The sequence below is a fragment of the Phaenicophaeus curvirostris genome, chromosome 3, assembly GCF_032191515.1.
Source record: "Phaenicophaeus curvirostris isolate KB17595 chromosome 3, BPBGC_Pcur_1.0, whole genome shotgun sequence".
NCBI classification, from domain to species: domain Eukaryota; kingdom Metazoa; phylum Chordata; class Aves; order Cuculiformes; family Cuculidae; genus Phaenicophaeus; species Phaenicophaeus curvirostris.
The window spans coordinates 38,504,886-38,576,974 of record NC_091394.1 but is presented as its reverse complement, the minus strand read 5'-3'; positions in this window follow the sequence as shown (position 1 = coordinate 38,576,974).

The following is a 72,089-nucleotide window of genomic DNA, read 5'->3' as shown; positions in this document are numbered from 1 at the left end:
GCACCACCAAAATCTGCAGTCCTCTAAGTGCCTGCCCATACAACAAATCAGTCCGCCTGGAGGGGATGCTCCTGTGACACAGAGTGAGGAAATGAAACCCATAGAAGTTGGCTGGGTGCAGGGGAAAGGTCTCATCATCATATAAGGAAGTAGTACAGGAAAGTGCCTCTTTGGGGAGCCTGTGGCCTTTACAAACTGACTGCCCAGCCTCTAGGCCTCTGCAACTTCATTCTGCAGCTCATTGCAGATTTGTTCTACAATGACATACTCTGGCCTCAACATTTATTTCCATCATCCAAAAAAGCCAAACCAAACCAACCAAAACCAAAACAAAACAAGTGACTCCCTTCCCTCCATGTCTTACATCCTTTTTTATTTCCTCTGAATGAATAAGATATAAGACTTTGCACCTAGGCATGAAGTAAAGCTTTTTTTTTTTAAAAAAAAAATCACAATGTCATACCTGGGTTTGTTTTTCTAAAGTGCCTCTATCCAATGGGTGTTTTGTTTTCTCTCAAACAAGAACCTGCTGCCAGCCTCCACACAGCACTGTGCACTTCCCTAAAGCTAACTGGAAAACACTAGCAAAAAACTTCCTTTCTTAAAACAAATAGCCATTATCCAGAAAACCCTGGACACCTAGCGCTCTTTCTCCTTCTATTCCCCACCCATAAGTGGTCAGATTGCTTCAACATTCATGCTGTGCCATCTAACAAATGCTTGTTAGCCACCTGTGTGGATATCTTTAAAACAGTAACTTTAAGAAACACCCACCAGCATTCAAACATATGGATATGTGCCTGAGGGCTGAATGTATTCTATACATACATTTATTCTCATGCCTGATGCAATCTGGTACTCCATCTTTGCTGCTGCAGGGACATCTCCCTAAATGCTGCTGCAGTTTTTTACACAATGGTTGAGGGTCGGTCAGTGGGTAGCAATCGTATCCATAATCTAAATTCACTTTATCATCTTAGTGTTATGGCTCTGTTGTGCAGCCCTGACTGATAAAGTTATAGCTGACACAAAGGAATCTTATTTCAAAGGAAATGCATAGAAGTCATACCGATGACGGCAAGAACACATCTGTGTCAGTTGCCACCAGTGAGCATTGCTTCACAAACCCCTCAGTGGAGTAGGTGAAGCCATTTTTACCAACTCTGGCTCGTCTGTTAGAAACCTCTTTTTATGTATTTCTCATAATGCTTCATCTGTGCATGCCTGCACAGCATGAGGCTGACTTGAGGAGTCCGAAAACATAAGCTTTTAGGCTCAAAACCAGAAGGAAATTACCCTAGATCCCAAGTGTCTTCTCTACAGGTGACAAGTTTGCTGCCTAGAAAAGTATTTTTCCTTACACTTGATTAATATTTTTCCATTAAAATGAACTGGTTTCTTGACAGAAAATAATATCGCCAATATATCTCTTTCTTTGTGTATCTTCAAGAGGAATAAAAGAGAATAATTCATAAACCAAACTATTTTTGCCACATGCGTCACTGAAAGCCAAAAGGGCAAAATATTTCTGATATGTATTTCAATAAAAATCAAAATTTTTTGACTGGAATTGTTGCCAAAGTGCCTCAAGACATGTGCTAATTCATTGACTCCCTTTTGCCCAAGAAGGAGGCAAAATTTGCTGTAGCATGACAAGGCAAAGGACATGCATTTGGAACCATGTCACTCAGGTCTCTGAGGGAGGATGTTTTCTGAAAGAAGGTCTGGTGGGATGAGACAATGTTGTCTGTTGGAAGCCCATAGGCTCCTCAGCTGCCTGTACTAAACTCCGAAAGCAGCCTTTCAGAGTTGAAATGGCTCAATTGTTTCCTCTGATCCTGGGTATTTTTCCAAATTCTAGTTTTTCTCACAGTTTTAAACAAAAAGATTAGGAATAAACCCTTTTTATATTTGCTCAGAATTTGTATTTTTCCCTTTCCCCACACTTAGTTAGCAGGCAAAAGACATCCCTCCTCTTTTCCCAAGCAAACAGAAGGAACGCACATGATGCAATGCAAGGTATCGCAATGACCATGACAGTTACACATGAAAGACCAAGAAATCAAAGGAATTTTTGCCATAACTCTCTCCTCACTGGACAATACCGTTTCCAGCCTGCACAACAGTATCTCCTCCCCTGCAGCACCAAGAGGCAAGACCCACAGCAACCAAACCACAGCATTCTGTGTAGCAGTTATTTTTGCCAAAGACATGCATCTTGCAGAATTTTAAGCTACATATACAGGTAAGAAACTAAGGATGCCTGTCTCACCTCATGACTCACCCTGGGACTCTGGCACATCCTGAAAAATCCCTGACAACCTGTGTCTCCTCTGTTTGGCTGAGGGCTTAGTAAGGGGCTGGACTCTAATAAGCAAAAGATAGCATGGTGGCAGCAACAGCATCCAAACATAGGTATCTATCGCACCTTTAATGAGAGTCACACATAGAAGGTTTTCTTCTTGATCATAATTAAATATTATTTTCATTAAAAAAATAAGTGACAACTGAAGTAAAATTTTGCTGTGGCATGCAGGTGTCTAAAAAAATGATATAACAAGGTCTTTGAAAGCATGTTGGTACCTACTGCCCTTTAGAAATAAGCTGACAAGAAAAGCAGAGGAAAGACAAAGGAACGCTGATAAAAATAAAGGAAAATAAGGATTTAGGGATTTACGTTTGCCCACTGGTCAGCTGCATAAATTGCCTGTGAATAAGGGTTTAGAATGTTTTGAAATGTTTTCGAGGCATATCTAGGCTTGCTTATTTGCCAGAGAATAATATTTGTGCCTTTCTGTCTGTCCTTTTCTAAATCACCCAAAATAGACTGTAATGTTGCTAGAAAAGAAACATGAACTTGAAAAAAGCAGGAGTAGAAGAAAACATCCACAGTAAGGAAAGAAAATAAAAGACATGGATGGGTTCTGAATCTGAGAGTAGTTCCCTCAAACAAACAAATAACTAAATGCATGCCAAAGAGGCAGGACAGATAAAACATGGTATATTAACAGTTGTGTATCCATAAGAGATGTATCTCAAGAATCTCTCAAGCACTAGTGTTATCTCACTGCTAGGAGTATTGGGATATTTAAGCAGCATGAATCATTAGCAAGGTCTCTCCAAATAAAGATCTATAGAGGAGAGAGACCAAATGGAAATGTTTCTCCAAAAATTTAGCAAATTCCTTCAGGAATAGCACCAAGAAGGCAGGAAATACAGTGATTTCAGGAACAAAAGAAGTATAAGCTGGGAAACAACTGGCCTAAATTCAAGACATTTGGGACCAGATTGCGATCATCATTTCATACCTTGGTGCCCATACCAACTGCCCTTTGTTCTTACAGCAAGGTGAAGTTCATTAGATGAAAGACCAGATTCTGTTTTCCCCTAAACTCATATATCTCCAACTAGTTTCAGTCTCTGCCTGTGCTTATGTGCTACAGAGAAGGATTTGGCTCTACAGTTTTAAAGTTGCTGTGGGAACCGATATGCTAAAGCAACCCAAAGAAATGGGTATAAAAGACATCTCCTTGGCTCCTCTCTTCCCTAGCTACAAGGCAGTAAAATCCACAGATAGCATTCTCCCTCCCCAAAAAAAAACAAAGAAGAAGAAAATGCTAAAATCTATACAAGAATGTATAAATCAACAGGAAATGAGAAGAAAAAAAAATAAAAAGACAGACCTCAAGACCCTAGCAGTGGAATAAGACTCCATTTTTTTCCTCCCCATTAAAACGTGCTTGTTCCCCACCCCCACCCCTGCTGACCATCTTATTTGTTTTGATTTTTTGGTTTTTTGCTGTTTTTTTTTTTGTGATAATGACCAGGAAATCAAGAATAAAAATCCACTTGGTCTCCTGAGTCTTGGAAGAATTATTTTAAATTCAGCAGAGCAAGGAAGAAAGAGGGAATGTTTTCATTTTCTGTTTGAGTCTTGAATTTTCCTCTAGTACAGCAACCTTGCATGGTTTCAAACATGCTCCTTAGGTCCTGAGCTAAAGGTAGCTATAATTAAATGCAATTTTCCATATACTGCCAAGATGCATAGGTTTCCAGGGAGCTAGCTCCTTGTCACCTTGTCTGTGTACTTGTGGCTAAACATGAATATTAATGAACTTTCAGTTCTCCTCACCCTCCCCTTTCCCAATTTATTCACAACTATTCTTCTTTCAGCAATGAAAGAAAGAACACACACACACACAGAAAAAAGCAAAATATAATTAGTTTTTCTGTGAGCCTTCAGTCTGCTCTGGCATCAGTGACTGCACCTCCCACTTTACCAGTGGACAACATACTGATGAAGAAAAAGATCTTTAATAAGATGGGAGTTTGATTATCTTCAGCAACCCTGACAAGCTTCAGAGAGCCCTGGAATAAAAAAAATAAGCTTTCTTGCTCATGTTCCTGACCATGTCATTCAGAAGGGATGTTGCCCTGCCCAGAAAGAAATATTTTACCCAACCTGGGTCATAATTTCTTGACTGAAAATCAGTGAACTCTCTAAGGGGGGGAGGACAGAGGGTTTGGTCTAAAAATTACATCTCTCCTCGGCCAATCCATTGCTTCTCTAGATCTTGCAAATTAAAACAGCTTTAAAACTGGAGTGTAAATCCATAATAATCAAGCCATATCCTTGGTACAGCCTGCCGACACTGCACACACCAGCCCCCTGAGTAAACTCTCACCAGTCCCAGGCCAGGCAAAGCCCCCACAGTAGGGCACAATAAGCCAGTCTTCACCATAGTCTGACCCCAGCTTGAGAGACAGAATCAGGGAGCGGATGTCACCACAGCCTGCCATCTCCTCCCAAAATTAAACTATCTCAGAGAAACAACAGCAGTGCAGCACTTCTCCCACTAAGAAGGGCAGGAAAACCTGCAATAAGAAGCCATTTATAGGATTACCACCAGGGTAGGGGGAAGGACACCAAGGAGGCAGCCTGATACACAAGCACTTGCCCTTGCTAGCCTGGCCAGGGGCTGCCACCTCACCAGGAAGTAGATCACGACTCTCCTTCCTTAGCTTTCCCATCTTTTCTGGGTCACGCCACTGCAGGACCAGGTTGAGTCCCATCAGCTGTTTGGCATCCACCTCCACCAGGGCTCAGCACAGTAAGAGCTCCCATTTCCTACCTCCCCCTCATCCTTCCAAAAATGACCAGTCACAAGGACGGCTGTGAGGACCCTCACAGTGCGACGATTCATTATTCATGCCCAGAGGAGTTAAATGGGCTGGTTCATACCATACACAGGTACACAACCAGCTCCCTCCACACATCCTTGCATCTTGCACTCTAAAAGCATGCTCCTCTTTTCACACAAACACACACACTCCTCAAAAGGCACAGATGTGCACTGAGTATGCAGGTTTGGACTGAAAAGTGTTCCCCAAAATACAAGACAAAAAATTATTCCAGCCTTCTCCAAATTATTTTATATAAAAAATTAATTCTCTTCAACTGTGTTAACACCTCTGTGGGGTTTATTGACTGAAAACATGCTGGTAAATGTGTTTACTGAAGAAACATTCCCTATACCAGCAAATTTTAGGCAAATATTTGTGGTAAGCAGCTTTCAAAACTACAAACCCAAATATTTATCCCAGAAAAAGGATTCTCTAAGTCCACCCAAAGGATAAAAACATACCACGTAACCACTGTCTCCAGCCAGACAGGCACCCAGCAGCTCTGAAGACAAAGAGTCCTTCAGAGGGATGCTAGGGGCATCTAACAGGTATCCCGATTTCCCTATGGGCAGATCAAAACCCAAAGGACAGGAAGGACAAAAATTTATGAAGCAAGCGACCCATGACAATTATTTGCTCAGTGTGCCCATCATGTTTGCTGAAAGAAGGAAGCACATTTGGAATCTGACATGGGTCTCCCATGATTCAGGTGAAATGGGGTTTATTCCCTTCTGTTTCTTTCACAAACAGCAGCAGTGCTAACTCCAAATTGCATTTTGCAGGCTATGCCCTTAGAAGCAGGGGCAGAGTGATAGCGGCCACTAGACCTCAATCAGATATGAAAATATGTAGTTGGAAAATCATACATAGCTGCAGAAATTCCCTGACACCTGCATAAACCAGAGGACACAAAGGTAGCTTAGGAGGCAAATTTTATACTAGATCCAAGACAAGCATCTGTAATATATGTTTTGTTTGGTTTTTACACAGAATCTATCAAAAAATTAAGGTGTTTTTAGTTTCCAATGGTAGTAGATGTGTTTTCTGCAAACTCCTGCGAAAAAAACAAGTCAAGAAAGGGGGGAAAGTGGAGAGGAAAGTTTAGCTCCTTCACTGTGGAAAGCCCAGTGTCCAAATACTCCAAGTCAACCCACTCACAATAAAATTGAAAATATTTAACCCAGATGGCTGAGACTGCAGCTGATTATTTTTGTCTTCAACAACAGCACAGTGATCAAACATCAGTGGCAGAGTTCAGCCTTCCTGTCACCTTTTGCCTGTCAACTACAAGCAATATGTGGGAACAGCCAGAAGATGTACCATGAGCCAAGGCTGATAAACTGCAAGAGCAGGATTCATTCGAGGACTTTGCCACTGCCTCCTCCAAATAAACTAGGTGGTTCAGTTACTAAACAACTCAATCCTGCACAGCCCAGTCCTATCTGACCAGCTCTTCCCAGTGCCCTTTTTTGTACACTCACCATGAAGAAGGCTTGACCTTGGGTGCGGTGTACAAGAAACATGTATTGCCAGCAGCCCAGTGCAATTATTTTTTCAGAGTTCTCAGCCTTTACATCTTTCATGACCTAAAATTTTATGATCTAATCACGTCCTTAAAGGTGTTTTAAACAGAACTATACATAAAAAGCCCAAATGGCCAACAAAAGATCAAATGCATTTTTTCCAATGAGACCTGTGGAAAATTGTATTTTTTAAAATGTGTTTTTAACATCTTTCAGATTCCTCATCTCAGTAACTACCACACAGCATATGGTTCCATCCATCAGAAGAATTAGGCAAGTATCTGAGAAGATAATCACAGAATCACAGAATCACAGAATAACCAGGTTGGAAGAGACCCACCGGATCATCGAGTCCAACCGTTCCCATCAAACACTAAACCATATCCCTCAGCACCTCATCCACCCGTGCCTTAAACACCTCCAGGGAAGGTGACTCAACCACCTCCCTGGGCAGCCTGTTCCAGTGCCCAATGACCCCTTCTGTGAAGAATTTTTTCCTAACGTCTAGCCTAAACCTCCCCTGGTGGAGCTTGAGGCCATTCCCTCTTGTCCTGTCCCCTGTCACTTGGGAGAAGAGGCCATCACCCTCCTCTCTACAACGTCCTTTCAGGTAGTTGTAGAGAGCAATGAGGTCTCCCCTCAGCCTCCTCTTCTCCAGGCTAAACAACCCCAGCTCTCTCAGCCGCTCCTCATAAGGCCTGCTCTCCAGCCCTTTCACCAGCTTTGTTGCTCTTCTCTGGACTCACTCCAGAGCCTCAACATCCTTCTTATGGTGAGGGGCCCAGAACTGAACACAGTATTCGAGGAGCGGTCTCACCAGTGCCGAGTACAGAGGGAGAATAACCTCCCTGGACCTGCTGGTCACACCGTTTCTGATACAAGCCAAGATGCCATTGGCCTTCTTGGCCACCTGGGCACACTGCTGGCTCATGTTCAGTCGGTTGTCAACCAACACTCCCAGGTCCCTCTCCTCCAGGCAGCTTTCTAGACAGACTTCTCCTAGTCTGTAGCACTGCACAGGGTTGTTGTGCCCCAAGTGCAGGACCCGGCATTTGGCCTTGTTAAACCTCATGCCATTGGACTCTGCCCAGCGGTCCAGCCTGTTCAGATCCCTTTGCAGAGCCTCCCTACCCTCCAGCAGATCGACACTTCCACCCAGCTTAGTGTCGTCCGCAAACTTGCTCAGGGTGCACTCGATGCCTTCATCCAGATCATTGATGAAGACATTGAACAGGGCTGGACCCAGCACTGAGCCCTGGGGAACCCCACTTGTCACTGGCCTCCAGCTGGATTTCTCACCATTTCCCACCACTCTCTGGGCCCGGCCATCCAACCAGTTTTCCACCCAGGAGAGTGTGCGCCTGTCCAGGCCAGAGGCTGACAGTTTCTCAAGCAGAATGCTGTGAGAAACTGTGTCAAAGGCTTTGCTGAAGTCCAGGAAGACCACATCCACAGCCTTTCCCTCATCCAGCAGCCGAGTCACTTTGTCATAGAAGGCGATCAGGTTAGTCTGGCAAGACCTGCCTTTTGTGAACCCGTGTTGACTGGGCCTGATCACCCGGTTCTCTTGCGCGTGCTTCATGATAGCACTCAAGATCACCTGCTCCATGACTTTCCCTGGCACTGAGGTCAGACTGACACACTGACACACTGAGGTGAAGCAGTAAAAATCAAAATAGAGTTTAGACTCTCTCAAAAACTGTGAGTAACTGGAAAATATTTAGAATGATTCTTCACTGCAAGCAGGAAAATGAACAGAAGACAGTTTTGTTTTAAAGCAGGTGAGAATATGAAGACACTACAAATTGCAGAAGAATTTGTCGTATATGTAAGATAGAGGTGCTGACTGTCATAAACTGAGTGAGCTAATCCACCCTTGTTAATGGAGCAGAGGGCAATCAGGAGACCAGCAGCAAAACATTTGATCAGAGCCTGCTTGGGGAATGGACTCTTGGACTCTTGCGGCCACAATGAGAGTTTGCCAAGCAAAGACGTTTGCCCAGTCTGGGCTGGCATTCATTCTTCCATAAAAAGCCTAATACACTTAATGGGAAGCACCTGAGGCAGAAATATAGCACTCAGAGCTGAGACAGTGGGTGCAGAGGGCCTGGCAGCTCTCCACAGTTCATGAATGTGGCACCATAAGAAGCCAAATGAGCAGAAAGTTTCCGACACAGAGCATTGCCTCCAGTCAGAGGCAGGCAAAAGCAACAGGATATGGTACCTCCACAAAGGCCACATTTGACAAAAATTCCCATGGGGAGAAGGCAGAGTCCAGCCCCTGCCCACTGCCCTTATCACAACCACATGCAGGAGAGATCAATCGGCTCTCCGATGCAATTCAAAATGTCAGCTAGGATACTATTTCATGTGTGGGCCACTCTCTGGACCACAACATGACAGAGAGCATCTGAGCCTCCTTGGACAATGTACAGCTATGAACTGCCTCTGTCCTATGGCCTCTGGGGAGAGAGACATATACACACACATCTTTCCAAAAATTTTGTGGGAATCCATTTGCACCAGTTGTGTTGCACAGAAATCCAAGTGACAGAGCACTGGCCAGGTTGTTAATTTGCCAAGACCTAGAAGGAAAAGCTTCAGCACCTGAGTGATCTAAGAGGAACACGAACTTCCCTACTGGAACATCATAAAATCTGTATTTGAGTCCCTGAAAAAGGCTCCTAACACTTAACTATTTATGAGTCTCTGGACCCTAATTATTAACGCATCATAATTAAGGCAAATGTGAATTACTACAGCTGTATCTGCATTACCTGCTGAGATATGTATCACAATCTGGGGGACCTGGGGAATTGTGGCATACACTGCAGCTCTCATTTAGCCTGTGTTTCCCCTGAAGAGGTTAGTGTGCACTTTGGTTTCATACTAAGAAAACATGCCTCCAGGCTCAGGGACTGAGAAAAGCTCCTGCAATTCAGTAATGTGCTGTATGTAAGATCAGAAACCCTCACCAACTGTTTTATAAGCTAGACCAGAAAGGTGGACTCCAAAAAGCACCTTTCGTGGAGGTCAGTTAAGAGAATAAAAATATGTTTTCTTAGTGGTCCAGAAGAGATTAAGACTATTTTAAAAGGAGTAGTCAATAACAGTAGTAGCAGTAGACAGTACTTTCTGGGTTTAAACTACAAAGCAATGTTTACAGAAAACTGCACATCAGTTCTGGATCTGTGAGCCACAGAGACTTATCCTTGATGTGAGGCCAAGCTTCTACTTCAGCCCCACCAAAGCTAATTGAAATGGACAGCACAGGCCAGTCAAGAAGCTCTTGTTTTCAGAGAAAGAAAAATGTCAGGAGAAACATTTATATCAGCACAATAATTTCTTTGGGTTTTTACCCTTCTTCTCCCAATGCTGGCTATTAAATACATCACTCTATCTAGCAAGTTCTTCATATAAATTCCTTACCTAGACACCACCACTGACTGTTTGATGACACTGTCAAATTCCCAATGCCACAGTGTTCTTTCAGAAAAAAAATGTGGGTTTTTTACAGATGACATACTATTTAACAAAAGACAACAAACAACAAACCTCCAAATTCAGATACTGCAGAAAAACATCATCCTGTGTCCAAGAACCACAGAATGCCTGAGGTAGGAAAATACTATTTATTCTTGTAATGGATTTTATGAACAAATCAAATGAGGTGAGATGTTTCTGAAAATTTGATCATTCATCACCAAAGCCTTTCCCCATCTTGTACTCATCAGTTCTACGACCTGCCACTGTTGAAAATCCGTCCTGTACATAGAAATAGATATAACACGCACACACACACTTACTCATGTGCACACACTTCAAGCAAGTGCTTGGCCTTCTTTGGAGAACAGCAAATCTATAAAGATGCAAGGAACATTTAATCAGTCATTTTTATTTGCTTTTTTCTAATAAAAAACCTGCTACAGCTACAGAATGTGAACTGTTACCTACTTAAATGTTGGACTTAAGTATTCTCCCCTCTTCTTTTCCTCCATCTCAGAAATAGTCTTAATATAGCTGCATAGAATATGCATCATATTTTTCCTGTTTGATTTTGTCTGTCAGAATGGCAGTGATTTTAGAGTTACAGAGACATAAAGATTCCCAAAGGTTTGAGTATACTGATAAGTTGGTTACCTTGAAGCATTTTCTGAGGCTTTGGGAAATAAGATGCTGTGGTCACAAAAAGCAGGTTTAATCCTGGCAAAGTTTTGCACATGTGTATACATGTTTGTATGTGTGTTTTAATGTCATGAAATACCAGAAAGAGGTTTTGGGGTTTGTGGGAGTAAATGTTCAGCATTTTTGCTCATTTAAGGGAGGGCGGCCAAAAATGTCAATTCACAGAAGCTTGGCAGCAGTCCCTCACAAAGACAAATAAGTACATTACAAGAGAGTGCTGCTCCCTTTCCACTGTGTAGCGATGTACGATTTCACACTCTGTTCACATTGCCGAAGACTGAATGAATTTTAGCAGTGCACAAAAGGCTCATTAAAAAAAAAATTGAAGCCCAATCTTCGCCCCACAACCACTTGAGGTTAGTGGCTGCTGGTGTGGGGAGGTACCGTGGTGGGTTCAAACAATGGATATGTCTGTCAGGGCCATACCATTACAGGCTGGTTTGTCTCTTGCTGTCAGCAGTGCAGTCAGATCTGGAGTCATTCTATGTCTTGCCCTTGGGAACTTTCCCTTGATCTTTAAGACTGGACACAGATGGGTTTCTGCTATTTGTGGTTCCTGAAGATAAAAGAAAAATGTAGACCTTCTCTCATTTTCTCTTCATCTACCATGGCGCCTGGTGATCAAACAAGGCAGCAGATAGAAATGGTCTCTGGCTACCTATCATCCATCATCCATCTCCAGTTGTAGAGAGGAGAGTGCTGGCCTCTTCTCCCAAGTGACAGGGGACAGGACAAGAGGGAATGGCCTCAAGTTCCACCAGGGGAGGTTTAGGCTGAACATTAGGAAAAAAATTTTCACAAAAAGGGTTGTTGGGCACTGGAACAGGCTCCCCAGGGAGGTGGTTGAGTCACCTTCACTGGAAGTGTTTAAGGGAGGAGTGGACGAGGCACTGAGGGGCATGGCTTAGTGACTGATAGGAATGATTGGACTTGATGATCCAATGGGTCTTTTCCAACCTGGTGATTCTATGATTTTCAGGTTGAATGGCACCTTAATCTGAGGAAGAAAGACTGATGAAAATGAACTTCAAAACAACTTACTTAAAACATCCTGAGACTCCAGTTCCAAAAACTATAGCCCCAAACCCAAAACCCGAGAGATTATTTTCCTCTTTTCTTACCCCAGCACCCTCTCTTTTTCCTCCTGCTTTGAAAGATGCTTCTACAGCAACTTTCATTGCTCCTTCCCTCTTACCAGCTGTTTTATCTCTGTGGTGCGCATGAGCCTCTCAACATCATCTTACAAATTTTCTTCTGTTTGCCTCACAACAGTCCTAAAAGATAGTCTGGTATCAGTCAGACACTCTTCAGCTATCCTGCCCCTCCAGAGGCTCTCTGGACTTTGTGGCATTTACAGGATGCATTGAACACGTTACATCTTTCTGACCCCCAGGGAAGCCCTGCAGCTTTTGAGGTAATAAGAAACCTGAGCTGCAAAATCTGGGAGGGAGAGCATTCTAGAGGGACACCAATGTGCGATTCAATGTTATTCTTTATATGTAATAAACTTGGCTTTGCTTGAAGTCTCACTAGGTCTCTGCCATCTTTCTGACTTTAATTTTTATATAACTGAAACAAACAAAGATCTAAACTGAGAATGTATTTGGATTAGACTCCAAAATTTGTCAAATGTTTACAGTGGTGAGGCACTGCAAAATAACACAGGTGTGAAAATAGTTTTAATTAATTAAGCAGATTAAAAAAAACAAAACCAAAAAAACCCCAAAACCCTGGGGTGACCACTATGATTTGCTTTAAAGTCTCAAAAATGTTAACAGCAAGGGCTGGCTTGTTTCCACTGCATTGGGAAATATAAAAGAAAGAAACAAACATGTAAGACTTAGTGCATTAGGTTGTTTTAAGAAAATGGACCATAACAGTTCTCTGGCAGTGATTTGGCTGTGAAAATACTTCTCTTGCTGTCCTCATAGTGTAACATTATCAGGCAGGCTGGTCTGTTCAGAGATAATTGAAGCAGAATTTTTTTTCCTTTTATTTAAATGTGATTCTAAAGTGGTTTCACAAACATACTTGAATATAATCAGACTAAATGAGAGGCAAGTTCTAAAATGCATGTGTCATATCCTTCCAGTGTTGATATAAGATGGAGAGATGGGTTTGAAAGGGCACTCTGAATCCCCTCTGTGCCACACTGAGACAAAGGCCTGACCTCACACTTTCATGTTGCATTCAGAGCTTATACCAAAGGGGCTTTATCTGCTTTTATGTTTGGTTCCAGCTTCATCTGGGTCAGATAGTCTGGAAATGGCCATACAGGTTAGAAATTTGCTAAAAATCTATTAAAGGTGATTGAGCTTGGGTAAAGCACTCATATCACCCTGGATTGTTCATGAGATGAGCTACTGTACTGGGAACTAGAGAGAAACCTTTAACAAATGTCTTTTTTAGCTGAAGTCATGCTGATTTTTGGGTAAAGCTTGGAGAGTCATTGCCTTGATGACAGGTCTCCCTACAATAGTAGCTATTGCTTCAGAGGAATTTCCCAGCAACAGGTTACATCTATCCCAGTCAAATAAAGATGACCTGGACAATCCTGGGGCAGTGAGGTCAGCTGGCAGAGAATAGCCTGCGTCTGTGTGAATGAATTCTACATTTTCAAGGTGCGTCCAAGCTGCGTGTTTCCACAGGAGTTTCATTGGAAACGTTCATTTCCAAGTACATACCCCATTATTTAAAGAAGTTGTTCCTGTGGCACCACAGCACCTCCCGAAGGACACAGATGGGCCAGTGACTGGTAGCCTGGCTGATACGCACTCAGGTGCTCTTAAAGACAAGTGCCTCAGGTTGACTCTCCTGAGGCAATCTAGTGGGGATGTGGGCAGGAAAGGGACAGGAGCAGCATTTCACTCTAGTACAGCTGAGTCTAAGGGGAATGTGTGTCTGTACCCAAAGATTATATGCCCATCACTCAAATTAAAAACAATAGTATTAGACACAGCATAAATAATCTTACAATTTACTTGATTGGAAAGAGCTAGGAGAAAGCAGCACTAGGAAGAAGGCTCCTCAGGACAGTGAAAAAACCACTGCACTTGTAACAAAGCTCAGGGAAATCCCAACAGAATCAGGGGCATCACTACGTGTTACGGCCCAGTCCAGCCTGCACAGTTGGAAAGGGAGGGTAAAAAGGGTTCCTTTGGATGTCTGCACAGCGAGAACAGAGAGACAACAAATCTCCTCCAGGGCAAATTCAAATCTAGTATTTATTTTGGACATAGCCAAAATATACGCATTGCCTTGCACTTAGGAAAACGTTTAAGACACAATAAATACAAGTAAAGAAGTTGGTCTTTACACTATGATTGCAAGATTATTATTTTTTTTTAAATCTTCACAAAACGTAACACTAAAATTTTCACTTCAGCACTTCTAAGGTAAATATTTGGGTGCTGTGCCTGCTAGCTGTCAGTGGCAGAAGTCTCACCAGCATTAATGCCAACAGTGTTGTAAGACCAGTTTATCATCTAATTGTTCCATGTTTTCTACGAGCATGGCATCATTTCTGCAGGTTTCATCAATCACAGAATCACTAGGTTGGAAATGACCTCTAGGATCATTGAGTCCAACCATTACTCTTAACCACTAAAGCATGTCCCTGAGCACCTCATCCACCTGTCTTTTAAATACCTCCAGGGATGTTGACTCAACCACCTTCCTGGGCAGCCTCTGCCAGTGCCCAACGACCCTTTCTGTGAAAAGGGGCTGCGGAATGGAGCCCTATCAACATACATGTCATAGAATCATGGAAGGCAGAACTGGAAAACACCTTGAGATGTCCAAGGGTTGGACAACCTGTACCTCAAGGGCACTCCTTGTGGAGGCTTGTCTCCCCTGCTCTCAAAGACAGTTCACCAAGGAATCTGGCTACTCAGCTCCACAGATGTTCTTGCCCAGTTCCTCACTATCCTCCCACTTTTATTGCTTTCTCTCTCAGATATTCCTCTCCGCAGCTTATGACCACTAATTCTTGGTTTGCCTGTCACAGATATAGAGAACAGATCATTCTCCCCTCTTTCCACTTCAAAACTATCCCATTTTCTCTACCAGACTACTCTCCCTCAGAAGAAATAAATCTTCACCTTCTTTTTCTTAGATCATGTTTCGGTCACGTCTTCTAGATATCTCAATCTAGCTTTACTGCATCCTCTCCAAGTGATCTTTGGCTTTCTTCAGTGCAGTGTCTGACACTGGACATGAAATAGGTTTACCAGAAGAAGGATTATTTCACACCTTTGTTGTTTATACATGTCAGGATGGACTTCCTTCTTTTCACAACAGGCTGATGTTCACACCTGTTTGGCTTGTGATCCAACATAATTCCAAGCTTCCTCCTGGAAGACACCAACAGTTTCTCATCCTGTATTTATTAATGATTTTTGCCCACTACCTTGCATGAGGGACTGTGGAATTTTTACATCCTATTTACAATCCTCATTATAGGGAATCTCTTCAAATTTTCAGAATCACTTTTCATTCTAATTCTTTACTCCACTGTGCTTGCAGACTTTCTTAGAATTGTTTTGCCTTCAGACTTATTAAGTCTCCCACGATCCAGGTCATTAGAGGGCACTAGATGAAACTGCACACAGAACAGGCACTTGTACACTGTTCACAAGGGAAGATTTCTAAAGAGCTGGCACCTTATAATAATTCCGTAATATGTATTCCTTGTCCCCTACTTGACATCAACCACCACACTTCTGGGACGTGAAGTTCAAATTCACTCCTACACAAAGGCTGCAATAAGATCCTAGAAAGCATTTTCTAATTTACAACTCTGAATTTCAGCCAGGCATCTGAGATCTTTAAAGTATCTTAATGCATATCTGTGTGGATTCACCTTTACTACTAAACATTTTATATCCTTTCCAACTAACAAAAACCTTTGAAATCCCATGGCTGCCTTTCTGATGCTCTGCATCTCCTTGCTGAAGGTAAGTTTTGAATACATTGAGAATCAATAGTGTGTTGGTTATCCTCTGCTTTTTTGACAGACAGAAACTGGTTTTTTTTTCCCTGTGCTGAATTTCTTGCAGTCCCTGTCCCTTTACTTGATGCAGCAGATCTGGATGTCAGGGGTTTGCAGCATGTTCCCTGGGCTGAGCAGGCAGTTGTGAGCCAGAAAGTCTTTCATTTCAACCCTAATTTTGTCACATAGACAGCTGCGTATATCTAGGCAAATATTTTAGCTCCTTACCTTGTTTTCCTACCAGTCAGTGTTAAACCAAGACAGTTGACAACATTGTCACCTTTGTTTTCAGTAAAGTCCAGAATTAATTCCTGTAGTAAATTGCACCCAGCTAAATGCACTTAACTACAATTTTTCTTTTGCATTTTCAGTGCATATTTACAAACAACATCTTGGAAAGCGGCAACCAGATCTTCAGCTGGTGTGACCATGAGGCTCCACAGACGGCCAGCAGAATAGTTCGTGAAGACATTTTGTTATCAAATTGTATTATGCTATTGGGTTCTGGAAATCATATTTGACAAGATCTGCCATAAAACCAGTTTCTGCACCCTTGAGTTTTACTGCAAAACACCTGCATTTAGACTTCTTTCTTCTGCTGAGGCCAAAAATATTTTAGAGGCTGAATTTCTTAATGGAATTGATGTATCAGGGAAAAACAGGTGGATCTCTTAAAAAAGATTTATAAAAGCAAATAAAGGGAAGGGAGGCAAAGGAAGAAGAACACAGTTTCACTAGAAAGAGCCTCTCTGTGTAACACAATACTAAAGAAATACTATGAGAAATCAACTACAGGAAGATTAGGAGCTACAAAACTGAAGACAAAGCAGAACTAGAAGTAAAAGAAACAGAGCAGGAATGCTATCTAGAAGGTCAATTGATAAAATACGTTGCAAGCACTGAAGCAACAGCAATCAATAGCACTCAGTATGAACAGAATCACAGCCTAATAACTGCATCCTATCCATTTCATAGCACTATCTATCACAGCAACAGCATGATGCAATTCCACTTTCTGCACATCCGGATGGCCTGGCCTTGCTCAGTGCTCCTGGTGCTGTTTCATGCTGCAGCAGGAAACACCATCCCTCAGTTGCGCCAGCCAAATGGATGGGACAGCAAATCTGGGGTGGGAAATGTGCAGGAAGGCAAGAAGCTGAAAATGCATCCAATGGGATATGGGCCCAAAATCAGAAGCATTTCATCACACATTGCAAGGAATACAATGCACAGACCAACCTGCAAGGGCATGGAGAAAAAGTGAAAAGAAAGATATATGAAGGAATCCTATGTAGAGGAACAAATGCTATTGAATGGATCAATACATCAATGTGTGAGGTGTTCAAAAGGGTCTGGAGGAGCACAGAGGATGTATTTTGCTCTTGGTGCTGTCTCCAACTGAGAAATGACTAAGAAATGCAGTACTACAGATCTATGCTCCCCTAAGCAAGATCAGGATAGCAAGAGCACTGCTGAGGGTGATGCCTGCCAGGCCACCTGGGTAGGAAGCAGCCTGCTCCCTGCATGAGAGACTGCATGAAACCCTGGTGCAGTTTCCTCCTGTGCACACGTATGCATACCACTGCTTACCTCAGGAACAGCAAAGGAGGCTTAATCTCAGACCTTACTGACCTCTGGACCAATCCCAAGGTTCCTCTGTAGGCCTCATCTCCAGATGATGGGAAGGGAAATTCTCCTGCCCAGCATGGTTTGACTACAGCGCATCCATCCCCAAGTCACCTCTGGAGTAAAAACTCTGCCTCCTCCATAGGGGAGGATGAATTCACACAGAAAACGTGTGGATAATGGATTGAGAAGAGTCCATGCTCATATCGGAGGGTAAGATCAAAGTCACGTTCAGTCCTTTTTCATAAAATATTATAGTAACATCTTGTTCTCTTTCAAATCAGTAAAAAATTCCAAAGGTTTTTAGAAAGGCTGAGAATTCATCCTGCATGTTTATGATGTTTGACTTGCATCATAGTCTACGGTATATTTCCCTGAATATTGGAGGAACTCCTTCAAGATTTTTTAGAAGGAAAGATAATCAGTAGTGCATGTGCTCCAGGACAATACCGCATTAGGGTTCAAATATGAAAGCACATTTGATATAGGTTACTATTACTACTGTGTGCCCCAAAGGGATTGCTGAAAGAAAAAAGAAAGAAAAAACCCTGCACTTTCTCCACTTATCCTTATTCCAGAGAAGCACTATATTTTTAATATTTTCTTATCTATACAAAGCCACATTAAAACATCTTAAACTCTGCCCTGAACCTGGAGGCTCTTTAGGCAACTGCCATCAGAGCATGCTGGTGCCTGTTGCTAGCAGCAGGCGTGACAGGGTTGGCACTGTCAGCTGCTGCCACTCACTCTCCTGTCCAAGAGGTGCCCGTGGCACAGCCAGGCAAGGCACAGGGGTGCCTGGCATGGATCTGAGCAAACCTTGCACTCACACACCTGTGGATCCACTGGAGATGACTGCAGCCCCTCAGGCACCATGCCTGCCAACAAAACACACACAGATGCTATCAAAGCAGTAGCCCTAGGAAAGACTGGGAACTGATTTCCTTGGTTTTCTCCACACCTTTTTCCTGTCCTTCAGCTGATCCCATGCCTAGGAACAAAACCTTTTTTCAGGTTTGGGGGCTGTTTTGCTTGGTTTGATTTTTACATTTTGGAGTGGATGTTCATCCCTTTCTGACAGGAATAGCAAATTCATTATGCTGAAAATTCTGCAGGTTAACTTTTTAAAAAGAAAATTAAATACACTTGGCAAAGACACAATGAGATGAACAAACCTCAAATTTCAAAACATTTCACCTCACCCAAAACATCTTTCACAATCTTAACCAGCTTGAACCATGACCAACCAGCACTCATGTACTAGTACAGTCCTCCTTCATACCATAACTAAACTTTCAAGAAAGATGCTCTGTCACAATTCTTTTTCCAATTTCAGTAGCAATGGTGCTATATAGCTTATGAGACACATTTTGAAAATACCATGTGTTGCTTATACTGGTATCTCAAAAGTGTAAGGAAATAAACCTTAGCACATATATTTACAGAGCTGTTTGCAAGATTTTGGAGTCTAATTAATCAGAAGTTCTCTCCAAATGAGAAAATGAAGAAATCATGGGGATATTGAGAAGTGGCACAAGAGTGGAATTGTCTCAGGAAATGAATCAAAATGTGCATAACCAATTATTTGACAAATATTATTTCTTCTAATTATAGCCAGATACTACAGCTGACAGAGAAGGTAAGGTAGTTTTTTACATAACAGCAAAGCACAGGACATCTGTCACCAAAATCTATTCTACAGCTAGTTCTCTTAATATCTCAGTTAAGACAGTCTCTGATAAAAATCATAGATAAATAACTGTGCATTTCCTATTCTGTGGTTGTGTAAGCAAATTAAGTTTCCAAACTGCTCAGTCTAAAAAATACCATCTTGTATGCTCTGCGTCCTGTTCAGATGCAGGGAGAAATCCAGCTGAGATTGTTATCTTGACCCATGCCCAGCTTATGCTTGCAATACACTTTTGTGCTCACATTATTCCATGCTGTTTGAAAACACAAAACAACTTTGTTGTGTTTCTAAGGTCCATTATTTCACCATGCCATGTGCTGTTAATCTTTAGTTCTGAGATGGCTTTGTTTTGTTTCAGAGTCATAAAACTAAACTCAGTCTGTTGGGGTTAATTCATTGCCAGCAACCCTGACAATTCTTTTATGCCACTCCAAATACTGCCAATGTGAAGTTCAAACATATTTGTACATATGTTGACACATGCCAACACACACTTATGGGGACGCATATATAAATATATGGGTATATACACATAGAAACAACTCAAATACAATTCCATCATGTCTTCCTTTAAAAATAACTTTATCCAGTGGCATTGCAAAATCTCTCTGGCTTACACCCAGGAGCCCGCACCTGCACAGATCTCAGTTGCAGAACCTCTCCTGTAATTGTTAAGCAATTTGCCATTTAAGCACCACTGGCAAGAGTTTGGCAGATCTTACACTCAAAAACCCACATTTGTTTGGCTCTTATGTTGCTAAGATATTGCATTATTCTTCACACTATCTAGAAAGCTGCCTGTTACCATACTAGCAAAAGCTTTTGCTTTGCCCCTCAAATGGATTAAATGCTCCTTTACTTCCAAAGAACACAGACCAGAAGTACCAAATCCTTCCTAAAATGATACTCCTGTCCTAAAACTTCTTTCTATATTTGGAAACGTAGGAAGGAGCAGGGCTCATCATTCTGTGCTCCAACTCCTACTCTTCTATAAAGGAGATGACCCTGAAAAGGGAGATGAGGAATAGTTCAGGCTTTATTCCCTTGGAGAGAACAATTACTTTCTATTTCTCCTAATTTCACTCTCTTGCCAGACTTTTTAGTTAGCCTTTCACTAACGTGCACCTGATCAGTGCAGTTGGCATAGGCAACAGCAGTGAAAAATGCACTGCAGCCCAGGCCATAATTCATGACAGCAACCAAACTAAAGATGACTCACAGACCATAGGTCCACACTCATGGTTCCTGTGGCTCTCTGAAAACCACGTTGCTCTGTCTTCACTGCTACAGCTCTGCTAACACATCCTACTCATTACTGGGATGCAGAAATCATACCAAAAACCACTGGGAAAGACGTGGTCTGCACAAACACTATAACAGGACTGTAAATAAGGGTGCCTGAGGAGGTCAGGGAAATGCTGACATAACAGAAGCGGGAGTTAGGAAGCATTTTCTATTCAGCTGATGCCCTCAGCTTCCAAGAATGGAAAACTGTATTTACAAATATGTACATAAAAGTTGCACCAAAGATACCCAACTCAGTCACTGGTTACACCTTATCAAATCCCAAGCACTTAATTTTGGCTGCATGCTCAGCCCAAAAAGGAGAAACAAAAAATTAATCATGTTCTCTATTTCCTTGAGCTTCCCTTTCTTGATTCCCTTTCTTTGGTCTTGGCTAGAACACAGGAAGAGATTAAAAACAAGCAAGTGCACAGATCTCTGGTGAAAAAAATTCTGAGATTTCTAGTCAAAAGTACAAAATCAATTCTCATACAATAGCTACCTAACTTTGTCTAGAATCACCTCTGTTTACCTGAACCAGTTGCCCTCTACAGTCAGTGGGAGGCAACAGGTTGACAATCACCTTCTAGAGATGCTCCTCTCAGACACATACTTTGCACAACATAAAACAAACTTTGGGGATGTCTCTCTATCTCAAAATTAACCACGGGAGGATTTTGGAAAAACTTTAGTTTACATGCATTTATAAGGGTAATAATATATGGTTGACTGGCAGCAAAAGAGCTGAAGCTAGCTAAGAAGGATCCTGCCTCTAATATCTTGCAGCCAACACAAAGCCCAAACAGAAAAGGCACATTGAGTCCGGAGTGCTGATTGATAAAGAAACCATAGTACCATTTCTACGTCTTTTACCTTGACGCTTATTTCCCCTGTAAATTTGCGATAAGTAAAAATCTCAGCTACCAGTCCTTTACTTAGTGAATTTCTAAAATAGAACAAATTCTTAGGCCATTCTTTGTCTTTCTTTATGATTTCCCTAAACACAGAGGATGAAAAGATTTCTAGCCCATCATTAATCTGCAGGTGCTTTAGTAAGGAGATGATGTGCAGGTTTAACAAACTACTGAAGATCAGTACTTGAAAAATGAGGACCATTGTTATTCCATGCCTTGCAGATTATGAACTGATAGCTGTAGTCTCTATCCCTTGCTTGTGCTTTGTATATTGGAAATCTCTGCACATTTAGAGGAACATTCAGTTAAAAAGAAAATGGATTTCTCTGTCTAATTAGTCTAAGTGCTGTCTCCTAACCTTTGTCCTTGTCTTCCTGGGATCTCATTTACAGTTCTATTTAAAAGGAGCCACATCTGTTACAATGAGCCGTCTGTCAACTAAACATCCCCTATCAGACACCATTTTCTCTCACCTTTTACTTATACTCTTCAATAACGGGGTGATAGATGCAGATTTTAGTCAGCATTTTTTTAAAAACTGCTGAAAGGAAAGTTTGCCCTCCTCCTTATCCTCTTGGAGCTTGCAATATAGTCTTGATTTAGAGACATCGTGAACACAGAATAGAAAACTTGGATGAGTTTGGCCTCCAAGTTTGCTTTTCTTCATACCGCTAAAAAAAATCATCTTGGTCTTTGCATGTTTCAATTGAAAAGACTGTTAATTGCTCAGTAGCAACAGACATATGCCTCACTGTAAATTTTACATTCATCCCTAGTAGTTGCAGCTGGTGTTGATTTAGTGTTACCCTGATAACCCTGCTGGGTGGTTTTTTACTTGATTTACATTCCCTGTGAAGGGTGGAGGTAACATTTCCAAGAGTGTGAAAACAAAGTGACCTTACAGCTAAACTCTCCTTCCCACAAGCAACAAAGCAGCATGTTTTACCATCTAACCTTTAAAAGCAAAATTCCACAGGTCAACCTGAGCAACATTGCTGCAATGAGTTTTGTTTTCATCTACTAGCCACAAATATTCAGGGCCAGCTTTGAATGCTTGTTTGTTACTTTTATTTTCTCTATCAGTGTTTTTTGCACACGCACACATGAAGGCAAAAAAAAGAGCCTTGAGGAAGGAGGTAGACCTTGTGCAGCCAGTTGGCTGCAGGTTTTTCACAGACCATCTCAGGAGATGCCATGGGTGCACAAATACATGGCACCACGCTAAAGATGCTGCACCATCTCCAAGCCACTCAGTTGTGTTTCCCAACCCAGTGCTGGGCAGAGAAGTCAACCAGGTACTGAAACCTCACCATAGCTTAGCTTCCAGTGGGAAAATCTGCTGCAGTTTTCAGGCTGGATATTTTCCCCAGCAGATCACTGGGTTGCATTTATGAGACAACTCTTTCTCTTGCATTTAAACTATGAATTCTTAATATTTGTTGTGCCTAGTACGTTAGTGACCTGGTGTTAAGAGGCCTTCAGAGGCAGGGTCACAACATGAATAGTGATTAACAGCAACAACAAAAACCTTTGTCTGATATGCCCGTGTCTTGTTTGTAATGGATATCCAGTCAATACTTTAATCTTGGCAAATTTAGCATCATACAGGAGAAAGTAAAATAGTTTTTTGAAAGTCCATTTTCTATCAGTGTGTCATCTATCAATTGCTTGCTGCTCACAAGTGTACAAATTCTGGTAGATCTGAATTCTGTTCTAGCCTAACATTACATTCTTGGTTAAAATGCAGACATAGCCCTTCCTGCATAATTTGTATATTGACTTAACATTCTTTATGAAAACCATGAGAAGAGCAAGCAGAAGCAGGGCTTAGTCTTTACAAAGACCAAGATGTGCTGCTGCCAGAGTGAAACAAATGACTGTGATAAGAGGTGGGACACTTCATTGCTAACCATTTCTTTATGTCACTCTCTACTCTGTTCATTTTAGACAACAAAACTCCATTGACACCAACCAATATTTAAGGTACAATGATTTGAATGGTTTAGTCTTTTGGATTGCAGGAGGATTTAAATTAAATTCTGACACTTCTTCCTAGAATAAACCTTAATATCTTTACACTGTGAGGTAGATATGTTAGATGCAGCCCCTATCTGATCCAAGCCAGCCATAGAGCAGGCTGTCATTGCTGCATTTTATCTTACAATACAGATACCTTCTCTTGGATTGTTTTTTGGCTTTGCCAACTTTAGCGAGAAGCACAGCAGACAGCCAGAGGGAACAAAAATCTATGTTTTTAAACCGTGTCTTTTAATGAGCCTAGCCCAAATTAAAACAGCCTCCATTATAACTTCAAAAACCTTCCCTCTTCTCAAAGATACACTGCATATATCTCAGCATCAAAGTTCATGCCAAAGGGCTTTTTCCCTTTTTTTTTTTAAGTTTAGCTACCAAATGCTGCATTAACTCACTTAACTAAAATGCTGATTCATCAGATCCTACTTATCAGAAATGCCTGTATGCTCTCACATAGAGATTGTTCTCTTTTCTGAGAGTTTAGATGCCTCTCCTGTGACAACCTTCAAGATGGACGGACTCAAGAGATACCTTCTCCTTATTTGGTTCTGGAGTGCCACCGCAGATTTAGACCTATTCACTACTCTTTTAAAACCTCTCATGGTACTGGGGGCAGAGGAGAATGATTTTTTAATTTTTTTAATATTGTTATTATTTATTATTGCATTAAATTATTTGCTCTTTAAAAAAAATTAGTATTTGGAAGCTGGATCACAGGTGTTGCCATCTGTCCATCTTATGGAGGATATTTCTGTTTTCAAGGGGCCCTAGCACAGCAGGCACCTGTTCCTTAACACTGAAGTGATATGCAGTGCTATCAGCTCCCTTGATTTTCTGATTTCTCTGAAATCATGATATTTCAGCAGGAAATGGGAAGTTAAGAGAAGACAAAATTAATACAAGAGCAGAAATAATGAGAGAAGAGCACAGTGATGCAGAAACTGGAGGAAACGGTTTGGTAGTTCAGGGTAAAACTAATTGATGGACAAAGGCAAGTGATGTGGTTTACAGTGTGTCTAGTGGATGGCAGTAAATGGAAGAGAGCTGACAGTACTAATTCGTTTCTTACACACATTTGTTAAATGCAGTTTGAAGAAAAATGACTAATTCATTTTGAAGCCCAAAAACGCTACAAAGTTTACAACCTGATTTATGAATTTTAAGACACTGAGTCCGACTGAATGTTTTCAGGTCACCACTGTTGTCAAGTAATCCAGAACAAACAGTTTAGATTAAATTTACTGCTAGGCAGACAGTATACAGGGAAAGAATATGATCAACTTCATAACATGAAAAAAAAAATCTCCCTCACCCCCCATCTCATCCACCCAGACTTGGTGATGAAAAGATTCTAGCAAAATTTCACTTTTGGATTCAAAAATATTTGGGTTTGGCCTGAATCTGCTCAAATCCAGCTCCTGCTGCTATTTGCAATGTTATCAAGTGATAGTGTCTTTGAAAACATTGTGATTCTTTTCTAAAACATTGTGATTCCCCTTGCAGTGGTATTTCATGGGCTGAAGTCCCATGATCCCTCATGCAGCTGTCAAAACCTCCAACTTTCCCAGGACAAATGTTACAGTTTATTTAATTGCTGTCAGTGCCAAAATCTGGGGCATTCCAGAAATCTGAGGGTAGCACAAAATAAACTGAAGCTGAGTTTCAGAAAAAGCATAACGAGGAATATATTGCTCACTGACTGAACTAATAAGAAAATGAAATAGGTAATAAAAACTTTCTTTGAAAAGAAGCAGCCTCCACCGGAATTTCTGTTTTTAATGCACAACTCGGTACTGAAGGCTGCAAAAAGTAGTCACTTTGCCCCAGGACTGAGGGTTGGCTTTGCATTGCTGTGCAAATACGACTTTTGCCATAGGACAGGCATGTTCTTTTATAGCTTAATAAACACGGCAGTCATCCAGTCACGTCCCAGGGATGCCAAACCTTTACTTCCCCCACTTAGCCCTCACTGTCAAATAGTTCCACCGACTTCCACAGGGCCATTTACAGGGACAGGAGAGCTACCAAGAGCTGACCCTAAAGGACCCAGGCAAGACAAGCACAGAATGGGTGGGTCTGAGAAAGACAAGAAAAACAAGACAAGGTCATAACAAAAGATTACGGATGCCTCTTGCATTTTCTCGTTGTATATTTGCAGGTGACTTAGTTGAGAAGAACCTGGTCCATCCCGGCAGCAGCAGGGGCACTGTGGAGGTCAGGTCTGGAAGGCAGTGATGGGATCAGCCAGGAGCCAGTGTATCATTAGGCTTTTCTAACATATCCTTCTTTGTAGGAGATTTGATGGCCTGCTGGGCTGTCTAGCCTTTCTGATACAAAATGTAGCATCCAAAGAAAACACACTGATCAGTCTTAAGGTAAATGCAGGGTTACAGACTTAGTTTTCAAAGTTTCCTTTCAATTTATTTTAAAAAAATTAAATTGGTACTACCAAATTTAATGACAAGGCTACCCTGCTGAGTTTGGAGCCCAGAAAGCTATTGTCTCGCTGGTCTATGTATCCTAGACTGTGCTAATGTTTCCTATAATGCAGCTAATAACCAACCATCAGCAATAAATGCCTTGTCATCTCATTGTTGCACACAGCAATAGCTGGAGCAGTGATACTGACAAATGAACCTGCGTAATCACTTTAGATTTCTTTGTTACATTTCACAGTGTGAAGACTGCTTCTGCTCAGCACGTCACAAAAAAACAAACAAGAGCTATAGCTGTCTCTTCCATCAATCTCAGCTTATTTTTGTCAGTCCTCACCACTGCTTGACTGTGGATGGGGGAGATGATGGTTTGGTGAAATGAATGGTGGTCAGAGCAAAACGGATGGACCTTTGCACTCTCCCTTCTCCTTTGTAAACAATTTTTGCCTTGACAGAGCAAGTAGGCAGGGAGAAAGTGAACTTTTTTTGTACTTTCCAAGGCTGCTTCACATGGAAAAAAGAGAAAACTGGGGAGAGGGGGGCTCTCATTAAAATCCAGTCGAGTCTGCCATTTTCCCTTTTACCTTTTCAATCTTTTTATAGTTTCAAATCATTAACTATCAGCGTGAAGCTCAAAGGTAGTGCTAGCCATCTATGAAACAGTGACACATTTGACAATAATGCTTTTGAAGAGCTTGTCACATCCTCTTCTCAAATCAGTCTCATTAATGCTCAGACTGTCTCTCTTTTCTCCCTGCCTCTTTTCTCCTGATTTCTCTCTAATTAGCTTTTTTTTATGCTCCCTCATTCCACAGTTTGAGCTAAAAAAAAGGAAAAAAAAAAAGAAAAGAGGTGGATGTCATTTCCATGAACCCCAAGGCCAAGTTAATCAGCAGAATTAATGACTCTATTACCCATTAGACTTGGGGCTATGGTGTTTATATGGCAGCACCCAGTGTTTTCTGATCCCATGCTTCCTCACTTTGCTCTGACAAATATAAACTTTTGCTCCCTCATGCAAGCATGCTCCCTGATCCAGCCAGTGCACCATGATTTCCTTCAGTCTGCAGCGACTGCCGTGACCCAGGAGAGCTGCCTGGGCACACTGCTGCCACCCTCTATTAGCTCTATAACAGAGAAGACAGCAAATCTTACTATCTAAAACAAAGGAGATCGTCAAAACCAAGGTGGCATTGCTTTTTCTTCAGTCTTTCTTGCATCTATCATCTAGCACTGTGCCCAGGCTTTGTAAGTCCCACTCCTACAGTTCTCCATGCAGATACATGAGGGCCCTGACCTGCAAAAGTCACCGGCAGGTCTCGGTGCAACAAATCCAGCATGAGGCATCAAGCCCTGCCAAATAAGATGTCTGCAGGACTTACCTCCTCTAAAGTGCTTTACCTCCCCATCTTCACAACATGTCTGTGCAATGGGCAGGACGTCACTTGCCCTTTCATGGAACAGAAATGGAAGCAGAAAGACAGGCTTTAATGCCAGAAGCCACCTAAGGGAAAGAGATATTGAGCTCAGGCATAAGTTCCTGATGCCCCTGTAACAACCACAAGAATGGCAGGGAAGGGCTTGCATGAGCTAGCAGTCCCTCTAGATAGGTAGCAGGTTCCCTGAAAATTGTTTGCAGGGTTTATTTCAAGAATCCTCTCTCAAGTCCTCCTGCAGCATGGTATGTCTGAGATTTTCTGGCCTGAGCTGCCCCTGTCCTCCTCCGTTGAAGGAAGTCAGTCCTGGCTCCTCCGTCACTGGGGTGGCAGAGCAAACACCCCTGAGAGCACTCATCATGGGCAGCAATGTTGCATTTCAATCCCCTTCTCCTTTGCAGTGGTCAGTATGGCTGTGTAGATGAGGCCAGGTCTCAAACTAGGTCATCAGGGCAACTGGCTCTCAGTCTGCCTTTCCCTGCTTTTAGAAGCACTTTCACCAGGAGACATGGTAATTATATTGTTAGCATTGCTGGAGAGAGAATGTGCTCAGGCCCTGAGCTGAGGGACAGTTGCTCTTTTTGTGTCCCTGAGTGTTGTACAGAAACTTTGGGTTCTTTTTATTTTCTTGTTCCAACTGCTTGATTCACAGTTTTAACAAATTTACATTGCTACACAGGCAAAATGCAGACAGCCTCTCTTCCCCACCCCCAGCTACCTCTGTTCAGGAAACAGTGTGCTTTTAAGATAAAAGAAAGAGATATGAAAAAAAGGACTTTGCTTAGTCTGAAGAATGAGGGGTGATTAAGTTGGCTTTCTGAGAGGATAGTCTCACTTTCACACTTGTAAGAAAACAAAAAAAAGCATGATCCTTGGGAACAATTTGCACATCTGCTCTAGTCTGTAGCCATGCAGCCTTGAAATCCATGGCAGCTCTGCTTTGATCTCACTAAGACCAAACCAGCTACTGGCAAGTGTCTCATGATGAAGCAGTGCAGCAGGACATCATCCAATGGACTCAAACCTCCCAGAAGTCATCCTAAAAATGTCATGTGCTTCTGAAGACACCTCAATCCTTTCAGCCCAGGTGATCCCTATACTTTAAAGGAAACAGAAAATTGAGCTTTCCCTCACGCCCTTTGCACATTTAAGTGGTTTTGCAGATAAAAACGTAGCTTCTGCGCTGAGGTCAAGAGCCTCTCTTCGCAGAAGGGGGCAGGATATGAAGCCCAGGCTGCAATGAGGTACAAGATCTTTGCACAGCAGCTATTAGGGATATTTTTTACTAACAGAAATAGAAATTAAAAGTAAAAAACAAATACTACATGACAGTGCACCGAAGAGCATCTAGGAAAGATGGATAGCTTTTCATATATGCTGCCCCGTTAACTCTCCACACAGCTTTTAACTCACACACACAGAGGCCTTGCTACAGCATGGATGCAAACAAGGGTCAGCCAATACTGAACCTTGCCTTTTCCTTTGTTGCAGACCACAGCACTTAAATAAAGAGGATAAAAATAGGAAAAAGCTTCAAAGTGGCTGTGTGAGACTCTCTGCTCCTCCAAGGAGTGAAAAGGCTGAGAGCACACCCTCTTCCAGCTCTGCTGCCTGCCATGGATTAGTTCAGTCTCTTACCAGATTTTTTATGCTATAATGTCATTACGGTAACCCTGTTTCCAGCTCTGCCCCTGACTGTTTATATCTCTGGGTACTCAGCAGTGGTGATCTCAGTGCCACTGCTGCACCACATCCTCTTCCCCACAGGTATGAAGGCTTTCACTGCACCATGCAGACTGTGCACATTAAAGAAGCTGCTTTGCACAAGCACTGAGAAAACACCATAGTGAGCCCCAGTGTGCCAGCTCTTTTCTGTCAGCCAAACAGAGCAGTCTGCAGGATTAAACCTTTGAGTTGTAGCTGCGGCACTGAAAATGAACTGATGCATGTGCAGTTCCACTTTGCACATGCAAGCAAAATGACCACAAACAGTGCTGTAATTTGGTCACCCATTAGTGCAAGTCCCTTACTTTCCTCCTTCTCTCATAAACTTGGACTTTGCACATGCAGCCATGCCGCATTCTGCAGTGACAAGTTGAAAACATGGTTGCAAAAATACATAAGACGCGTCTAGACTTCGCAAAGACTCAGTATCAACCACTCAACTGCTCTCCTGCAACTTTTCACCATGGAATAACGATAAGCAACCAGGCATGTTCTCCACATCCCACTGCCTGTTTCCCTTCTTTGGGGAGGCATTTCACACGCTTCCCAGATGGCCCTCTTTCTTCTTCCAAATGTGCTACTCTCTATAGTCATGACCACTTTTATATAGATGCAGCCCTGCCACAGGAGTCTCTGAACATGATCTAAGGAACTAGGACAATGCAGCTGGACCAGGATGCTGCAGGCAAATGACTGCTCAAGAAGTTAGGCTACCAAGAACATCAGCTCCTTCACACAAGTGTTTCCTGGCTATTTTGTACACAGGAGTTATCAAAGCCTGTAAAAACAGCGTGAATGCAGATAAAATAAAGAAATGAAAACTCACTTCTTCCCTTCCTTTCCTCTTATCTTTACTGAATATTTGTTGCATCTCTTTAAAGTCATACAAGTTCTTCCTGAAGGGCTCAGTACTCTGAAGCGAATCAGAGATTAATTGAAAACAGACAAAGAAGCTGCAGATGTGGCCTGTTTGGCACTTGTCACTGCTAGCATCTGTGACCCAGTAGCACAGCTCCCCTCATTACCAAAGTATTGCCCCAGCTAGCTCTTGCAGGGACAGTGGCAAAACACACTTGCTGCTATACGTGTGCTCAGGGTGCCTCTTGGACTGCAAACCCATTTCAGGTACTGCAGCCCTGGTGTCATCTTCCAAGTCTCAGTCCCTCTCCTTCATAGTCAGCATGAAAACTATGACTGCTTGGCAGGCTGCTGCATGCAGACACTGTGAAGAATTTTCTTACATGAACTTCATAATGCAGCAAAAACATTGGCCTCAAATTTCGCTATGAAACAGGGAGAAAAGTTACCTTGGTGGTCACTGGAGGAGAATAATAATCAGTGAAAAAATGAGGATAAAATCCATGAGTAAAAACCAAGAAGCAGTTTAGCCAGCAATTAGCATCAGCATTTCTCCCACATGGAGACATTATTTCGCCACCATATTTTTCATGCGCTGCTGTTTCAGATTCAGTGGACCGATATGACAGCAATCACTCCCCTCACCCAAAACTAAACTGACCTGAGAGAACATCTTTGATTTTATTGCCTTGCTCCGAATGCCTGTTCAGAATTCAGTGCTTCTTTAGATATAGCTTTAATATGCACCTTTCTAAAGTGCTTTCAACAATAAATATAGCAGACAAGGGATAAATTTGGCCCAATGCATTTAACCACATGAAATAGAGCTAAGGCACAGGGGACATCCTTGGTTTCCAACTCATCTGCCCCCCAAAATCCATAATAATATTTTTATTTTAGCACTCATACCTAAAGGCCTCTAGGTACTTTAAAAAAATGTATAGAGTAGGAAAAGCAATTTAGTCCCCAATCCTTGCATATTTTAATTCACGTTAGCTTATTATTCCTTTGCACACATATTGCTTTAGTCATCTACATTTTTATACCCTTTATTTTTACTGTTGAGCTGAGTTCTTAACTATATTTATGGACTACTCTATTTTCCCTGTACACCTATGCACCTTATTATTTATTCATAATCTCCCATTTGCCTTTAAGTTATTGTTTGCAATATATTTTTTAAATCAATAAGAAAGCTTAAACTTCAGCTTTGGACTCTTTAAACTTAAGAACAGACTGCATGAAAATGTTTGGTTTACACATAGGAATGAAGATAGGATTTGGACCAAGAATACATCGCTTCAGGTAGAAGGGAAACCATTAAGATTCACACCACATCCTGCCTCTCTTGCACACAAACAAGAAGCAGGCACAGGTATCAGCCAACTCCACACTCGTGAGAAGTATCCATTTTACTAGCACAGACATCTCATTAACAATCGAAATTCCTCATAACAGCAGGTTAGCCAAGGCCTTAACGGCATGCTGCACCATTTCCCAAAGCACTATCCTGGAAAGAAGGATGCTTTTAGAATCATAGAATAACCAGGTTGGAAGAGACCCACCGGATCATCGAGTCCAACCATTCCTACCAAACACTAAACCATGTCCCTTAGCACCTCGTCCACCCGCACCTTAAACACCTCCAGGGAAGGTGACTCAACCACCTCCCTGGGCAGCCTGTTCCAGTTAGCAAGTCCTCAAGTCCTTCCCAGGACCATTGTCCCCTCTGACATCACCGACAAGGGTAGATCTGTGTGCAGCCATTCAATTCAGGAGCTCCGTGGTAGTATCATCTGTTTTGCAATTGACAGCGCTGATTGTATAAAAACTTAGTACCTCTGTGCCTGGTGTTTTTCCATGTCTTGTTCCCTTGAAGGCCTTTCCAAGAGAGGAACACCAAGAATGGTTAATCTGAATTAACTCCTAAATGGATTAATTAAAATGCATTACATCTCTACATACGTATTCCCCTTCAGAATTAACTTGGCTTTTATCTCACTTTACCTTAATTCTGAAAAAGGGCATCTATTCAGAGATTTAATGCAATTTAAAAAATCCACTTTAAATTAAGATTGTTTAGCTAGTTTGGATTTCTTTCCTTCCACACACCTGTGTAGACTAGCCCATGACTCAACATATCTGAGGGATAGCTGACAGAAGGTAGGAATCTGCACAGCATAGTACCTGCTTTCCTGAAAGATGGTGTCTACCTCCTATTTTCATGTAAGTATATGCACTCAGAGAGTCTGGCAAAGCATCTGCGTGCCCATGCAATTTTGTAAAAACCTTGCCAGGAGCCTTTCCATCACAAAGATGCTCAGCAATGGCACTTAGGAAGTCCATGTGGTTCTGTGAGGGCTGACACAAGCACCTCCTCCACATAAAATTGACACATCCAGATGGGAGGAGGCAGTTCTACCATTTTTTGTAAATTCTTTCCTAAGAACAAGTTATGGGGAGACAAAAAACACTGTTTCTTATAACAGTTTCTTTTCACTGAGCTGCTATTTCCAAGACAACACGTCACAGCATTTTTGCTATCTACCAGCTATTACAGCAGAGCAAAACCAGGTCTCCCCCTGGAGTTGCAGCAGACCAGTTAGTCCCACTTCATTGTGTTTTTTGCGACACTGACATGAGGGTCATTTAAGCTGCTTATGAGGAACTACCATGTTTCTCTGACTTTTGTGTTCCAGAAAGCTGGAGAAATAAGCAGTGAATACAAAACCTTGCTCTCTTACATCTTTCTCCCCTCCATATGTACACTTGTACCAATATGCCTAAGCCTTCTTCTTCTCTATTAGGTATGTTTCTCTTCAGAAGACACATATTTCACTGAATATTACATGTATGGAAGTTGTCTTTTTTCTTCTACTTCTTTGGGGTTCATGTCATAATTCAGAAGGCCCAGACAAGCCTATAATCTACCAGATTTTGCAAGTTTTTCTGGCACACAGTCTTTTCTAAAGATAGTTGAAATAAAATTCTAATACCAGCAGACTCAGTGCACATAAGAAAAGGACTTTTTTTTGCTGGGTTTGAGATGGAGTAAGAGAGGCCAGTAAGAGTTGGGAAGATGCTGCAGTAGGTTATGAACAAGTGATGCACAGGCTGTGTCACTGTCCTCTCACAACATAGCTGCATGCTCTTTGACTGCATAAGGAGAGGAAAGATGACATTTCTTACAACACACTCATCCAGTCACTGCCATCATGAGGACCTGGATATGTCTCCACAGAGCTCTCTGTTGAAGGTAAGTAAGGTTTATGAGGAGATGGGTTTGTTCTGGGTTTGGTGCCATTCCTAAGCCATTGGATCATTGTCTTTCTATCCTCTGTCTCTCCATACAGTCAGGCACCAATTCATCAATGTATTTACAGCATGGTTCTGTTCCTCTGCATGCATCAATCCTTGACCCTATGGCTCCATCATCTTGTTATCATCAAACTCTGTATCCTAGTTATCATCAAACTCTGTATCCATCTTCCATGGATTATCTGCCTTACATATGGATCAGTTAAAAAAATAGATTTTCGGGTTTTACTTCTTTATGTTCAAATAATCTAAGTATTTTTCCAGACCTTTGTTACTCCACGTCTTGGGACATACAGCCTCTCCTCTGCAAAGGACATCCATCCGTTCTGATGGAGTCATTGCCTCTTCCTTTTAAGCACTTTGTAATGCTGGTCTCCAGCTTCATACGCCTTACACTTTCATCTATGCATGCTAGCTTCTTGTTTCATCTCCCACCAAACATTTTCTCCATGTTGTCACTGGCTTCAGCTTTGCTGCCAACTCTTCAGCTTCTTATGATGATATTTTAACGTGCTCACTAGCACAGGCCATTGCATGAACACCTTCTCTACACCCATCCACCAGGTTTATCCAACAGTTCTTTTCATTCTGCTCCTCTCCCCTAGGAGGTCCCACACAACCAGACCCTCAGAGACAGCTGGGGCAGCCAGCGACCACACAGTTTGCAGTAGTTTCATCACAATTGCTTTCACAGCTCAGAATTGCTCTTCCATGCCTTCCTACCGTTCTCTTAGGCTACACAACTTCATATACGTGTTTGTATAGCGTCATGGTTTAACCAAAACTGGGACATACAACATCAAGCTCCTCAGTCTCAGTTGCTCCTACTGAAATGCAGATGTTAAATGATAGTGTCTCGGAAATACCCTGGGTGTTGCAATAGCTGTTGCCTTGTCTCTCACACACAAACACACACATGCACACAAACATTAGGTGGTCATGTAGAGCATGAGAGGCACTATCAAAGATATAGTTGGCAAATTGTCCTTTTGCTTATATCTTGTTGCAATAAGAATATCTGTCATTCTCTTAGTGGTTTGCTGCTTGGAGGGTGATTTTAATTAAAATGTAAAATGTCAAACATTAGTAAGAAGGAGGATAACCCTGTGGGGAGTAAGGATGAATCAAATTTATTAGTCACTGAGCAGCAGGCTGGTAGCCCTTCACTTGAAGAAATTTTAAAAGGCAGTTAATGTGAAATACAGAATTAGCCAGATCTCTTCCTATTCTAGTTAATCTTCTGAAAAACAATATCACAAGTTTCCACCAATTCCAAAATTAAAGACAAATCTGCTACAGAGATTAAAGCAGCCTCATTTTGTGCGTGCAGGACACAAAAAGTAAGTCTCCTTCATGGACGCTAAAGGAAAATGTCTCTCTTAGGGGTATTTCTCAGTTATCAGTAAATGGCTGTTATCAAGAAACACTGTTTGCAGTGTGTCACAGGACCATAAGAGTCACTGGCATTTTGTAGTGAGCATGAAAACCAAGCCTTGTGACTATTTCTTAGGGAATTGTTTCCAACAGCAAACTTGCCAGTCCACATTTCTCAAGGGCAAGGATGACTACAGACCCCTCAGACAGGAACAAAGAATCTCAGAGTCATAGCACATACAAGATCCACCTGTCCTCCCACTGGCACAATATTCTTTTCAGTTCTGCTTTATATTATTACTGAATCCACTGGATTGTTCCATCTTCATTATTATCCACAGACAAACAGCACCTTTGTTATTTCATAATATTCCCCTTTAAAAAAAAAAACATTTCTGGTGTGCTTTTTACAGCATAAAGCTAAAAAACATTCACTTTTTTTCCCAAGTTTCAGACTTAATAGATTCAAAGGAAGAGTAGAACAACATCCCAGCTATCCCTTAGATATATTACCTTGTGACTAATTCCCCGTACAGGTTAATGGAAAGCTTATAAGGACGTTGAGAGCCCTTTACCTTATGCATACAGCTAAATGCACACAGTGAAACAGAGCTAACTATACCTTTCAGAAAAGGGGCTGTAGGTGGGTATCTCCAGCTGGATTTTCTGTTCCTATAAAAATGCATGGTGGCATTTGCTCTGAGCACCTCTATGCATGGCAGAAGCCACAGGTTTTGTTTTATGATCACATCCCTGGTTTTATTTCCAGTCCCTGCAGGCTGTTTAGTCATAGGGCAGGGTACGAACACTCCTCTCTGGTCATTCATGGTCCACACACTTGAGCCATGCCCTCCAGCTGGGCTGATCCTTAGTTGCACTCTGTTCAGGTTAGGACAAGACTGCCTTGTGCAAAAAGTGTAAGTCGTATACTTGAGAATTTACCAGCTGCTACAGGAGAAATCAAGGCAGCCACCTCAACAGAGAAATTAAATAGGGGATAATCTTCTCGCCATCATGTCAATGATTTTCAAAAAAATCAATGAAGTAATTTTTTATTTTCTTAAACTTATGAAGGGTCATAAATTCTGGTAAAGAAGTGTCCTTAAAATTACATTGTTTCATTCAACTTGAAATCTAATTCTATATGGCACAAAAGACAAGGCAGCACTGGGTGGGGGGGTTGAAAAGGAATAGAGCCACAATATAGAGCTTACAAATTACAACCAAGTGGAGCTGTCAATAAGATCTTGCTCACCATATTGTCACAGAATTTTCCTTCTGTGTCACGTTGGTCATTACTGTAACACTACATGAGAAATCACTCCATCTGTTAAAAAAGAAAAGAAAAACAGCTGCTGTCCTCCTGAAAGGATGGAATTAACAAACACCCAGTAACTGTATTCCTTTCAACTTTTGTAGTCACAATTTTAGTCCAACTTTATTTGTGCCATGCAAGCCACCAAGCAGTTCTACTGCCATAGTAATAAGGCCCTCAAAAAGCTCATTAACCAAAATGAAAGATGCTACCTATGGAAACTGCAACAGCTGTAGCAGTTTTTGATCTTGTACTGATGGTTTGGAGGGCTTGGGGTTTTCTCCGGCGGTAGGGGAGGAGATGTTAACGTTTTGGGGAGGGAAGCACTATTCCAATCATTGCAGTAGAATAGGAGAAATCTTCATAGAGTTTTGAGATTATTTTGCTGACTTAGCTTGGCAGTTGAACCAGGTGAGTCCCATTACATCCAGCCACAGAAAATAAAAGCATTTGAACACGTGAAGTAAAGAAGCCTGGAGCAAGAGCAGCAGGCTGCCAGCAGAGGCACTCAGGCTCAGGAGGAAGCCTGGGCTAGGATTTTATGACTTAAACCATTAACACTGAACAGCATATGGAACCCCTGGGAACAGGTTTCTTCAAGATCACAACTAGGCTATATGTACCAAGAAAAGGGCTGGGTGGGATCACACCTATGTCCCATATTTTCTGTGCTTAAATTAGGCTGGAGAGTAGCCTGCTGCTCCCAAGGCAACAGGGGACATTAAGCCAAGATCAGGGAGAGCCCAAATCAAACACCTAACAGAGACCAAATCCTAAACCAGTCACATTTCTCCTATGAAGAGTGAGATCACTAAACATGACTTACCAAAAAGGACTGGTAACAAAAAATAGATATGTTTTCCAGTGCATTTAAATAGCTATTGAATAATGAAGACTGGTTTCAGTGTGATCAGGCAGAACTGTACTGAATACAGCATGTTGCAGTTAGACAGAGCCAGCTGTTAAATAATGTCCAAGGCAAACTCCAGCCTGCCTGAAGAACACCCCTTCTTCTCTATGTTTGTATGTGCCTCTTTGCCTTACCCTCCATCCCTTTAGGCTTGGCTCTGAAGGTACATATCCCACTGCCAGCTGTCTTCATGCTGGCAGGTCCTTGCACCAGCTTGAGCCATGATCAGTCATGGTCAAGAGCCACAGAGCCATAAGAGGGTCTTGTGATGTATATCACCATAACCACATCAACCTTCTTACACTCCTCCTCAAGCATCTGCTGTTGGCCAGAGATAAGGACAGGAGCCCCATTAGAGGCACGATGTTACAGTGAGTATAGCTGCTATCAAGTGTGACTGGTTTAGATTCTTCCACCTTTTTTTCCTGGTATGTTGCTTCAACAAGCCTGTAGCCGCATCTAGGCTGGAAGAGAAAATACAAGAGGAAAATGCAGCTCTGGCTACTTGAACATAAAGCCCCTGTACTCAAAGAGGGTTCATTTCTGGGGCATTCCTGAACGGTTTGCTATCCTGTAGGATTCTTCTGTTCACTGGCAGGTGATTTGTAGCTATGTGCAGCAGAAGAAAAATGCCAGCAGACAGCATCATTCCAATAATCTGCAAGATGGTGCTATCATTTTCTGGAAAGAATTAATTTTGTTTTAAGTGTGTATCTGTTCATCTGGTCTGTTATATCACCCAAAGACTTCACCATCCTAATAAGCTCAATGGCTACTGTAGTTGCTGGGATACCTCAAAATAATGATTAAAGGTATTTCATTAATTGAATATTATTTACATTACAACAATAAACACACAGGTGAGATCAGAGTTTCATTTTCTAGCACAAGGAAGTAATAAAAATCTAGTTCCAAATAATTTTTATGGAGAAGTCAAGTAATGGGTGGAAGGCAAATAGAGTGCTGCTTCAGGAGGATAGCAAAGCAAGGAAGAGAATTACATGTTTTAAGTCCCACTAATACATTTATAAACAGGACTTTCATGTTAGTATCAATGTAAGATATTCAAAGAAATTATGTTTTTAAGAAGCTATTTCCAACAGAAACAAAAAAGCAAAGCAAACAAACAAACAAGAAAAACCCTTCCTGGGAAAGTTTCCTCCAAACCAGGGTGAATCATCTGGCTAAGCCAAGAGAAAGCCCTAAGGGGACTAAAGCCCACTCTGAGCTGATTCAGAGCAGAGTGGCTCAATGTTTCCTCCATTTTGGAGCACCTCATCATGATGGGCCAAGTCCTTCTCATTTTCCCTGCACCCTTTTGCAAGCACAGAGCAGGTGCAGGAGAACAGGTCTCCTGTTCCTGTTCTGAGCAGAACAAGCAGAAACTTTAAACAAGGACTTCCTTGCCAAAAGGATTCCCCCACAGGGCTTATTTGAAGGGCTCTGGCATCTCAAATTCAGCAGAGGAGTTGGGACTCCTGCCTGCCTCTGCTACCTATATGTGTGGGACAGAGTCATCAGCTTAGCACATATCATGGGTTTTAATCACAATAAAATATGCTGTAAGGGCTGTCTGACTTTCCAGCCCTATTGTTTTGACTAGTGACAGGCCACAGCGTTTGGATCCATGCAGGCATTCTAAAACCCACAAAGTTTGTTGTTACCATTGATGCGGCTTTAGTTCAAGCCATTCCTTGTTTTAACACAAAAGGAAATAGTCATTTTGAAAGAACAGGTCACAAAGGCGTTCAATGCTTCTGCCAGTCTGTTGTTGTGCAGGTTTTCAGCTTAAAGGGTGAGCAAAATCACTGCACCATGTCTGAACTTTTACATAGCCATATTTACTGCGCAAATGAAAAACTGTTTTACACAGCATGCCTGACCAAGAGCTTGGCACCACTGCAAGAACTAGTCTATTTAGCAAACTGGATTTTATCGCAGGCTGAAAGACTCTTAAAGTCCTTGAATACAAAGAGCTCCATTTAGAAAGAAATTGCAGTGTGTAAATATAATCCACAATCAAGGCTCTCAGAGTCACAAAATAGCATGACTATATCTCTGATTACTAATTTAATCAGGCACCACAAGCACTTAAGTGAAGAACCCCAACCAGACAAAGGGAGTTCCTTACTGCTGTTTTTAGCAGGGTGTATTTTGCAATAGACATGTGAGCACAGATCCTAGTTTGTAAGCGATCCCATATCTGAGGGGCAACATTTACCAAAACAAAGTGAGATTGTGCTGATGTAAATCGCAAGAATCTGCACAGACCCAATCCTGCACTGGTAAACCACGTACTTACCATGTTATAAGAAAACACGTCTTTGCATCATTCATACTGACTCCTATTTAGTCAGGGTACATCAGAAGCTATAACTAGATTGAAGGGCTGAAAAAAAAAGATACTTTTATTGGAAAGATCCACCATTATTATGATAGAGAGAGAGATGGAGAGATGGAGAGATGAGTCAAACAAAAACCAGACAGGGGTCTACTACATATGCAAGTCTCATGCCAGACTAAGCATAAGTCTCAAGTAACATACATGCTACAAAACATCTGAGGAGAGGGAGACCTGATAGAACTTTTCTGAGTTGAGAGGTCCCTACAAGCTCCAGAGGTGCAAGGGCTACCACAGTCCAGCCCAAGGCAGCAGCACAGCACATGCAGCAGCTGGAAAATCCTCCTGACCTCCTTCATCTCCAGGGTCCTGAGCAGTGTCTGGAGGGAAAAGGAGACCTAATGTCACTTTATTTTTTTTAAATTGCCAAAGATCACACAGGTCTCTTCAGCTATGTGTTAGGTCTCTTAAATACAATTGTGGATCTGGGTGCCAGAGAATAAAACAGAGTGAGTACGTGGACAGCCTTTGGTCTTTAGCCTACTTCCCTTTCCCCCCTATTCACCTTGTTCTGTCCATTTTCACGAAAACCCTTTGGTGTGATTCAGCTACCATGAAGAGCTTGGCACCATGGTGCTCTGCCACACACCACCAATCCCATATATCTCAGACATAGCAGGGCAGCCAAAAATGCTGCTACCTTTACATACATATTGATAAGTCCTATGGTCATCCCTCTTCTGCTTACAGACATTAATTATATTAATCATTTTAATTTCCTGACAATATTTCAAAATCATATAAAAATATCTATAGCACATACCTTCTCCCCCATCCTCCTCCCTGCTCAGCCCTAAGCAAGCAGTGGGTGAAGGAAATACATAATGCCACATAACATGAAATCTGTGCTTAGCTGGATGTATTAATAGCTCAACCCACTTTCTGATGTAATTGCATTAATTATTCCTGTCCCAACTGGCTTTCCAGGAGAAAAAGGAAGGTTCATTTAAATATTAAACACATAATGTGTTGTGGTTTTTGTTACGGTTTTGCGCGCAGATGTGAAGCAGAGTGCTAAATATCAGCACTCTGCCTAGTTGAAGGCTGTTGTGTTAGCAGGAATCCTCACCTATTCATACAAACTAGCGTGTACCAGATGGCTCCATGGGAGTCAGGAGGCTTGAAATGGAGCAATCATTCAGTCTGCAGATGGAATATACTGTACGTTCCCAGTTAAGTAAGGGGCTCATTTATTCAGATAGATTCTGCATATATGGAGCGTGTCTCAAAGGACAAGCCAGTTTCTGTCTCCAGATTTCTAGCAAATTTCTAAACTATGTCCATGCTCCATCATGCTTCTATGACCGGAGTCCAGCAACAGAGCGCCCTCACTAATAAGGTAAAATTTTGCTCAAGCTGTGTCGAAGCAATACACTGAACACAACATTTGCACTTTTTTTTTTTTTTAAATCTTCCCAATCTGGAAAATAAAAGATGCTCTCGTACGTTTTTTCTTTTCATTCATCATGCAAACTTTTGGATAGCACTTTCTATTTCAGTGCACCAATCAGAGCAGAACTACGTATTTAAATGCTAGTTATGATTATTTGTCACCAGAAAATAAATCAATGACTTAATGCTAATTAAGACTCGCAGCAGGCAGCATCCATTCTTGCCACGCAGAGTCCTAGAAGACAGTCAGCCATGCCTGTCTTCGATGTCTGCAGTAAATGAAGCTCAGAGGCAAGATATGCGCCTCAGTGCTTCTTGAACAGACATATAGAGAAGCCCAAACTAGAAGTTTCTGACATGGGACTGTCATAATTTTATAAGAATGTAAACTGGAAGCTTGCCTGAATAGGATTAGGGACTTGAGCTATTCAAAGGCATTGCAAAGCAACCTTGCTCTCAAGGATAAATATCAAACTGGCATTCTAGCCTAACATTTTCAGTGGCCTGCTAAAACTTATCTAGGCAAATAATTGAAGAAAACAATGAAAAAACATTTTCAAATGTCTGGGTGTAAATATTTGTTGTTTTATATTGTGTGGTTTTGTAGTGCCGTTTCTACAGGGGAATGAGTATGAAGAGGTACCTGGGATTTGGTGTAGTTTAACCAAGGTTCATAAATACACAACAAGAGTTCATGTTCCACACAGAACGTAAAACACTCCTCCTCCTATGCAGTTTTTGTCCACACACCAAGTCTAAAAGTAGGTCCTGAAAGCTTGGCCAAGCCACATCCTAGATCCACCCCCAGCAAAGTCACTTCCCGCCTTGGTCCTCCTGGGACTCTGAGTTGCTTCAACAGACACAATCCACTCTGCTGCTTCCCAGAAGCACCTGCACAAATATTTCTATTAATTATTGGCAGCCTTTGCAGGGGGGAAAGGAATTGTTTCCGGGCTGGCAGACCACTGGATGCTTCTTCTGGCCTTTGCACAGCCCATGCTGCCACTATGTTCTGGAGGAGCCCTCACTTGATCCTTTATTTTTTTACCAGTAGGCATAGTCTTGGTTTGCAGTACCCAGCACAGGTAATGTAGCATGTGATAATAGTAGTTTACAAATGTGAACGTCACAGGGAAAGTATTGATTTGTAATAACAAGCTGGAAGAGCAGGAAGAAGGAATTGTTAAGGGACTGTCTTCTATCACTTTCTAAGGATAGGAGGAACTCAATTATACCCAGCAGCCTCACCTAATGTAATTGTATTCATTGGTCTTTTGCCTTTGAAGTAGCTCTCCTGCAGTATGTCTTGGCAGTGTATTCTGCCACATCAAAAAGGGAAAGTTTTGCTACCTGTGCTTTCGGAGGGCTCATTAAAAACACACCAAGTAGAGAGATGGAGCAGAAAATTGTTATCAAATCCTCTGGGGCTTTTTGTATTGTGTTGTTTCTCTTCTCAGATCACACAGAAGCCTATGCACTTTGTGGACTCCGTTACAGAAACGTTAATCACACGGACTGCTGTTAATTCATCACAGCTTTGCTAGGCTACTTGTTTTCATTTGCCATGAACACAAACAAATTCAACAGACACACCATATCAAATCTGTTCTCCTGAAAAGACACATTCACTGGTGAAACAAAGAAAAACGTAATGGCAATTAATAAACTAACATTTACTGCACTAATTAGCATCTCCTAGAGGGCTTGATTATGTGTTTACACCAGTTAGATACAGCTCAGTATGAGAAAATACCCACATTTCATACATCAAAAGACATTTCTTTCATATTTCCTCTTCCATTCTTATAGTAGTGAAGTGTGAAGACAAGAGCATGAAGGAAGGTAGAATAATTCATTACCTTGTCTCCTACTGATTTGTACATTCAACATTTTTTTTGAGTAAACACAAAGTCATAAATTAGCTTGTAGCAAAATAGAATTAATTGAATGTCTTAGTAGGATCATCAAACCAAGGTTTAAAGTCAATTTATCTGCCTGGGATTTTGCTAATGTAGCTTCAGCTCATTAGGGTGAGAGCTGATACTGTGGATGGGATTCACAGGCTCATGAAAACACAAACCAATCCATGTTTTCCCTATTTAGGGACAAAAATCTTTCATGTATGTCATGCACGAACAGAAACACATGCATACAAATGCACACATATTTACATTCAGAGAGGAAAAAGTGTACGCCATAAAATAGGGACTCTCAAGAAAAGGATTTTATATCAAGAGGGTAGCACAAGGGTTTCAAATTACTTCTGAAGGCGTCTAGTCTTATAAAGAACCCAGAACTTCCTGAGTTTGCTAGGACCCTTATGGCACTGTGCTGTTTCCTTAGCTCACGAACAATGCAGAAGCCGCATTAGTAAGCAATGGACACCAAGAGACACTTTGGTGTTATCAGTCCTTCTCCACAAGAGGCAATATTCTGAGGCTGGAAACAGATGCAGGACACTTAGGACACAGAAGTCAGTACGGTGGATTTGGGAGACATTTTTGTAACAAATACCATATTAATCTCTGTGGATATTTCATCACAGCCAGAATGTTTTCTGTCAGTGGTGCTTTTGACAATAAATGCTCCAGCTAAGCAAAGCAAATGGAATGTAGAAGAAGCAGCCAGTTGCAGAGCATCAGCTCCTTCAGCCCATTCCTATAGGGAGCAGGTTGGTAGGGTTTCCTGAGCTGTGTTACAGAGAAGCAGGGTGTAACAAGGACCTCAAATGCAGATCAGAGCTTAAAACCCATTCTGAGTGCTTTGTCCTCCCACATGTCAACATCAATGGCAACAGATTTTTATGGGGCTAGTGAAAAAAACACACTAGGACTCAAAAGCGACTCACAGCTGTACTTGGCTAAAGGAAAACTCCAAGCTGACAAAAGACAAACCACATATCATTAGGTGGGAGAAGGGTCACACGCATAGCAATGCAAACAATTCACATCCCAGGGAAGGAAAAGGTGATGCAGTACAGCACTTTAGCAGAGCTTCAGATGAAGTCAGTGATGGTTGCAGAGGCTGATGCCAAAGCCCAAATGCAGAGCCTGGCATATGAACAAAGTCAGTGCACTGAGACAAAAGGTCAAGAAATAAATAGCATTTCAAAACTACAAACCTCTGACACACAACCTGCCAGATGTGAACACCTCACCTTTGTCACTGCATATGTATCTCATATGTATCTCATTCCTGTTTTCATTTTGAGAGGACTTCAATCTGAACCAGCTGTGCTTAGAGACATGTAAGTGTATAGTGGCAGGAGGCAGTACCTCACAATCTAGGAGAAGGAAGAAAAAAGCTGCAGCAATGATGGAAAACTGAATGATGAGACCTCTCAGAAAGGGTGACAGGCTGTACGAGTTACATCTTTAACACACTTTAAACACAACAACACGTCAGAATGTTTACACACCTAAAGATACATACAGCAGAATGACAGAGGCAGTAATCTCCACAAGTGCCCATATTCAGATCCTCCTGAATTAGGCACTCATGATTTTTTGGTAATGCCAGCAGGCGCCTTTGAAGAGTTTGTTGAGCAAACTTATTTTAAGATATTCAGGATGAGCAAGAGATGCATGACCTTTAATCACAGCTTTAGTCACTGTCTGTAGCTAGAGCACACACAATGGGTTCTACCAGTACCTTTACTTTCCTCCAGGAGAAAACAGTTATCCTACGAATCTTCCAGCTTGTCAACCACTTTCACTCAGCATGCTGACCATGGACACAGACCATAAGTCTGGTAGGTCTGCCTCATCATCAATATGGGGACAACCACCCCACCTGCATCCCCAAGCCATGAGATCCAGCTCTTTTGTGAGCAGAAGCAAGTTGTTCCAGGTTCAATCTTGGTTAGGTAAAAGCAAGAGCTGTAGGTTGTTTAAAACACAAAACAGAGGCAGGTGGTGCCCAGGTGGCTCCATTGTACATGCAGGCCTGATTTTTTCCAAGCTAGCATGTTAATTCTCAACAGAATTGGATCAGTTGCTGCTCTTCGATACCAGGAGATAATCATGGTGGGCCTGGCCTTTCTGCATCTTGTTTACAACTTCTGCTATTGTAGGTGGGATTTTGGCCACTTTGAAATCTTTGAAACATCAGCCCTAAATTTCAAAGATTTCCAAGTACAGTAAGCCAACCACAAAATCATCCCAATACTTCAGCCTGTGCCATGCTGAAGTGCTCTAATCACTTGGGCACATAACAGGGACACATAAACACATCTGCTCTCTCTTCTGCCTGGCCACCTATTCATTATCCCACAGCTAGTTGTACTCCCTTCCCAATATACTACTCTATTTGCTAGAGACTGTACAGCAGCATCTTAAATATATACCATATACCCATCTAAGAACCAGGAAGGCAAATAGCTGGCAGCACCACTGCCTTCATGTAATGATCCCAGCTTTCAGTTGTCTTCTCTCTTGCCAGCCGTATGTCTGTCTTCTGCGAGTGCAGTTGGCTGCAGACCATCTGATACAAAGATGATGTCTGGCACATCTAAATAGGCTTTCTGATGTAGCCCCTCACCCTTGCTAAACACCCCAGCTAGGTAAGGGAGAACTAGGGCTGAATTGTGTATACAACTGTATTACGCAGGACTCATCAAATGTTTCAACCAGTGTTGAACCTAGCACCACGAGCAGTAATAGACCATTGCTGTTTCACATCAGTTCTCCTAAACAGGAGCAAGTTGTTCACAGCACATTTAGCTGTGGATACAAAAGAACTTCTGAAGTTCTTTATGGAGGACCTATTTTCCTAGTACCTTAATTGGCCCTTCTTCAGGCAAAATTCCACTCACTTTCTATGAAGGGAACTTAGGCTAAGAACTCTTATAGAGAGCAACGAAGTAGAATCAGGACTGCTCTGAAACCCAGCCCCTAAACTATATTATTCAGACTCTGAACTCTCCCATGTTACACAGATTTCTCATCTATGCCTGTGGGCCTTCAGATTAATATTTATGTTTGTAGTTTCACATTTTGTACATAGAAGTTACTCCTTTCCTCTCCCAGAGAGCTTTTTTTGCTATGTCCTCCTCTTCTAAACAGGGGAAAGTCCCTCTGCCCGCGTGGTAGGGCATACTTCTTCAGCAGCTACTTAGATAAAAGAGAATTACAAAATCTGGGAAATGTATCTGCTTGGAGAAAATTAACCCATTTGTTTTCTCGTGGTAAAAATGACCTCACTCTTGTTCATAAAAAGATTGTTTATTTTTGGTGAATTTACACTTGTTGGCAGCTGAACGTCACTCCAGCTCCACTGCTTCCCTGTCCCTCTCTTTCATGTGATCTGAAAGCAACTTTGGTTTGTTTCTCTCACTCACAGCAAAGCAGAGCTGCAATAACAGCAAATGGTCCTTGGAAATCACAGTCACATTAGGCTTCTGTTCAAATAGCTTTTAGGGCTGCGATAACAGGAGGCATTCCTAATAACTGGTGACTCAGTGAGACCCTGCACATAAGGCCTCCAAACAACAATACACAATTTAGAATTTAATCTAGAAACAGTGGCAGTGATGAGATTCCAGCTGGGGACCTTCTGGTCCAGAGGCTGGTGTTGTACCAAATAGTCTAAAGCAAGTACTTTACCCAACCAGAATGGGGTTTAATCCCTTACCCTGGACTTCGCAACAATTTTCAAGATGGTGTTTGACCTGTGAAGCAGGGAGTGCCTTCATGGCCCCTTTACTCTGGAGACTCACCGCCCTGAACCGTGGCGCATTAAACTGCTGATATGCAGAGAGCGTCCAGTCATGCAGCATTGATGTGAAAGTTAGTTTCAGCACACTTCAGTTCACAGGCCACCTATATCGTGCTTTTGGACTGCCCTTCATCTGCTATAGATCTAGACTGGATCCTCACCCAGAGAGAGCAAAGATGGAGATCCAACCATGTGTTTGATAGGAATGGTTGGACTCGATGATCTGGTGGGTCTCTTCCAACCTGGTTATTCTATGATTCTGTGATTCTCTCCTCCTTCCAGCTCACTGCTTTTGTTGAAACCACACAATGTTAGCGTGACCTATGCTTAGCCACTGCTTACATGAAGAACAGGTTTCTTTTTGAGAGAAGGAAGCCACAGCGGCAAAAGTAGTATGTTTTATTTCTTAAAACAAAGCCTTCAAACCCTCAGATCTCACCTCTGATGTGCAAAGGGAGGGAAATTCAGTACAGATTTCACTTTCCAAGACAGACCATGGTCCTTGGGTGGCCACTGAAAAACAGTGAATGGCGATGGAGAAGTACAGTGTTTGGAAAGGGAGAGGATGGATGAGGGTGTCCCAATACAGTTGTACCCTCCTACATTCCTACTTTACGTTCCTACTTAACATTCCTCCAACATGCCCTGGTAGCATCCAGCAAGAATGACAGAAATCATGTAGGTTGGAAAAAGATCTTTAAGATCATTAAGTCCATCCCTTATCCTAACCATGCCAAGTCCACTTCTAATGATTCTATGAAATCCTTTGTGTACGCAACAGGGAAAGGACAACTCCACCTCAGGAAAGCAGGATGAGAGGAGAAGAGATTGTGCTTAGAGAGCTGTGTCCCATTTAGTGCAAAAATCACTAAGCAAAATAAACTTCAAAAAGCCACGATGTCATGTACCAACCTATCAGCAAAAATACCAGTATCTTGGAATTTATTTATTTTTTTTCCCTATCAGTCATCTTCTAATGGGGTGCAATATTTACTAACATGGAGTAGTTTGAGTTATCCACAGATAGTTCAAAAATAGATATCTCTATCTAAGAGAGATTTTCTTTTGTTCATCAATGTAATGCACATGGCTGAGAAATGGCAAGGTGCCAAAATGAAACTGCTCCTAATTTGCAGAGGAGGCCACCGGCTAATTACACAGACTGCAGGTGTGAAGAGAGAAGCTCAAAGTAATCAATAGTAGTAATTAATCTGCTAGACTGGAGCTAAAGAGCTAACAGCTGGACATCAGAAATGGACACATGCAACAAGATCAGCAATAATTACCTCTTTAAATATTGAATTTCCATAGCAACAATTAAGCATATAAATAAAGGCTTGAAATCAAGGCTCCGAGGCATGATGCTGAATTGCAAACACAACATTCTCCAAATCAACCCTTTTAATAAAACAGTAACAATATGCTTGGGCTGGGTGGACTGATCGCTGGTGCTAGCAAAAGCTCAGGTTCTGCTGCCTCCAGATTTTTTGGCTCTTCCTCCTTGGGTGCTTCCAAACCAACAGGTTCTCCTGTAACTTCTCTTTGTTGAACTAACTTCTAAAAAAGACCTGGTGCAACACATGTTCACAAATTACCTCTTGTCTTCTAAGGCTCTCCACCTTACAGCATTGGCTTTTGCAGCCTCTGGAAATGGTCTTCCTTCAAAACATTCTGCTGAGGCACCATTTGCATCAGACTAGCAGTGCTGTTTTGACTGGGACACTAGCTGGTATATGCCTTTACCACAGCTTCTGCCATGTCAGATAGAACAAGTACCAGAGCAACAGCTCTGGTAGGAGAAGTTTCTCTGAGCATCCAGCCACTGCTACTAGTGGAAAACACTACCACCACTTCTCCTGGAAGCCCCCAGAGATTTTCCGTTACATCTCACCGCATGTACCCACAGCACACAACGCAGTGTTGCATTCCCCCAGCACGTTTGTGGGGTCAGTAGTACCTGCAGAAATGGATATCTGATTTTCCTCTTGGCTTAATGGCACAGCTTCATCACAGGAACACTGTCTGCCATGGAGGCTGGGGAGGCCAGGAAGCCTTCATCAAGCTCAGGCTAATGTCCATAAATGTTGCTTTCTGACATATAATGGCTAAAACCTACCTTTGCTTATCTCAGTGTAAATATCAAGGTCATCCTCTCACTGCTCCAGAAAATTCAGACCAACGGAAGAAGCACAAATCTGCTCTTTGTTATGTTCTCGTGCATTTGTGGGACCAGAGATGACTCCATGGATCCTGATCTCTTCAGTCTGCACCTAACCAGGCAGCAACTGCACAGTCTGCAAGAGTTTTAGCAATTGAAGCAGCCCAGGCCAGTCTCCCTCTGGCTCCACCCTGCTCATAAGTTTACTGCAGGAAAGAGGTGCCTTCTCCTTCCCTAAAACCTTTCCAACATATTTGACAGGCCACACATTAACTCACACCTCAATAATTAGAGAAGGGAAGAAAAAAATCCCCTCAGCACCAATAAGCAGAAACTACGTGAAACACCATCAGAAACATTATCCTCCCTACCTCTGATTTAGGACCAGGAAAACTAAATCTCACCCACAGGAACCTAAAGATAAAAGAAATTCTAAATTGCATACTTCATTTTGATCCCTGCATTTCCAGAATAAAGCCTGGAGCTAGAGGAAAACTTGGGGAACTGGTTTTAGATTTTTTTTTTCCTAAGTTTTTGTATTTTAAACACTTCTTCCTCCAATTGTTTATCTGAGTTTTCCTGCTTCCTAGGACATTTTTTTTTCCTTAAAATAGATAGAAGTAAGGGACCTATTCCTATAACCTAATACTGGCTTTAGTTAATAACTCTGTTGAGGAATAGAAACGCCTTGAACTTTCCATTGGTTTCAGTGAAACTTTATAAAGTGCCACATTAACTGTTATTAGGTAGGATGAGGACCTGTATTTTTTGCCTCAGAAGAACGTGGCATTTTGTACTGACTCTCATGTATTGATCCTCTGATCATGCCAGCAATATTTCTGAAACTCGGTGGTCTGTAAATATTTTTTCACACTGTATTTCAAACTCTTCTGTAGTATTGATTTGTGTTGTACCTGTCATATTGTACCAGTGGAGTACTTCTGCAGCTTTGAAACTGACTGTGCTTTCTGCCTTTCTAAAAAGTGTGCAGCAGTTCAGCTCTCTGTGAAGAATTATTGCCAGATGTTACCAACATATCTAAGATGAGCTTATTTAAAAAATAAAGTGATGTGCTTGACCAAGTGACACATTTGACTTTTTACCAGCCGTATGTGAACTATTAGCTCAACCCAGCCCCTTGGCCAGAACCAGTATGTGGAGGCTCACCTGCTTCTTTCCCACACTTTCTTCTGTGGGAGAAGCAGCTCAGCCCTCCGTGGGTGACACACATGCCACTGCCATTGAGAAGTGTTTGGGAGAAGTAGAAACTGGAAGAAAGTTTCTTCCCAAGCTCCTCTCCAAGCAGCACATAAGATCCCATCCCAGATAGCACTGGTGTCTCGGTGGTCAAGTGCTGAGGACTGATATCCGGGAATTGTAGAGGGGACTTGCCCTGAAGGAGAAGACCCAGGACAAGAGCAGAGCAGATGACCAGCAAACGTGGCTGGCCAGTAACAATCAGCTGGAAAAAAAAGCCAGCAGATCCAGCCCTCCAGTGCTCATACCTTATGTCTTCCATAAAATTACGCATATGTGTAATGTGAAATGCTTCCATTCTGGTTCAAGGATCGAAACCAAGGAGCCCACAGGGAGTTCAATACTGCATGGTAGAAGAGCTAGTTTGTTCTTAGCTCCACTACAGCTCCCCTGTGAGACTACACACACAGTGGGGGCAAGAATCTGTGTTAAGGTCCCTCTCTATCACCATGCAGCCATAATAACAGTGCTAAGTGTTGGGTAAGTCAGGCACTCATGTTTCCCAGCTGTTAGAGGATTTAGAAAACATGGTACTTGAACACAGCCCATCCTGAGAGTCTTTTTCCCAGTGGCTCTTCTTGTGCAACACTGGCAGCCTCCTTTACATAAGGTAACAAAATCAGAAAAAACCTGTGAAAAACTTTCTCTCTCTCATTCATCATGTATCAGGAATCTGCATCTCAAGGAACCAGGGAGGCAGAGAAAGAGGGATCCTGCTGTCTTGAGGCACAAACATAATTGCAGACATTTTTTCTGTCCAACTCTAGGCGGTAAATTTAGGTACTGACACTGAAGGATATAAGTCATCCTATGCTGCCCATAAACTGGAAGAGGAAGGCATCTCTCTGAATTTGTTCTTAGAGGACTATATTAAGCTTCTGTTTCTCCTGTCCTGCTTGGTGCACTAAGTTTCCTGAAATGCAGATTATACATGGTTCAGAGGTAGATACGTTTTAAGTCAGCATTAGCATATGCTTAAAGGTGGTGTCCAGCTACATTTATTTTGATGGATCAGCAATTATTAAAATACAGTGTAGAAAAAACAGATTTTAATATTAGTACAGCTGGAAAACAAGCTAGTGATGGGAAAGGGATCCTTCCGTTTCTTTCATATATGACCATCTTTTGGAGAAGAAACCACAATAAACTATCAGGTCAGTGTCAGTTCATCAGAAAAAATGCCAGGGCTGCCTTTCTCAGGATATTTTGAGTGCATTCACACTGGAAATACGCAAGAATAAGAAGTCTCATGACATTTCTGCCAATTCATGTCTGGTTTGCATTAGTATTTGAGAAAGAGACCAAGCCCCTCCCAGAACAGGGAGTCATTTCCATGAAGTGACGTGAAATGGAGCCAAAGCTTAGAATGGATCAAGGGGGAAGCAATTGCGGTTCAACTCCAGGCCCCCAGCCCACCCTGCAGGTCTGCCCCTCCAGGTCTGACTGACAGTAGAGCTGGGGCTCCTCTACTCTTGCTAAAAGAGCAACAACTTGGCCTTTCCCACTTTATGTGTCCCTGTAAAGGGCATTTGCTCAGGCTCACAGTAGCCTTAACCCTTGCTGTCAAGAGAAAAGCTCTCCCATACAGAAACTACCAGAAAAAAAAGTCTACCTCTGCTGCTCTAGATTGCACCTGGGGGTAGATCCTCTCATCCCCTTGACCAGAGCAGGAGCCTAGAGACATTAACCTTGCTAGACAAAGGATAACCTATGCAAATATTTTTTGTGCAATACAAAAGAGTTTACAAAACTCTCAATCAGTACAAATTTGAAAACCACAAAAAAAATCAAGCTACACCATATGCAGGCACATTTATGCACACAAATATATGTCATTGTGCACGTGGGTGCATGTATAATAACTTTGTAATTATTGTTTCATTATAAAATAGCTTTTTAGAGAAGCATATCTTTTCTAAAAAAGTCAAGCTTAAATAGCCCTCCCCTCCCTGTTTTCTTCTGGTCATATTATGTTTATGGTTTTGCTACTGCATTGTTGGCTCATTAATTCATCCTGTGCTTTCTGTACATGTTTTGACTTTTTCCCACCACAATACACAGGATTCCTTCTCACATAAAAGTGAGATTTGTATGTATGATCGGTTCTCTGTCATTGGTGGATCCTGACAAATGTGTCCTCTAGCACAACTCATGTGTTCCCTGGGCTAGCAGCCAGCGAGTTCCAAAACAAGTATATCAGCTGCATGTAGCATACTGAGACACAAAGTAGATAAGGAACCCTGGCATTGTGTGCCAACGAGCAAGGACCATGCCTTATGGCAGGAGAGACAGAAGCCATTTGCACAAAAAAATTCACATCTGTTTGTCTAGCAAATGCCATCCATATGGAATAGTATTGACTTGACATAAAGGTTTTCCAGGTGCTTTTGCTGCAATCTCCAATCCAAAGAAGCCACCATAATCACCCAACAAATCAATAAATATTCTCTAGGTGTACTTGCATTGCTGTTTTCCCCTACTCATGCTCCAACCTCTGGCAGACCCCAGATATCCCCACACACATCCTGGCACTCTGCAGACTCCATTGGTTTTGACCAAACACAAGCAGCTCATCCTTCCATGCACACTACATAGGATCAGTCATCTCCAGAATAAACACCTGGAACTGAACATCCATGGGAGACACATACCTTGGGTGGAATAAGCATTGAAGTTTATATTTATGCATGCCATCACAAGCCACTCGCATAATGACTTTGTGTAAGGATATTTATTTTATCAGACCAGCTGGGCAACAGAAGTAACACTACACAGGCATCCATCTCCTTGGAGGTCTATACATTAAAAAAGCACTGTCACATCAGAGAGCTGCTGTTGAGTGAGCATTAAGGTAAAAACGTGTATTGGTGTGACACGTTGCAGCCTCTAGGTATTGAAGGAGACATTTCAATAAGGTCATATGTCTAGAGACAGCAGACAGGCAACTCCTTGCAACATTTGTGCATGACCGCGTACTTAATACAGACAGCCGTTTCAGGGAGACAGACATGGCATGTTTATGCTCTATATTGAAGCAAAGCTTCACAGCTCATAAGGACTGAGAATTGAACTTATTTCTGTTTCCATGTATCTTCAGCTGAAGTCACTGCATAGGAGTCGAGGAGTTATCACTGAAAAAACAGGTAACAGTCTTTTTCAGACTTGGTAACTTTTAAAGCATTTGGACTACTATACCTGGAAATTGGAAATGTTCAAGAGAAGCAGAGGAGTCATCTGCCATGCCTGTGCAAATAACCGGCTTGTATAGACCCACATCCTAATTACTGTTTTCATTGTCTTCCTTCCAAGTATTATTACATCTTCTTGAACTGTAAAATAATCTGAGAGCAGAACATTTCCTACTTTGGTCTTATACAGCATCTAATGCCATAAGGCCCAAGCCTCCATGCTACCAAAACACAATTCACATCTTTAACACTGCTGTTGGATATGTTCCTGTTCAGGCTGATGCAGAGGACGCTCAGTCTAAAACAAGATGACAGCTCTAAAGACTTGGAGCTCTTGATTCTCCAGATCTGTAAACTGATCCCCTTGCATTGCATGGCCCCATTCCCACTTAGCATGATGAACCACTCGTGTACTTGTCATGACTGCTTTCTCTTCCCATGGGTTAATGTCTTCAGTATTTAGCAAAACTACACGTGTACAATGCTTGTCATGCTGTTCACACAGGAAATCAAAACGGTTTATTTTTGCAACAGGCAAATTGTGGGCTAATTTATACAGATGTATTTATTCAGTGACTCATTAACAGCAAGTATCAGGAACCTAATTTACTGCAACATCAGCCCACAGATTGTGGCAAATTGTGTTACACAGAGAAGCAGGAACCAGGTTTGTCAGAACTGACTTTTAAAGTTTAGATCTATTTTTAGCATCCATTTCACAGCTTGTTTTCGTCAGCAGGATGGATTCTGTCAGTACTTTCAGCCAATGCTTACCCACCTATCTTCAAGTCTTTTTTATTATTACTGTTATTTTTTATTCTAGTGACAATTTTTTTTACATGGCAAAACATAAGAGTTCCTGAAGATTAGATAGGAAAGCATGTGCTTCAAAAAGCACCTCAATAAAATGATATTAGAAATTGATTCCTTGTTCCTCTATCAAAGGAAAGAAATAATGCTGGGGTAGTATAAGGAAAGGAAATATTTAATTTGATCTGAAACATCTTTTAAAATATAAATTTACTTTGCCTGGTAAATAAGTGCAAGCCATTTTTTTCCTTCGGCTCCAGTTAAAGTTTATATTTAAGGCAATTGTAATGAAACAACATAGAAAGAAAGGATTAATGTATATACACTTTGCAGGCAAGGAAAACGGTCTCATTCTGCAGCAGTCTAGTGGTCAGACTATTCACCCTAGAGGCAAAAAAAGTTTGTTTCTTACCTCCACTTGATTCAAAGGAATTAAGCCACAGTCTTTTGCCATCAGAAGAAAGTTATAACCATCAGGTAGGCTGAAAGGCATTCTGAGAAAAAGTTTTACCTTGAGTCTCTCCTATTGGAGCTGTTCTACTTCTCAATGAATATGCATAGATTCATTAGAGAGAGAGAAAGAGAGACTAATTAGCACACTTCGCTGTGAAGGCTGGTTACCCAGTCCCAGGACCTGCTCTGGTGAATATCTCATTATCTGTTCAGAGAGGAACCAAGGGCAAAAGGCAACTTATAAAAATTCCCCTTTCCAAGCCAGAGCATCTTATAGCTTGGCAGGCAGAGAAGAGGTCTCGTGTGCACAGCTACATCTTGGTTGAAAGCCCTGAGAATCAGACTGAGTACTAAATGGCAATCCATTATGATCAATCTAACCTGGAAAACCCTTCCGCTCCACATCTTTAAGTATTTAAGGGGGGGAAAGAAGGGGAAAGGCAAAAAAGTCCCATTCCAATTTCAACACAAATTTAGAAATTAAAGTCCCTAAAACCACTAGTGCCTCCCAAAAGCCTCAGACCACAAACCCCCTTCCTTACTACTCTAGAACAACACCTGTTGGCTTGGTCAGATGCCCCCAGAGTTTTATGATATAAATTATGTGTATGCTTTGAATGTGGGTTTTTTCCTATCACCATGCCTTTCCCAGATTGACACATTCAAGCTTTTGTATAAGCATTCATTTGTTGCCTGCATTTAAATTTATACACAGCCCAAAAAAGATGAACACATATCCATGAGGAAGACTCATATCAGTCAGATCAAAATTAATGAAGCCAGTCAAGTAAGTAGGTGGCTGTTCTACATTTTTTTCTATTCTAACATTATCCTATCACACATTATGCTACCCTAAGAGTAGTTTAATGTATTTTATGTGTGTTGTGAAATGCATTTGTGGTCTCTTGCCACTGCACCCTGGTTAAAAATGCCCCCTGGTTATAAATGTTTGAATAAATTACTAAATCCAGCACAAAAAAAGAATCCAGTAGAGAAATGGAGAAGGAGGAGGAATCAGTGTGAGCAGAGAATATATTCTTAGACACAAACTCTCTTGCATAATACTTTGTTCAATAGATCAGATTTTTCTTTAGCACTGAGGGAAGAGGCTTTTTGCAGATTAGAACATTTTGAGCCATGTTATAGAAGGCAGGGAAAGTTTATTTGTAAACAGAACCGCAAAGGAACAACAGCCACTAACATCTGTAGTCACTTATGAGTTGTTTCTGAGTGTCAGCCTGAGAATATGAATTCTTTCTTAACAGACTATCCAGTTCATCACCCAGGCCAGGTCAATGAAACTAAGAGCCCCACCACTGTCTATTTGTCTTCAAGACTAACCTTGTTCAAGACAATAATGTTTTTTGTTGGTGGTTTTTTGTTGTTGTTGTTTTGGGGTTTTTTTTGAGAACAGAGATGCTATATTCTGAAGTGGTTTTAAATTGTGAAAAAAATAATAATAATTTCCTCTAAGCCTTCTTTTTCTCCCCATGGAAGGTATAAAAACAGTGCTCCACCTGCTAACACTCAGAGACCAATAACTTAAATTTTTGGCACTTATTTATAGACTCAATAGTTCCATCCACACCTGCTTTTCCCTTAATTAGTTGGCTATCCAAAGGCTGCAGACTGGCTGCTGCCAGCTTCCTGTACTAATAGGAAGAACATTTAGGGCTGGTGTAAAAGCATAAAATAAAAAAAAAAAAAAATCTGATGCAGAAGCACTGACAAGGAAAATATTAACACAAAAGAAAAAAAAAATAACCAAAACCCAAGAGGTGCATGCATTGTTGGGGAGGTTGTTTGCTTGGTTTTCCTGGACTTTAAGTCAAATCTGAGAAACATTTGAGCCTGTAAAGGTCTGTAGGATGACAAATAAGCAGTGCAGGGCCCTGATTCAGTACCCTTACACTACTTCCAAGCAGTTTTGGATCACCACAGAGGAGATGAAATCTTTAGCCTTCTCCCACTATGCATCTTATAAAGAGAGCTGTTGTGGTGGTAGGATTCAAACTATTATTAGATTAGCTATTAGCCAGAGGGAGGAAAATGCTTGAGAGAGATTTACTTTTCACAGTGCTATCAGCTGAGTCGCTAGAATAGTAGGCGTTTGAAGACTAAAATGACAGGAACATTGTAGGCACCTAAATGGGGAAGGAATGTTTTTTGTTGGCTTTTTTTTAAAAAAAAAAAAAAAGAAAGAAAGAAAAAAAAAAAACCAACCTCTTGGGTCTTATTTTTCCAGGCTAGTAACACAGGGACAGCATTTACTGCATTTAGCCATCATATATTCTTGCAAAAAAGTTAGTCTCTCATCCCCATGGATAGGGATCATGTCAAAGCAACACCCTATTTCAACTTGTAACCAACCCATTTCAAAGAATGGTTGACTTCAAACAAGGGTTGCAAGTTGTGCAGAAGACAGTGGTTTTCTTCAGTGCTTTGCTGCCTTTAGGTTCCTGCTTTAATAAATAGTATGCAGCACCCAGCACAAGGACATCGTTATTCATCTTATACCCTTGAGACAGAGCCATAATTACAAAGTCAGGTCCTACCACTGCTCACAGATCTTTCAAAGTTTTATTTTTAGGAGAGTAGGTCCGATAAAGCACTCAAGATTTACTGTTTCCAAGGCTTAATGAAAAAATTTCCTTGTGGTGCATGTTAGGACAGGAGGAAAGGAAAACTGTAAAATTAAATACCCAAGGATGAAATAGAACAAGTAGGAGAGTAAGAATTAATTACTCATCTGAGGGTTTGCTTTGACCCACTATTCTGCAGTCACACCTATCTTACTATTATGTTTCAATAACCCATTTTGTTCTGCTCTAAGGCTCAGCCCTATGATATTACATTAGATGAATTTCCCACGTTGTTCTTTTCTGTTTGGGAAGTGGTATAATTATAGTGACTGATTTGGAGAGCAATAGTTTGAAAATGTTGCCTGAGGCATACCAAAGTCCCATGACTTGTTAATAAGTCACTTATCTCCCAGAGGCTTTTTTTAGCTACTTCTTGAAATAACATTAGTGCTTCGTTGCGACATTTTTCTAAAATTGTAGGTATGCTGAATACCAAGGATAAGAGGAGACATTTGGGGGTACCTTTCATAGTGGAGGGCCAGCTTAGCTCTCTCACAGGCTGAGAACCCTTTCCTGTTAAAAGGTTCAGTCTTCAAAGGGGTCTGAAATTTCTGCTGACTAGAGTACCTGTGAATTTGCAGTGCTTCAAAAGGTCCTGTTTGTCCTCTGAACTCAGGGGCTTTTGAGAAAAGCTGACTCAAGATAGCCTGAGGCTTAAACATGCCAGCTCTGACCCTACCCTCCAGAGAGGCACATGCCAGCATGGCTATCAAGAGCTCACTGCAGCCCTCACCTGCCTAACCGCTGCCCAGGACAGCAAGGGCATGGAGGACTCTAGTGCACCCAAGACAGTCCAGACCCTTCTTGCCTGTCAGAAAGGCGTTTAATACATCTTGTACTCATCTGCAGATATCTCTAGCTCACTCCAACACTGAACAAGAGGGACAGAGTGTACATATGCTGACCCAGAGCCTCAGCTCTTCAATGCGTGCTGGAGCAACACCAGGACTCAGCCCCCGGGTTAGCACCAAAAACCCAGCCTTGAGGAGACAGTCACAGAGGAGCTTAACATGTAGTTTCTGAGGTATCAATATTTTAAGGGCATGTGAAAAGGACCAGGCTGAATATACACGCAAGTTGCCTGAAATGTGGGGTGGGTGGCAAAATGCAGATGCATCAGCCTGCTGTCACAAGCTTCAAGCTGTTATTGCTATCACAGGAGAAAGCACCAAAGACTAGGAGAGTCAAACCACAGGTCTGAATTCCCTTCCTCTTCCGCTAGCCCACACACATTTCAAAACATGAGTACAACTTCCATGCCATGGTAACAAAATCGAGTTTGTTACACAAAAAAAGAATAATAAGACATCCTATTTCCTCTTCAGTGATATGAGTTCGGACAAAAAAAAAAAAAAAAAAAGAATGAGTCTAACCCTATAGCTTGGGAACCAAGAGTGGGAAGGAACTGGCAGTGATGGTTATAGAACACGTTTTGACCTGTCACAGTGTGACAAGGCTCATCTTGATCACTTTGCTCAGTACAGGTGGGCACATGTTCAAATACAGATGTTTTCTTTCCCCCTGTTGAAAAATGCTGTTGTGCAAAAGTGAACAGTGAGTTAACATCAAGTTTCTTGTGAAACTGAAGAAATCTGTAGTGGAAACTTTTCAGTTATTGACCAAGGCTTACAGTGAAGAGATCCCAAAGATCAATTTGGTGCTGAAAGGAACCCAGGTTTTGCTGGTGGAAGATGTGGAAGTAAAAATGACAAGAGATCCTCAACAGCCTTCCAGAAAACGATCTGTGGAATTGCTTCAAACGTTGGCAGCAACATATGCAGCTGTGAGTCAACTCAGGTGGGAGCTGTCTTGAAGGTGATCATAGGTGATTTTCTTAATTTGTTTAATAAAGAGTTACAGGTACAGTCTTGGGTTTATTTGTGTCAGATCTCATGTATATCTAGTAAAAACGTATATGTTAATTTTAACTGCTTAAATCATCACCATTTTCAACAGCAATGACAAGAAAACCCCCATTTCTTAGTTCCCCTATAACACACTCTGTAGATGCAAGGAAAAGGGTATAACCACTGATGATCATCGTGGAACAGCATTCAGCACTTTCCTTTTGCCAATGCTAACTGCTCCGTACCAAACAGAAGCTCCGTACCAACCCACACCCAGCTACATAGCCTACAGCAGCACCTCAACCTAACACTAAATCTGAAAGTCAATATTCTCTTATGCCTTGCTGCCATTAAATCCCATTTCTAGATATTTGTCTCCTTGCTGCATCTCAGTGCTGAAGTGAAATTCCCAAGCTCCCCCCAGCACATAGGTGCTGTTTTCCTTTATGCATGCATATATATATACACACACACAAGTATGTGCATTCCCCTTCTCTTCTCACCCACTCTGAATTTTTTTCTTATTATCCTCCAAGCTCTGCCAAACTCCAGCTAATCTTCCCACCATTCAATACTGCTCCAGTTAATACAGTGACTGCAGTTGAAATGGTTGCAGATAATTCCCAGTGAGCACTTGCAGCTCCAGGAGGGCACAGTTAATGCTTTATTGGCATGTACCTTGATTCTGTATTTTCTGGATTTGAATTTTCCACTTGCAAAGGTCTCTGCTACAACCAGGTCATCTTAAGTCTGTATTAAGACAGATTTTTTTTTTCCTTATTACCCTTAAAGGTTATTTGTGGTAAGGTAACTGTGATTATCTTCAAAGACTCTTTCAGAGTGTTTAGTACCTTGTGCTGCACATGACCACTAGAATCAAACAGATTTGTTAAAGCAAATTACAAATCCCAAATACTGAATGCAGAAAGCTATAAATGAGATTAGACCAACAAAGATAGCTCCTTGCAAAACCCACATCTCTGCAGCATCACAGAGTGAGAAATCCCTGTACTAGGTGTGGAAGAAGAGGCTTTGCAGGTGCTGGGACAACAGGACAGAGCCAGGAGCTCACTGTTGTTTTCAGACAAAAATTCAATTTCTAAGAGGCACTCTCCAGTCACTGTGATGAGGGTACATCAAGTTTGAAAGCTGTTTAAACCACCACCACCACATGGGATGACTATCATTCTCATTTGCTGCCCTTGTAGGCAGCCCCACTCATATAACCCAGTGTGAAGAATTAGTGACCTCCTCCTCATCAGCTAAGCAGCACTTTCCCCCAGCGTAGACGGGAAGGGCAGACATCCCCAGTGCCACACACATCCATGGGCCCAAACACATGGCCAGTCAGCAGAAGTTGCCGCAACAGAAGGAGCTACCAGGTTAGCAGTGTTGGTGTTTCACCGTCTTAGCCTTGGGGCAAGCCAAGCCATCATGTGTCACCTACAGAAATAAACACCTACAATGCTTGGTTGACCACCCCCTTTAATCCTACATCCACTCAACTATGCCTCTAGGGAGTATTCTTCAATCTTATGCCAAACCAGAGCATTCTGACTTCATTCTGGTGGTTTGGCACAGTTTCAGGATTCTCCCTTGATCCCTCAGGCCTTGTATAAATGCAAACTTCCCACTGAGACTGAGAAGTGGATAAACCATGTTGCCACAGAGATAAGCAGGCAGTGCTAGATCCCCCAGCTGACCCTGTAACAAGTACGTGCCATCATAAAGGAAATGACCCTGTTAGAGGGTTTGCTGCATGCCCTTAGCATCAGTGGGTATCAGTAGGGCAAGAGGACGAAATACCCTCTCCTCCTCCAGCCTCCATGTCCACTCTTTTCCTCCCTTTTCTGCAAAATGACCAGCTCTCCAGACACATAGAAAAGGTTTCCTCCCTCGTACCTTTTGTGAGCATGCTATCTCCCCACAATGCCTAGAAGTCAGTCTAACCTGATGTGGCAGCCACTTGAACCAGCTCAGAGCATTTCATCTCAACATATGACAGTCTTACCAGCGCTATTATATGTGAAGCACACTCACCCACACAAAGAGAGTCACTTGCAGGTGACTGCTTCTGGGATAGCTTAAAAGCAATTCTAGGTTCAAGCCAGCTATAGTACATATTAAAGCTTGGAGTTGGATTTTTACTTTATCATCACTTACGAACATGACAGCCTTCACTAGACCAGACTAAATTATGTGAACAGAGTATTTTATACTGACCTTGATCAGAGGTTGCTCATTCAGCAGTACAGGAGATGTCAAAATTTGGCCAAGCAGCCATTTCCCCAGGATGACCCAGTTTTTTTCCAAGTGACAACCACTGGATTATATACTACGTTTTCCTTATTCTCTCCATTGTCTGTCACCTTACCCCGACTCCAACTCCGATGTCACTGGAAGAAAATGTTCTTTATCTATTAAATACAACAATTGATTGATTTGACTCACCCTTTTGTGAGCAAAGCCTATTTCGTAAGAAAATTCTCTAATTTCCTCTATGTCCTGCCCTACTCTACTGCAGTACAACTTAGATTTTAATTCCTCAACTACAATTTTTGGCTTCTGCATTCCATACAGAAGTTTTTAAGTAGGGACTTCTTTTTATCTATTTCTACAGCTGCTTACAATTACATTAGCTATCTATTTATTTTCCTGCTTGGAAAAAAAAATAGTCAAACCAAGCAATTCACCATCATGTCTCTTAAAGTATATATGCACTTTCCTATAAAGCTCTGCAAATTCTACAGAGCTTCATCCCCTTCTTCTCTTAATAAGACTCATTATAAAGGGCACCAATATTCCCAAGGAAATGGCACTTCCTTCTCTTACTGCACCAGAAAATGCATTTCAAATATAAACAAGATAGCAGCAACCATATCTTTGTTTGGCAAATGGAGTAGTCTCATCACTTAGTCCTGTTCATAGCAACACACAAAGGAGTACTCTGTAGCCAGGGGTAATAGCTGATCCCATAATCTGGCACTAACACTTAGAAAGATTAATTACCCTATTAAGATCTTAGACACTACTAAGAAAATCTTTGTATAAACCTTTTAACTCACAACAAATGCAGCATATTTGGTGCCATCAGTTTGTTGCACAATAAAGGTTCTCACCCTCCCACACTTGTTCAGTTTTGTCTCTGTCTCCCATACTATATAAACACATGCACACGTGCTCACACACAGAGCGCTTTTTTTTTTTCCCCTGCTTGCTGTTTTCCCAATACAAAGGAATAAAGTACAAGTGTGTTTGGAGCAGATAAAGTAAAAACTCCTTCTGTCCCCAAATTGGCTGCCTCAGAGATTAAGCAGCAAGTGCAGACGCTGGCCGATTCAAAGGCTGCTGCTGTGTCAGAAACCAGAGGCCCCTAAGGAGATTCAGGTTGTAATCCCTACGCAAATTATATATCCAAAAATATGAGGAGGGTTAAAATATTAAAACATGTTATCAAAGACACCTCCTAAAGTACATCGTTACTGATTAGTGCCATCAGATGCCAATGCAAAGTAGCTCATCATCCTGGCACGGCCTCCCACTTCCATGCTATCTCACCCTCTCACTTCGTCCTTCTCCGCCACATTGTCATGAGCAAGAAAAGCCACAACAGTGTGAACAGACCTAGATAAAGCAAACGTGAGTCATCCAGCAATGTTTAAGATCACCGTTATTGCCCTGGCTATCCAGAAGGCAATTGCATGTGATTAAAGTCTAGCACAGGAGAGAAATGCATGCTTCGGGAGCAGCCTGTGGGGAAGTAGAACGGGGGCTCTCCTGTGCTGGGAAGTAAGTGGGAGGATGCAGGGAATAATGTTTTACCTGCGCCCCGCTTTCCTTATTTGCCTCTGAGGACTAAGCACCAGACTTCCCACTGGGGAAAAGTTTAGGCAGCGAGTCAAAAACGTGGTTTAACATTTCATAGTCCTCTTCTGAGGGAGCAGCACTTCCAAACAGAGCATTGCAAGATTGTTGATGCGTCTGTCTCACGAAGGAAATCGTGGGAGTACCTCCTAGCCTAGATCCTAAATACAATGGGCATCAACAGTAACTTCAGATTGCCAATAAACTGCCCATACTACAAAGTTCACATCTGCTTTGATACATCCACTCTGAATGCTTGTTGCCTGAGCTTATTATTTAGATTTCAAAATATATCTGAAGAAGCTGACCTTGGGAACATACCAGGAATTAAAAAAAAAAAAACCAAAAAACAATATTCACAATCTAAAACATAGTTTTCTCATTGCTCATCACAGCTTTTCTTGATAATTTCTGGGCCCAAGTTTTGTTGAGGGTGATTTAATCTGCCAGTGGCTGGTGTGGGCGGGTGAGTGGCCATCGTAACTGGTACACTAGGAACGTCCAACAGAGCTAGAGTCCTTCACTGGGAGTTCTCAGAATAGCTTTTGTTATTCTTGTCAGACATCAGCCACACAAGTAGCTGATACTTTGCGAATCAGACCCTGACCCCTGAGAAGATTCACTGCATTTCCAGTGCTTTCCCCATGAACACCCTCAGGAGGGTATAACCCAGCCTCACTATGCAATCACATCATTCATATAAGCAAGCAATGACATGATTTGCACAAGCCTACTCCGAGGATGACCCATTTCTTCCTCCCTGACATCTGGTAGGTTTTGTGCAACTCATTGGCCAGGACAGAGTTCAGTAACTCTAATAATCTTCCGCTGCTGCATCCAGGTCCCTTTCAGTGCCTTATGGCCCGCACTGCTCCTGCCGCAGCGATTATGGAGACAGCAGTTGTGCTGTAATTAGGATCCTCCTGGGCAAGCCAATCTGAATTAGCAGCAGAGGCCAGCTGCTCCGCTGCCAGCCAAATCTTTTTGGCACACCGTCCTCTCAGGCACTCATCCCCCCCTGGAACCTGTCCTCTCTTACCAACCGCCAGCAATGCTCGGGTAGGCTTTCAACAAAGAAAATTGTCTCCTTTCCACTGCTGCCAGCCCTGTCCAATGCTGCAGCCAGCCGAGGCTTTCCTCAAGGAAGGTTGATCCCAAAGTACAACCCAACACTCCCATGTCCCATCCTATAGGGACCTGCTGCTACTTCAGCCCTTCCATGTTGTTTTCACTGCCAGAAGCGAAGTTTTGCACATAATGGATGTGCACATTTCTTTAGTACCAAGAGATAAAGGGGGAAGTATGTTCAATACTGTTTTACCCTGTCATTTTTTTCTTCCTGATAATGACCTACAGTTACAAGGGTGACCATCTCCAAGTCAGACATTAAGATTTCATTATGGTTTCATTTTTTTCCAGAGCTGGAAACCTGCACTATTCATGTTTACTTTCATTAATGAAGTGTGAACTTCTTTTATTTCCTACTATGACCAACAACATATAACAGCCTGTACTTTAAAAAACAATAAAATAAAATACAATAAAAAGATCAAAAACAAACCCAGACATGTGCCTTTTCAATTTTGATGTGCTGTTGTCTCTGTTTTTCCTCTGTTCAGGCTTGAGTAACAGACAAGCCATGGTCATGTTCATTCTTTGTCAGCTCCTTCCTTTTTTTATTATTAATTATTTCCATGTCACAGTGAGTTATTGATCTTACCTTTTCTCCTTCATTTTAAATGTTATTAGAAAAAAAAAATACCAGTCTACAGTCATCCCTCAAAATCATTCCCTCGGGAGCAATGGTCTCTCAAGAGATGACAACAGCCTTGCCTGCGGTGCCATATAGCACACTGCTATGAGCATGGCCATCATAAGAAAACCTCAAACAGTGATGCACCCTTGATTTTCTTACAGAGCCAGTAGCTCATTCTGACACACCTGCATTCATCCTTCCACGTATTGTAGAGGAGATGTCCCCTCAGCAGACAAAGCTAAAAAGTTGGTGCCATTCTGATGAGGAAAGCTGACCTTAACTAGCTTCACAATTTGAAGTCTAGGGGGGACTGGTGAAGAGCTACCAGGTTCTGAAAGTGTGAAAGATGATTGGGGGCTGGAACACCTCCCGTATGAGGACAGGCTGAGATAGTTGGGCTTGTTTAGCCTAGAGAAGGCAAGGCTCCTTTTAGCAGCCTTCCAGTACTTAAAAGGAGCCTTCAAAAAATCTGGGGAGGGGCTCTTTATCAAAGAGTGCAGGGATAGCATGAGGGGGACCAGTTTTTAACTGAAAAAGGGTAGATTTAGATTAGACATTAGGAACAAATTTTTTCTTCTGAGGGTGGTGAGGCACTAGAACAGGTTGTTGAGACAAGTTGTGGATGCTCCATCCCAGGAGGTGTTTAAGACTATGTTGGATGGGGCTTTGAGCAACCTAATTTAGTGGATGGCATCTCTGCCCACGGCAGAGAGGTTGGTATTGGATGATCTTTAAAGTCCCTTACAACCCAAACCATGCTATGATTCTATGAAAATTGTTCACTAGTACAATTTTGGGCGCAGGCTGATTTTATAACTGTGTTCTTATTGCTAGGTTGAAATTGTCATCATCTTTCTCTTAAATGAATTTCAAAATTACTATGCTTTCAAACAGAAAAAGGTGTCAACAGTGCATTGCTTCAAGAATACCTATAAGTTTCTGTCACCGTTTGCTTTTGTTAAAGGGTTTGGGTTTTTTATTAAGTTGTCTTTTTAAATATGTATGTCAGATCAAGAACAGTCTTTCCTTCAGTTGCCTTTTTTTTAATGGCTCGATTTGTTTAGCCACACTAAACTGGCCACATTGTGGATTACAAAGCTATAAGATACACAATAGCCAACAGGTATTTGGAAGGAGAACGTATTTGGGGAGATATCACACATATTCTCCCTCAGTTGAGAAGGGTGCACGTACACCTCCCTACAGCATTTAGTGCACGCCTTCACCTCATGGCATATGTTATCTCAGCCCTTCACCAATCATTACCACAGAGGTGGGTAATCTTGTTCACCACTGCTTTGCAAGTTCCCTTCCCACAAAGATTACCCCAGAGAGCATGGCCGGTACTTGGTGGCAGCCCTGGAGATGTCTGCTCTTGTGGTCCCCCTCCTCAGCAGGTCCCCAAGGCTCTAAAGAGCTTCCCAGAGCGTGGCTCTCAGACCCTGCTCACAGCAACATACAAGGATGCGCACAACCCCTGGCTTGGTATAGTTGAAGGAAAACAGTCCATCTACCACCTTTTTATCTGTTCTTCTGGAAAATAACCTGCTAGAAAACCATTTGGTGCCCTGCCTGCAGCACCCAGGACGGACAGGTGGACAGGCTGGGAAGATTGGAGAGAACATGGGGGTGTTGGTAATTCCGTGTAGTTTCCCTCCCTCTAGCGATGGAAACCGAGATTGCGGGCCACTCTGCCGGCGCTGGAAGAGTACGAGAGGCTGTAAGGAATCCCAGCTTCCCTGCAGCAAAAAAATCAAGCACCTCGCATCAGGATGGAGGAGCAGTGTGACTCCTCAGACCAGCTCCCGGATCTCACCGCAGGAGGAGCGTGCCAGGGACCACCACATCCCAGGTCCAGGACCCAGGACCTCGGCTGCCTAATTTCCACTTGCAAAGAAACTTCCCCCCCGCCAAGAATTAGGGGTAGGATTTTCAGCTTTGACCCAAGGGGTGTATAAACACGTTTCCGTGTACAGACAAGAACAAAATGGGATGATACTTGTGAACTGCTCTGGCTCTTTCGTTGCGTTTTGCCCAAGTTTAATGCCTGCAGGGCTCATAAAAGAGCATGTGTCTTCGCAACACCACTTGGCAAGGCTTTTCAAATATTTACAAAATGTATTTGGTATCCCTTGCTAATAATAGCCCAGTAGATCCCCAGACAGAGCGCGAGAGACTGAGGCACTCTTGTTCTGGCTGCTATTTCACAGCCTTGTTTCACAATGCTGAAAGACTTCTCAGTCCTTGTAAAAGGGTAAGAAACAGGGAAACAGATTGCAGAGGTTCAAGGCATGTATTTTAGGAAACACTGCTTCAGCAGTGGAATTGCACACTTTCTTCAGCCAGAGTCGTGTGAGATCTCTGGTCCTTACTTTTGTCCAACTTACTTGTTGAAACTAAGAATAAAAAATCTGTAGAAGCAAACCAGCTCACTGGAAATCGTTCTTGGACTTACCCCTCTGAAGAGAAAATTACTAGTTTTGACCATACTATATTTCTGACACCCAATGCCAAAACCAAAAAATATCGTTTCAAATCCCCCTGTCCTTGGAGATAAGCTATATGACTAAAGCCGATCTATACAATGGGCAAAGCTAGAGCCTTAACCCTGCCATAAAGTAAACCCTAAGCCACCTTAGCACTACTGAAACAAGATGGAAGCAAAGCCACATTTATTTCTTATGCTGACAAGAGAGCCACGTAGACCTTGTTGGGACTGTTTCCTAGCAGGAACCTGAAGGAAAGACGTTTCCCACACCCTCCCTTTGGTCCCCATCACACACACACAGTCCCCAGAAGCCTAAAGTACTCACTGCACTAGGAAAGGAAGTCAAGACCATAAACCATCTTATTAAATCCATAATTGTTTTATGTGGGAATGGGGACAAGGAAAAGGGATTACTTTGTATTGACTCTTCCTGCAACAATGCAAACACAGTACCTGTGCAGGGCTCCTATCCCATTCTACATCCTCCCCCCAGAAAGTCACAGCTCTGGCCCTTCTCTGTGAACCATACAGCATCGTGTCTGGGGCTCCAGAGCCAGTACCTCAGCTAAGATAAAGTTCAGGAACAGACCTGTGCAGCTGGACAGGGATGATCACTCCTGCCTGTACTACACTGATGCCCTTGGGATCAACAAGATCCAAATTCCTGCCTTGGAAGGGGTGGTCAGCCCCATTTTCATTCTTTGTATTCATCCACTAATGTTAGAAAGGGATCAGGCCTGTGTCAGCTGAGGATCCTGCTTGGTGCAACAGAGCAGTTATTGCCTGTAAATGAGAACCAGGTCTTGGCTATATATTCTCTATCTTTAAGCATCGCTTAAGTCCCACTCAATCTCAGTTTGACTCCAATATGCAATTAAATGCTGTCCTAAGTGGAAACACTCTTCTAAACTGGGCTCAGTAATGCAGTTTTCCCAAAGTATATTTTAGGAGCAGCAAACTGAAGAGAATCGCTACTGTCAGGCATGATGCTGAAGGCATCACCACCGAAAACAATCCCTGTGGAGCAGCAGGGTGGTGAGAAGGTAGGTCCCAGTTGAGCTGGTGGGAGGAAGCTTCTCCTTCAGTGCAGGTGATTTGGGGTTTTTTAGCCCTTCCTTTTCTCCTCCCCTGTCCTGCTTCATGCTGGAGGGGGAAGGAAGAGGCAGTAGTCACCACCTGTATTTTGGTGCCAGAAACTTTAACAGCAGTGCTCAGTGGTGGTGAGGGTGCTCTGTGGGGTGCATCTGGGGCTCCAGGAAACCTGGAGTAGGGCCCGAACTAAACAAGTCATGTCTCTCTCCTGTTTTCAAGAACACCACAGCAGGCACACCAAGGACACAAACATATTTTGCATGAAAGTCTTGCATAGGACAGCAACACAGCCCAAGCCAGGAGATTCAATGCATATGGATGCACATACATGCCCTTCTCTTATGAGACAGAACCTGAGACCAAGTTCTTGGTGAGACAGAAATGCGTCAACTGAAAAGCCTCTGAAGTGAAATATTCAATAGCCGTAGTGCATAGGAAAGAGGGAGGATATTCCTCTATACATGCCTAAAAACTTTTCTTAGCAGCCAAAAAGGCATGTTAACTTTGGCACCAAAAAGAAGCAAGAATGAGTCCGCCAGTTGAGAGAAGAGTCATGTAACTGCAGTAGGATTTCTAGGAATAGCTTCATTTCTCATCTCTCAAGAATTCATGTGAAGAGCTGGAAACAAGGAGGATAAATTGAGGCACATACAGATATCCTGAGGATTCACCGAGGGATGTAGCAGAGCAGTTTTTCCAGGCATGGATCGCTGCAAATGTACTTTAAGCACATTCACATTAGTCCAAGGATGTCTCTGCATGCAACCTGAATTGAAGGGAATGGGACAGGGTTGTGCAAGCAGAAGTTGCAAAGGGAGATACCAAGGCTCACCCCATCACCGGTCACTACTAACTTACACACACACTGAGGCTAGCACTGGCAGTCCCACTCTCAATACATGGGATCAGCTGTGGCTATCAATATTGTAGCACTTACATTGACTGAGCTGGACTTCGCTGAGTCTGATACACAAGCAATGACCTACTGTAAGCCCCATTCCACCACATCCTACAGTAAAGACTACTTACTTTGGGCTGATGGCGATTCATCTTGGCAAGCTGGCTCCTTTGTTTAACCCTCTTCATCCAGACGGTCACCCTTAGCCTCATTCTAGATCTTGGACTCCCAAAATATTCTGCTTGCAGCCTCCACCAGCTGGGAGTGCTCAGCCACTCGCATTCCATAACACCCCCAAGACCTATAGTATCAGCTGGAACACAACCAAAATCTCCTGCAAAATGTGCATGTCTGAATTCAAATTGCACACTCCTCTAAACCATCCAAACTGAGTCCTCAAGGACATCACTACAAAGCAAATTTTCCTGCAGCATCTCAGGCTGGAAGCCCTTTACACTGTGGCTGTTAAGGTGCTGGACCTACTACTTTTTGGTTCCTCTCATCTGAGCTGCCAGTAGCCTGTAGCAGTGTGGGGGTATGTGCTTTTTGGTGACTCAACCTTCTCCATTTCCCAAATCTATGAAAAATAACATCAGAACAGTGCAGGAACAGCCTTATGCTCCATTTCTGCTCAGCTCTTCTAGAAGCAACAAGCATACATGCAAGAGCGAAAGTAAATATGGGGAAGATACGAGCTGCAAAACATACATGAATGCATGCGTGGTTTCTATACATTTACTTCACAACAGTTAAAGTATTGACCAACAACATTATCACAGCAGGGTTTGAGAAACCAAGAGCCACTCCTTGTTACTAGATACAGTAATTTTCTATGCAGATACTGTGATTTGTCCTTCAGAAAACTTCACAGCCTTGTCATGAATCTCTATGATTTACAGTACCTGCTGCTAGCTGGAGCTCACAGATGGAGCGCCAGTACTCCAGACTGACAATACGCAGTCAGTACGCTGAGCGGGGATGTGTCACCTCTATAAAGGTTGAAAATAGGACAAAAATATCAGAGAACAGAATAAACTTCTGGGAGAGGCTATTTTAGTCTTCTAATCTGAATATTCAAGCTTAATTTGGTATTTTACACTGGTCCAATTAGACACCCACAAAATGACACAAGACTGGTTTGCTGCTGATGAGTGTTCAGGGTTTGCAATTATTCTGTCAGTACACAGTCACTTGTTATTTCACAGTCAACTTATGGGTGTCTTTCCAGCGGGGTAGCAAGGGATGGGACATACTATCAGAGATATTAATTAAAACACCATCAAGAAACAGTCCTTCCTTCAAAAAAAAAGTAATTTTTATGTACCCAAAATTACTTAACTAGGTTTCTTGCCATTTTCAAATACTAGAATTTTGAGTTTTCTATCAAAATTAAAGAGTTAGCTCTATCTACTAGAGAAATAGTGGTGGGAGGGAGAGCAAAGAAAATTTGTATAAACACACACTTTCCTGGCTTTTAGAAATAAGGAAAAATTTTGTGCTATATCAACACCAGATCATCTAGTAAAAAAAAAATAGCAAGTTAATTGTGCAATTAATCAACTATATTTAGCTTTTCAGCAAGGGCATAGGTTGCTCAGAAAGGAGCAGAGAACTGGGTATCAGTGGAAGTCTGCCACAGCAGTACAATGAGCCAATGCTCCTTTGCTTGTAGCACAGTCTGGAAGGGACTGCTTTCCTGTCTGTCATGAGCAGATTACTTTAAAAGTGATAAGAAACATTTCTAAAAGAATGATGGAAAATGTCAAAACATTTTAAGCATTAAAAGCAACAAAAGATTTAATTCCCAGTTTTCCTCCTCTGCCCAGCCAGAACTGTTGTCATCGAGGATGCCTGAATCTTCTCAGAAGAATTTTTTTTTGCTTCTTTTTCCTCCCCTTAGTAAATTTAAAAATAATCCTGTAAATTTTGGAATTATGACACATTTATTCAAGGAAACTGAGCTGTCCCAGCAGCAAAGGAACTTACAGCAGACTTGCTGACACACATTAAGAGACGTGGACTCTATAGACATTAAGAAGCGATGGAAAGTTTTTGGCAGCATCTCATAAGCATTATATATGAGAAGAAGGATGCCCAAGATTTTCTATGCATGTAATGCACATGTCCACTTTGTACACTGCAAACTACAGAAGAGGCTAGAACAACCTGCAGTCTCACCTTATCAGTGTGACCTCAGCCACAGCTCAGTTTTAGTATTAATAACCTGAACTCAGAAGAGGACATCCTCATGTAAGGTGGTTCTGGCCATACAAGGGAAACCACAGCTGCTCAGCATGACTTTAAGTCCAACAAGACCAGCTCTGCAGGTGGAAAACCATGGAGCTCAGTCTGTCTCACAGCATGCATATGAGCACGCACTGGCGCAGACACGACAACCATTCAGCAATTCTAGGTTCAAAGAGATAATTTGAAAGCATAACAAATGGTCAGGATAGGTAGACCTTTATTCTCTCTTTGTCAGAAGATATTAAATAAGCAAAACTACCAAGCCTACACCAATACCAGCCTTTACAGCAGTTGACCTCCAGCTTTCTCTCAAATGCTACCTTCACAAAGGTCAGAGCTTTACCCAGTTGAGAGCATGAAAAACTTGAATTTGCCCAGTGACAAACCCAGTGCTGACTCAGGAGGATATTGTCAAGTTCTCGCTGAGGGGGCAAGTGGTACTTGTGCAGATTTGGCTCCCGGGGCACTCTGGTCCCACAGAATTTTGGAGAGGCAGCAAACGTTAATCACCTTCAGGAGGAGAAGGTTCAGAGCATGGAAAGGGTCTCAGCTAGAGATGGGTCTTGGATTAGCTCTGCATTCTCTGGAGAGTTTAGGAGAGCATGATTTTCCTAGGAAGAAGACAGCTTTTGGGTGACCCTGTTCCAAACAATAAGAACCAAAAGTAAGTTATGTCATCATTTTCTGTTATCCTTATGCCTTTTACTTCTCATTTCCCCTCATATACTAGTAACTCTAATCAAAATAACTTCCCTCTCCCCCCCACTTTCCTTTTTTTTTAAGAAAAAAAAAAAAGGCAGCCTTAGAGTCAATATCCAAGCTTGCTCCCAAGACAGGCAGAAGGTTTTTTCAGGAAACCACCAGATTGATCCAGAATGAGACCAGTCATTTGTGTGACTCCCATCAGGAACCTTCTTGCTCTGAAAAGCCTTCATTGTGCTCTCTGCAGGCAGCAGCCAATGCAGACCTCCAACATCTGATGAACTCAAAAGGATCAGTAGCTGGAGGGGAAAGCGGACAAGAAGGGTAACCCTCCTAAATAACTTTTGCTAAGTGACTCATCCTTTCACTGGCAGCATT